The sequence below is a fragment of the Tetrahymena thermophila genome (assembly GCF_000189635.1).
Source record: "Tetrahymena thermophila SB210 genomic scaffold scf_8254654, whole genome shotgun sequence".
NCBI classification, from domain to species: domain Eukaryota; phylum Ciliophora; class Oligohymenophorea; order Hymenostomatida; family Tetrahymenidae; genus Tetrahymena; species Tetrahymena thermophila.
This window is the reverse complement of record NW_002476422.1, coordinates 346,158-418,246: the sequence shown is the minus strand read 5'-3', so window position 1 is coordinate 418,246 and position 72,089 is coordinate 346,158. Positions and strand designations below refer to the sequence as shown.

The 72,089-nt window shown below is 21.7% G+C and overlaps 14 protein-coding genes across 14 annotated transcripts; 10 read left to right on the top strand and 4 right to left on the bottom strand. All coding sequences in view use genetic code 6, as the record gives it.

The window, feature by feature from the left end:
• Positions 1-2,844: 2,844 nt before the first annotated feature.
• Positions 2,845-3,819, top strand: TTHERM_00518610 (transmembrane protein, putative; the record flags this gene model as incomplete). The annotated part of the gene is made up of 1 exon (XM_001015274.1): positions 2,845-3,819. The coding sequence occupies one exon, from the start codon at positions 2,845-2,847 to the stop codon at positions 3,817-3,819; it is 975 nt and encodes a 324-aa protein (XP_001015274.1).
• An 8,641-nt stretch (positions 3,820-12,460) lies between these two features.
• On the top strand, positions 12,461-12,865 carry TTHERM_000518609 (transmembrane protein, putative; the record flags this gene model as incomplete). Its single annotated transcript, XM_012797477.1, has 1 exon — positions 12,461-12,865. One exon carries the CDS (start codon positions 12,461-12,463, stop codon positions 12,863-12,865), a length of 405 nt encoding a protein of 134 aa, XP_012652931.1.
• Positions 12,866-13,099: 234 nt separating this feature from the next.
• TTHERM_00518580 (Myb-like DNA-binding domain protein) lies at positions 13,100-16,083 on the top strand (the record flags this gene model as incomplete). Its single annotated transcript, XM_001015271.2, has 6 exons — positions 13,100-13,106; positions 13,271-13,415; positions 13,727-13,862; positions 13,964-14,109; positions 14,475-14,606; positions 14,766-16,083. 6 exons carry the CDS (start codon positions 13,100-13,102, stop codon positions 16,081-16,083), a joined length of 1,884 nt encoding a protein of 627 aa, XP_001015271.2.
• Positions 16,084-21,015: 4,932 nt separating this feature from the next.
• Positions 21,016-21,667, bottom strand: TTHERM_000518579 (transmembrane protein, putative; the record flags this gene model as incomplete). The annotated part of the gene is made up of 2 exons (XM_012797476.1): positions 21,016-21,113; positions 21,181-21,667. The coding sequence occupies 2 exons, from the start codon at positions 21,665-21,667 to the stop codon at positions 21,016-21,018; spliced, it is 585 nt and encodes a 194-aa protein (XP_012652930.1).
• Positions 21,668-25,213: 3,546 nt separating this feature from the next.
• Positions 25,214-38,734, top strand: TTHERM_00518530 (hypothetical protein). The gene is made up of 15 exons (XM_001015266.3): positions 25,214-25,401; positions 25,497-25,550; positions 25,628-25,695; positions 25,778-26,086; positions 26,592-26,798; positions 27,411-27,777; positions 29,840-29,961; positions 30,189-30,307; positions 31,274-31,698; positions 34,277-34,840; positions 35,537-36,001; positions 36,210-36,459; positions 36,619-36,825; positions 37,830-37,939; positions 37,994-38,734. Exons 1-15 carry the CDS (start codon positions 25,362-25,364, stop codon positions 38,566-38,568), a joined length of 3,882 nt encoding a protein of 1,293 aa, XP_001015266.3. The 5' UTR covers positions 25,214-25,361; the 3' UTR covers positions 38,569-38,734.
• A 1,083-nt stretch (positions 38,735-39,817) lies between these two features.
• Positions 39,818-43,153, top strand: TTHERM_00518520 (tetratricopeptide repeat protein; the record flags this gene model as incomplete). The annotated part of the gene is made up of 1 exon (XM_001015265.2): positions 39,818-43,153. One exon carries the CDS (start codon positions 39,818-39,820, stop codon positions 43,151-43,153), a length of 3,336 nt encoding a protein of 1,111 aa, XP_001015265.2.
• A 407-nt stretch (positions 43,154-43,560) lies between these two features.
• TTHERM_00518510 (P-loop ATPase fused to an acetyltransferase, putative) lies at positions 43,561-47,782 on the bottom strand (the record flags this gene model as incomplete). The annotated part of the gene is made up of 9 exons (XM_001015264.2): positions 43,561-44,241; positions 44,305-44,632; positions 44,760-45,069; positions 45,129-45,537; positions 45,594-45,908; positions 45,974-46,252; positions 46,350-46,692; positions 47,129-47,535; positions 47,678-47,782. The coding sequence occupies 9 exons, from the start codon at positions 47,780-47,782 to the stop codon at positions 43,561-43,563; spliced, it is 3,177 nt and encodes a 1,058-aa protein (XP_001015264.2).
• Positions 47,783-49,709: 1,927 nt separating this feature from the next.
• On the top strand, positions 49,710-52,166 carry TTHERM_00518500 (class-II DAHP synthetase family protein; the record flags this gene model as incomplete). The annotated part of the gene is made up of 2 exons (XM_001015263.1): positions 49,710-50,493; positions 51,418-52,166. The coding sequence occupies 2 exons, from the start codon at positions 49,710-49,712 to the stop codon at positions 52,164-52,166; spliced, it is 1,533 nt and encodes a 510-aa protein (XP_001015263.1).
• An 875-nt stretch (positions 52,167-53,041) lies between these two features.
• On the bottom strand, positions 53,042-56,373 carry TTHERM_00518490 (hypothetical protein). Its single transcript, XM_001015262.2, has 13 exons — positions 56,219-56,373; positions 55,904-56,101; positions 55,698-55,802; positions 55,361-55,591; positions 55,197-55,314; positions 54,781-55,028; positions 54,530-54,721; positions 54,311-54,446; positions 54,013-54,146; positions 53,853-53,966; positions 53,630-53,797; positions 53,505-53,570; positions 53,042-53,449 (listed from the first exon to the last, which is right to left on the bottom strand). The coding sequence occupies exons 1-13, from the start codon at positions 56,300-56,302 to the stop codon at positions 53,270-53,272; spliced, it is 1,974 nt and encodes a 657-aa protein (XP_001015262.2). The 5' UTR covers positions 56,303-56,373; the 3' UTR covers positions 53,042-53,269.
• A 1,339-nt stretch (positions 56,374-57,712) lies between these two features.
• TTHERM_000518489 (kinase domain protein) lies at positions 57,713-58,652 on the top strand (the record flags this gene model as incomplete). The annotated part of the gene is made up of 6 exons (XM_012797475.1): positions 57,713-57,891; positions 57,940-58,026; positions 58,075-58,164; positions 58,257-58,346; positions 58,418-58,504; positions 58,562-58,652. The coding sequence occupies 6 exons, from the start codon at positions 57,713-57,715 to the stop codon at positions 58,650-58,652; spliced, it is 624 nt and encodes a 207-aa protein (XP_012652929.1).
• Positions 58,653-59,832: 1,180 nt separating this feature from the next.
• On the top strand, positions 59,833-61,566 carry TTHERM_00518480 (cyclic nucleotide-binding domain protein; the record flags this gene model as incomplete). The annotated part of the gene is made up of 9 exons (XM_001015261.2): positions 59,833-59,853; positions 59,912-59,949; positions 60,441-60,623; positions 60,719-60,811; positions 60,862-60,948; positions 60,998-61,087; positions 61,179-61,268; positions 61,340-61,426; positions 61,482-61,566. The coding sequence occupies 9 exons, from the start codon at positions 59,833-59,835 to the stop codon at positions 61,564-61,566; spliced, it is 774 nt and encodes a 257-aa protein (XP_001015261.2).
• Positions 61,567-62,876: 1,310 nt separating this feature from the next.
• TTHERM_00518470 (glutathione S-transferase, amine-terminal domain protein) lies at positions 62,877-63,476 on the top strand (the record flags this gene model as incomplete). Its single annotated transcript, XM_001015260.2, has 1 exon — positions 62,877-63,476. The coding sequence occupies one exon, from the start codon at positions 62,877-62,879 to the stop codon at positions 63,474-63,476; it is 600 nt and encodes a 199-aa protein (XP_001015260.2).
• A 1,012-nt stretch (positions 63,477-64,488) lies between these two features.
• On the top strand, positions 64,489-65,204 carry TTHERM_00518469 (glutathione S-transferase, amine-terminal domain protein; the record flags this gene model as incomplete). Its single annotated transcript, XM_001470731.1, has 2 exons — positions 64,489-64,905; positions 64,974-65,204. 2 exons carry the CDS (start codon positions 64,489-64,491, stop codon positions 65,202-65,204), a joined length of 648 nt encoding a protein of 215 aa, XP_001470781.1.
• An 821-nt stretch (positions 65,205-66,025) lies between these two features.
• TTHERM_00518460 (transmembrane protein, putative) lies at positions 66,026-68,359 on the bottom strand (the record flags this gene model as incomplete). Its single annotated transcript, XM_001015259.2, has 6 exons — positions 66,026-66,074; positions 66,144-67,107; positions 67,197-67,356; positions 67,419-67,843; positions 68,006-68,071; positions 68,122-68,359. 6 exons carry the CDS (start codon positions 68,357-68,359, stop codon positions 66,026-66,028), a joined length of 1,902 nt encoding a protein of 633 aa, XP_001015259.2.
• Positions 68,360-72,089: the final 3,730 nt, after the last annotated feature.

Sequence of the window (72,089 nt, the reverse complement as noted above, 5' to 3'; positions counted from 1 at the left end):
TGATTGATCTAATCTTTGTATCTTTTTGTTTATAGCTAAGACCGTTTGTTACTGAATCAATTTTTTATTAAAGCCAATATAGACAAAAATCAAATTATAAATTTCTTTAAATCGATACCGAGCCAGTGAGTTTATAACGTTAATAATTTTGTATCCAAGCAGTAATTACATTTTTAATTTTCTGTTATAAAAGGCTTTAGTTTGTGCCTCTTAGCTAAAATACCTTAGATGATGCATTAAATTAAATATCCTTATAATATATTCAGATAAGAAAATGTTTAGTAGCTATTCTTAGAAAAAGATTACTATAATTAATTGATTTGCTATGAATTTGAGTAAAAAAATAAAAAATAGAAAGGGTGAATCTATATCAATTGTAGAGTAATTTAATGATATAAGAATAGAAAATATCTATATGTATAATCTAATCATTTAATAAAGACGTAGCATTAATTTATTTTAAATTTAGATTACCTTACATAAATTTATTTCATGAATAAAAAAATACTTCAATAATTTTATTTAAAGTATTTAATAATTTGCTTTAAAATTTATTTTTTAGCTTACAGATAGCAAAATTGAAATTTTTCCATTTTTAATGCAAAAAGCTTTTAAAAAAATATTTGTTTGCAACCTAAACTGAGTCCCTAACTTATTTTTTGATAATTACTTAAATGTATAAATCTAAGATTTTTCTCAAGCAACAATGACATTTAAAAAGAAAAAATTTGTTTTCTTACTCAATAAGAGCAATAAATTCTTATCAAAACTCATTATGATATGAAGTTATATCTTAAAGTTAGGCTATTCAATTGTAAGTTTGAGCTCTGTAAGCACTATCGAGTGACATATTGATACTCCTTTTAAATAGATTTATCAAATGTAAAGATGCATATTAGCCATAAAAAATAAAATACTATTCGAAAAAATGTTAATAAGTTTTAAGGAAATATTAAATAAAATTGATTAGAGTTTACAAATGCAAAAGATTTGAATAGTTAGAGTACAATAAAATTGTTCTATCTAATAAAACCTAGCAAAGCAATTTAGTGTAATTAAATATTATTAATTTTCATAGATACTTTATTATATATAGCCTTACTTTAAAAGTTGAAGCTATCTATACTTTTGAAATTCCGAATAAAACACTAAGTTGAGAGATTAATTATTCAAATAGGTTTTTATTATAATAAATATATGTAAATGTAATACTAATTAAAAAGAAGTCTTTACTCATAGATTTGTTAAGCATTTTATGTTACAAATAAAATTAGTAATTAAAAATAGAATAGAGCTTAGAAATACGTATGTATGTACTATAATATTATTTATACAAATAAAATCTGGTTTATTTAATTTATGTAAATTTTAACTTACAAAAAATTTAAAATATTTGAATTTCAACCTATTATTTTTGGTGTAATTTGTAACATTATAAATTTGAGGCTGTAACACTAAGTATGATTTTATTTTCAAGATTATTTTTCTTTTTAACTTGTGCTTTTCTAATCAATATTGCTAGAACAGTATGATAAAATTGGATAAGGAGAATAATTGCTTCTCCTAAATTTTCTTGAAAATTCAAAAGTATTCGCTTCACCGCTACTTAATTAGCAATTTTTAAAATTGTAAAGTAAATCTTTAAAGTGCTTGAATAAGCCTTATAACCATCAATATCAAAAAAAAACTGCAACATAAAGCTGTGGTAAAAACACGATAATATTTCTGCCAATATTTCAAACTTTTTTAAATATATAATTCAAATTTATTTTCACTTACTTAAAAAATATATTCTATGTCTAATTACAGAGAGAAAAAGTAGTTTTCTAAACAAAACTCTATAATTTTATTTGTTTATAATTTACTAAAAAACGATTTTAATTCTATTTTGATTTTAGCTTACAAGGTAGAAAAAATAGATATGTGCTATTGATCAATTTACTGATTGACGATATTTTTAATTTATAAAGTCAAAAATACAAAAAATGAGTGGATCAAAGTGATTGATTAAGAAGATATTAGTGATTTAGCAAGTATATTTAAATTAATCATAAAGCTTTTGTTTACAAAATACAGTTCTAGGATTTATTTTAACTTATATTTTTTAGTGATAGTTATTTTAGGAATTTAATTTCAGGATTTTTCTCGACTAACTTCTTAGCTTGTTATTTATAAATAACTGGCGTTGAAAAAATGTAAACTAGTTGATTTTATTATAGAAAATGTATTAATATTTTTAACGATATATTAATTAATTAAGATTTTTAATAAAATGTAATCAAATAAACCCAGTAGAGTGTTTTTATATAGATATGGACAGCCTGTAGAAACTTAAACTAAAAATTTACCATAGAATTATTATTAAAAGCAAAAAATTTTTAAAGTATTTATACTTTTTAATCGTATTAATGATATTCAAAGCTGATCGCTTTTTCTTACAATCTGGCTGACTGACTTACTCACTAACTTAGTGTTTGAAAAAAATAATGCAATACTTTCTAGTTCAATAAAGTTTTCAACCTAACAAAGTATGATGATCAATTAACCTAAACTGAAGTTAATTTGTATATTAAATCTAAAGTAAGTAAATAAGTGAATAATTAAACTCATTTGTACAACAGTTATTACACTTTTCAAAGTAAAGATGAAGTTGTTATTAATTTTGAAAATATTTATTCTTTAAAACTTCGAGAGAAAGGGTTTACAAAAAATCTTTGTAAAGCTTTGAGAAATTTAATCTTGCTCACTAATAAAAATAAATAGATATTTAATTATAGATAGTATATAGATCTAATACTAAATAGCATTTTATATAAATATAGAAGGCTGTCTCTCATTTGAAGTATGAATATGCTCATGAAATTATCTAAAAAATAGTAGATCTTACTGTTTATTCTTTTATTGACCACATTGGCTATTATTTCAATTTGTTACTAACAGAATTTTGACTCAAATGACTTGTTTTTTTTCCGCCTCAACAAATTATAATTATCAAGCATCTCCAACTAAAAGAATAAATAATCATCAAGTCTAAGCTAAAAATAGACTTAATTAGATAAAATCTTGATAAATTATGTCAAGGCAAGTATTGGAAATTAATCTAATAATAACACACAAATTTAAAATGCTAATACAAGTCCTTTAGAAAGCGGCTTGATTGTATATGAAGAAGGAGACAGTAATTATTTCTACTTTGAAGACTCAAAAATATTAGAAGAATTGAGTAAATCATCTAAATTTGAAATCAGGGAAGACACAATTAGAAAAAATCCAAAGGATGTTTAAAAGCTAATTTTGAAATCTTAAAATAATATTCAATTAAAAGAGTTCTAGTATGGAAATTGGTGTGGACCTGATTATGGAGGATTTGAGTCTAAATGTAAAGATGTTTGTCAGAAAAATGAGGATGAACCTTCTGACAAGTGCATAGATTGTAGACCATTTATTGATTATGTAGACAGGGTTTGCATGGATCATGATTTTTGCTAACAAAAATACTAAAATAAAGTTAATAAAGAAAATACAGGATTCATTTGTGCTTATAGAGCTCTTAATGTTGGTCAGTACTTTTAAACAAGATGTGAATGTACTTATTTAATTATAGAATCTCTAAGAAAAGAAAATTTAGTCAAAAATTGTGACTCTTTAAAATGCCTAGCCTATGGCTACGCTGCCGAAAAGGCATTCAATAATGTTTTATTTGACTGTGGATGCTATTACATTGAATATCACAGAGATGTTTATACAGGGAAGATGTATCCTTTAGAAACCCAAAAGTGTGTTAGTCCTAGTGAGTGTAAGAGTTTTAGAGGTAAATGATAGATTTTAAGTAAGATCCTATAAAAATAACAATAATTAAAAAGATATAGACTAAAAAATCTAATATTTATTTTTATAAGCTCAAGCAAAAAAGCAATGGTTTAAACTTATTTTAAATGTTCAAGATGCATTAGAAAAGGCTTTAAAGGTTAGTTTTAAAGTTTTAGAGATTATTATTGTAAAAATTTTAAAAGCATATACAATGTTTGGTGATAGCTTTTAAAGTAAATAAATACCTAATACTCATTTAAAAAAAGTAATAGAATTAAATGTAAACATTGTATGTAATTCACTCATTATTGTTCTGTAACGATTAAAATAGCATTTTTAAAAAATATAATTAAATAGTAATTAAAATTTTTATTTATTAAAAATTCCAATCTATTTTTATGAATGTGTTAATTTATTGTATTATCTATTATGTATATATCTACTGTTTAAATTTTTTGATTACAAATATTTATATCAGGTTTGGTTTTTATATACATACATACATATTTTATATACGCCTAAATTAAAAGAGTCTAAACATTTAAATAATCTATGTTATAGGTTGTATTTTTCTTGATTTAAACAAACCAAATTGAAAGCAAAAAAGGAGGCAGACATGTAGGTAAATAGACAAAAAAACAAACAAATCAGAGAACACCGAACGATTTTTTTTGATATTTGTTAGTCAAATACTTATCATTTGATACAAATTAAAATCATAGTGTCTTATTTTATTTGTAAAAATATAATTGATTTAATTTGCTATGAATTTTTAAAGATGAAATTTCAGTCAGTCTTAACAATATCACTGATAAACTTTATCTAATAGCTATTCATTCCTTCGCAATTTTATAATTTTTTATAAATATAGTTTATTTTTGACTACTAAAAATCAATATTTTTTTGTTTAAATAGATAGACAGGGCATTCCTTTAGATTTTTATAATTTTTCCTAATTGGTATTTAACCCCCCCAAATATTACTTTACATATTTTATGAAATTTATTATTTTCAAGTATGCTTAAATATTTAAATAGGCTTTTAAATTTTTTCATTTATAAAACTAATGCCTAAAATTTAAAATAAAATGATATTTTAAAGTTGTTACAGAAATGGATTTTTTTCAAGCTCAATTTAAAGCAAAGAGATTATTTTAATTTAAATTTATAGACAATAAAATAAAGACTTTTTTATGCCTAAAAGCTAGTTTTTTGTTGCATAAAATAAAAAATAAATTTATTGTATTTTTATTTCCAAATTTTAAACATAAAAAGTTAACTAAAAATAGAATAGCTGGTTGTTCTAGATGAGCTATTTATTCTATTACAATAGCATTATTAAATTTTAAATGATTTAATGCTCTATATTTATTTTGAATAGATAAAAAGCTAACCTGACTGTCTATCTGTCTTTAGAAGACTTTAACATTAATAAATTGTGAAAGGAGAAATATCTATTTAATTTATTGGTAATCAGAATAATAAATAAATAAATAATTTATTGTAAGCGCAAGACATGTAATTTAATAAAAGTATATTAATTTAATAAATAAGTGAATTTAATAGTTCATTAGAACTATCTATTTAAACCGTTATGACTTTTATTCAGTTTGTATAAATTTTTGCTTCAGTTTACATTCTTGCTTTTAGTTTAATTAAAATCATACAGATTCATAATGAATTTAATAAATTTGTTTATAACTCATATTTAGTAAATACCATCTTCACTTATTTCCAATTTTATCAATTATTTTGTATTAAAGCTACCCGTTCATTTAATTTAAATATTAAATTTACCTACTAAATGCTATATCATTAAATATGAAAAAAAAAAAATTTTGCAAAACACCTAATTAATCAATCTCTTTGCCATTAAATGCATATGCTTTATTTTCTATCATAAATAAATATTTAGACTAATAAAATTCAAACATTCTTCACAAGTCGCTAGATTTGAATTTCTTTATAAGCAAGTAAACATGCAGAAGATATGCATAAATAATATAACAACAAAAAACAATACATAAGTAAAGAGATTCTTTTCTATCAAATTACATCTGCAATACTTGGATAGAAAAGATATTCATTTTATATAAATTTCAAAAGACAGACTGTATGAAAAATAATCATACTGCTTTAAATGTATTTTGATAGTAAACACAAGTTATTTAAATTATATCTGCTTGAATTCAATTTATACTTAAATACTTTTAGTTCTATGTTACCAACTCTCATTAAAAGCACATTTCTATGCTTGAGATATTTTATTTGTGCATATAATTAAACAGGATTTAATAAAATTTAATTTTAAAATACAGGATTAGCTTTGTAAATTTCTTATTTTTTTTAATTGATTGAAAGTAGGCAGAAGAAAAAAGTTGAATTATTAAAATTTGTATTTTTTATGGGTCATAAAATCAATTTTTGAAAGATAAACAATCAACGAAATGAAAATTTGAAATTTTATTTTCACTTTGAAAATATTTTGGTTGAAAATTTAGAAAGATTAATAAAATTAAGAGATATTGCTGCTATACTTAATATTTTGATATTTTAAATATCAATAAATTTAGTAAGTAGAGCTAATTATCTTTAGTACCATGACAGCTGATGAAATTCCAAAAAAAATTTCTACAAATAAATATCGAAGCAGATTACTAACTACTATTAATAAGAAATTTATTTTCAAATTCAAAGATATAGCAGCTTCAGTTTTCAGACTTATAGTTGCTTGCTTCTATTTGTATTTAATGAGGACAATGTGAGGGAGGGCGTTTCTATTGTCAACAGAATATAGATTCTCTTACAAATATGGAGAATATTTGCACTTTTATTTTTTGAAAATGAGTAGTTAGGATATGAGTTTTACTTTTTATCCCCAATATTTATGTTTGAATATTAACTGAAATATAGAAGAGCCTATTAAAATAAAAAGTCCCCATATTTAGTTATGAAAAAAAATTGGTCCATTAACTGAATTTTTATTTCATATCAGATGGATCCAAAAGTCTAATTAGAAAGTCAATTATCTATTATAGTCTGTTCCGTATTAGGAATTGTTTTTGAAAATGATAATAAAATATTTAAAACAAGAAAGAGCCTATAAGTTAACTTGGATGAAAATAACAACAAAACCTTGCATAAACATGCTTAAAAGAATTAAATAAATGAATTAAAACAAGCCATTTTATATTATTTTATGAATGAGAAAGTGAAATAAATAAATTATGATAAAAAATAGATGGTTTTTATCAATATTTATTTACTGCTATTATAGATATGTATATAAGCCCTATGCATTATTTATTTACATATTAAAAGGGCAAATAAATAAAAGAAATACAGCCAATTTACTAAATTAAATTTTATATCTTGTTTTTGGTTACACTCAATTAATATGCGTAATATTGTTCAATTTCACCAATTTTCTTTCTAAACCAGACTTTACTCTCAAATCTAAATATCTAATTTTCAGCAAGTCTTTTTACTAAAGGATTTTTTGCTAAACTAAAATTTTAGCTGTTTTAGTAAATAAATTTTTGTGAAAATTCGTTTTAAGATTTTAAATATTAATTAATGGGATTTTACCATCCATTCATATAATATCCAGTTCAATCTATTTCCTTTAATAAAATATAAAGAGGAGATACAATTAAGATTTAATTTTAATTGATTTCCTTTTTACTGCATTCTTTCATTCATTCATTCACACACATGCATTCAATCATTTAATAATCATACAAAGTAATTAAGAACTTTTTACTATGGATTAATCTTCTTCCATTTAAATTGTAATGCTAAATTTATTACAGAATTTCAATACCTGATGCCAGCCAATCAGCTGAGGATTTGCTTAAAATTCATTCAAAATTCAATTTGAAAATGCTAGTAAAGGATGAGATAATTCTGTTTTTATACTTTTACTTCAAGTGGTAGTGAGACCAAATTAGGTCGTATATATTTATGGGATAGAAATAAAGATTTGTGCAATGTCGAATAAAAGATGTGTAAGACAGATATTCAAATACTAAAAAAGTAATAGTGCTGATCTGAATGGGATTATGTTGATTGCATTCTCCTGAAAAAAAATTAGTAAGATCTATCTAATTAATTGATATAAATACTTCAAGTTTTTCTTTGATACTGTTCAAATCACTATAAAATTGAGTCCAGTAAATTAGATTTAGACTATTGATTTGAAATAGTAGAGCCTACCCTCTTATTAATATAGATATTTAAACCAGCCTTCTTTCTATTCTTATAAAATAAGTAAATAATATCTATCTATCAATTAATTAATTATGCATGTACTAAAAATTCAAATGCCTTCCTATTCCATTACATTCATTTCTGCATTTATGTATTCATTCGTATTATTGCGGAAATGAATGGCATTGAAAAAGTGCTGCTATTATTTAAATATTTATAATTTGCTTTCTATAAATCCTCCTTAAAAAGCAATCAAAAAGTTACAAATTTAAAAATAGATGACAAGACTTCATTCATTTTAATATATATAACTTCTAGGCTTCTCATATTTCCTTTATCTTATATGAAAAGTTGAAATTTTAATTTTCTAAGATCCATCCACATTGGTCTTTATCTAGCTTTTAAATACTTTTTTAAGTGAAACAAAAATATGTAATTGATAAATGGAATTATTTATAAGTGGTAGATTAATAAAATTAAATAATTGCAATTTGCTGAATTTAAACATCTTTGGTATTTAAAAAATGTCTTACTATACTATTAAATTGATTATTTAATTTTTAAAATAAATATTGTTTTTCTTAAATCTACTATTCATGCATTTATTTAAAAAAGATGAATTAATTATCTGATAAATTAAATTAATTAAGTAATTTAAAATTAAAAGACCTGCTTTTAATCAATTAAAAATATAAGACTTTTTAAGGAATGTAATAACTTTTTATTAATCACATGAATTAAATGGAAAAATTTTATTTTAAAATAAGAGTTAAACAAGCACATATATCAAAATTAAGCATTCAGTTTTTGTAATAACAATAAAAAATGAAGTTGCAATATCAATATAAGTTTCCATTATTAATGAAACAATCATTTCGTTGAAGAAAAAAATGTTACTGATTTAAAATTTATGAAAATATGTGCTTACTAACAGCTTGAGATTTTTATAGTATTTGCTTGATTTTATGTTTAGTATTAGGGAATCTTTAATATTATCTTAATAGGATTTTTTTATAGTACAGACATAAACTAATAAATAAATTTTTATGTGATTTGCTTATCAAATTTCTAACAACTTTGTAATAATATAAATTGCAATGATAATCTATTTTTTTTGTATATTAGAATTAGAATGATAGGTTAAGCAATTTCTATTTCAAACACGTACCTTAGTTATAAAAACAGGACTTTGTAAATTATAAAACATAAACAAAATATTTTTGAAAGTGTAACTAAATACATTCAGTGAGAGAAAGTTAAAAATATTATAAATAATTTAATCTATTAGAAAAAATCTAATTAAATGAAGAGTCAGTCTTTGGAGTTTTGTCTATATTTTTGTTTATCTTTTTTAAATGCAAAAAAATTAAATTGAATTGTGGTGTAACACCAATTATTTTATCATATAAATATTTTTAAAAATATAATATCTTACTTTAAAAATCAAATTTTTTTACTGTAATATTGTAAATTTAACAAAATTTTGTAATTAAAAGCAATTTACTTATTTATTTTCAATTTTATACTCCACAAGAATATAAAATTTACTCCTCCTTTGATAATATTTTAAGAAAAATTTTTAACTCCTATCCCTGATCTTTAAAAGTTTTTTAAATGTAATGTAAATAGAAAATTAACGAAAATAATTACAATTTTTCTGACTTTTGAATCAAATCGTTTTAGTAAAATAATTAAAATGATTTGAATTTCTAAAAAGCAGCTTTAGAATATCATCTATTGTTACTTGATCAAAAGATTTGATTGAATTATTTTTTACTGAACCGCAATGCTTTTTAATTATAAATGATGCAATGTGATTAATTTGTAGCTTTATAATGTAAAACACAAATAAAAATAATAAATAACTAACTATTTTCTTTTCTCCCATTGTAAATCTATAAGTTTTGATTAGGATTTAGAATTTTAGATTTGATTTTAATTATCTAATAAAAAAAACTAATTTCTTTTTATAACTTAGTCTATGAATGACATAATTACAATAATTTGCAAAATGTTTACACAAACTAATTGCGATCTAAAGAAGATATTTATCTTCATTGTTTTTTTAATTATTTTATTTATTGGATTTGTAAAGTTAGTGATGCATCATCTCTCTAAATGCAAATTAAAATGTTTAGAGTTAGATGTTTTAAAAAGTAAATTAAAGATTCTGAGTGAAAGTAGAATAAGATTTGTTTTAAATAATTAGATAGGATATAATTTTAGCAATTAGGACTCAAAATAAACTAGATATAAAATTAGCATTAGATAACTTGTCTTCTACATAAAAAAATTAATAAAAGTTACACTAAATAACTCAAAAAATAGCCTTTTCAATTACTTAATTTCTAGAATATTTGTAAGTTGTGTATTTGCTGATAAATTTGATTATCTCATATTTCAGTTTTAAGTAAGTAATGTTTATTAAATACTTAGCCTTTATTATAAAATGACTGAACATTTTTAGTTTCCTCAAATCATTTTTTTTTGTTTAAAGCTTATATGACGCTGGTTATGATTTACGAATTTAATATGCAAAAAGAAGATAGAAATAATAATTTTTTTATTTTGAGAGGGGAGAAGTTAACAAATGTTTTTTTAATTTACTATATTTAAATTTTTAAGAAGTAAATCTGGATTATATTATGATGCAATTAATTAAGGAATTATTTATTTTCCTTTTTAGATTCATTATGTTAAGGAACACATTACAGTAGTGGTAAAAAGTATGAAGTTAATATTTAATGTTTCTTTTTCATTTAATTATGTGGTATGATCAGATTTCTACTTATAGTTTTCCTCCATTTAAAATAATGTAAACCATTTTTGCTCACTGTAATATACATAGAAGATTGTTTAAGAATTGGGATCTTAATTAAAAGAAGTTTATTCAGGCTATTTTTTAGATTATATAAAAATAATTCAATTATCAACTGCATGATAAGATAAATTCACTAACCAAAAATTAAATGCATAGGAAATGTGTTTTGCATTTCTAATCGAATTGAGCTGAATTAGTTTAAAAAAGAAATTACTATTTCGAAACGTTAGGATATTTGATGCAGGAATCAGATAAATTAAAAATTTAGGAATTAAATGACTTAAAAATAGCACTGTTTGCTTGTTATTTGATATTAGAGCTCATTCGAGGGTAAATTAATACTGAATAAAAATTAATGAATGAAACACTTCTTTTTAAAAATATAAAAAAGTATAGGTTCATAATTATCTCCTAACAAAATGATCAGTGGAGTAAAAAGAATTCTTTTATACTTTTTTTAAAATATAATTTTACATAGTTTTTATCTGTCAATAGCAATAGTCAATATATAATATTTATAATTTCTATTCGTGCAATTTTAATGAAATAACTAATTATTTTTATGAACAATTTCTAAATTTTATCAAGAAAATATTTGAAAAGAGATGCTGATTGACTAAGCTAAAATATCAAATTTTTTAAAAATAAAGAGGGAAATCTATATTTTCGATATATTATATTACCAGTGATATTGCCTTTTACTTAATTTTAATTAAAAGTAAACATTTTGTAATCAATTGTATTGCTTTGAATAACATTCAATGTTAGTCTGTGATTTATATCTCAATAAAAAATTTTGTTATCGAATGAAAAACTCTAAATTCGTTTTTGTAAGCTTGGATTCGTTTAAAAATTGTCTTTAATCAGAACTAAGTAGAGGAAAATCAAGCACTATATCAATTAGCACGATTGATATATTTAAGGTTGATTTGGTGATAATTTTTTTAAATTTTAAAGAGTAAAAAATCTCTTTTATTTCAACTGCTGTTTGCTAAATTGCAAGTAACTATGTAGGATATAAATTAAAATACATACAAATTAAACCGTACTTCATTTCGATCATATTAGTAAATGAGAATGGTTACTTTTGAGAATCCACTTTAATCATGTAATCAAAAAATTTTAGTTCATTAACGCACTACTTAATGTAATTTATTTATCCCTTTATCAGATTGTTTAGTTTTTAACAAGTATATCAAACCTAAGAACTGGAGAAACAATCTATAATCTAGAACTATATTATTAATTTATTTAATAGTATCAAATGCAAATAAAAATTATTGGGCTCTTTATATTAATATGATATTTACATACCACAGTATTTCAACCAAAGATTTACATTAAATGCTGTCGTTTTGCGATAAATTTTTAGTTTTGTACACATTTTTTTGTTTTTTCAAGCAAATTCTAACAGATGCATTTTTAATCTAAATATATGGTTAACATGTTTGTCTGGATAAGACTTAAAAAAATGTTACAGTCATTTTAAAAGTGCGAAATTTGAATAGATTAAGCTGTAATAAGCAAGTAGATACAAAAACAGCAATAGATTCATTCATCCATTTGAAAACAAATTTTAAAATAAGCTAAAATCGCAAATGGTCTTTGAAATTGTGTGAAAATGCTTTTAAACACTTGCGTTTGCTTTGCTAAAACATTTTTAACCTGCGATAAAAAAAATGTGCGAATAAAATTTAAACATAGGATAATTTAAAATTTAACGCTAAAAGTAGTGAGGTAAATTAAATTAGATATAAAATAAAAAGAATTTCACAGAAACCAAACAAACTCTATTTTTGAATCACCCCTGCGGTAACAAAAATAGAGTTTTGGTTTTATGGAAAATTTTAATTAAAATTGGGATGGGGTGGGGATTTAAATTATCTTAATTTTTTTATTCAATTTCAGAATTACTCACTTCTATCTTTTGCTTTATTTAGCATTAAATCATTAAATCGATCTATATTTAAAAGCAAGTTGCTTTAATTTGTGTTTTGGGAATAAAAAAAAATTGTTTATAAGCTGAAATCTTAAATTTTTTAATAATTATTTATCAATCAAAAAAAAAAAAATCACTAAAAAGCACAAAAAATAAGAAAAAAACATTATTAAAAATCAGTGCAAAATCTTGGCAAAACAAACAAAAACAATAATTACTAACACACTCTCATAATTGACATCTGTCTGCTCTAATTCTACTAAACACATACACCAACTATAAAATATCAATAAATATAATTATTATTATTACTCAACTGAAATGGACGGTAATATATTATTATCAATAAATGATTTTTTGGTTTAATCTATCTTGAATAAAACTCTGCTTGATCTTATCTAATGCAAAAATAATATTAGAAGATTAGCAAAATATTAATAGATAGAATTTATCTCATATATAAATATACTTAATGTTTATCTTTAAAAAAAGCCTTCACTAACTTTATGGATTTATTGGGTGACTTAAGAGAACAACCCCTCAACATGAAAGAACTTAAGAATGAATTCAAATTGCCTAAGAAGAATTTCCCTAAAATCTCAAAGATGATTCATTATTTCAAGACTGAATTTTCAACGTAATTTTAATTTTTCATAGAAAATTTCCCAACAATCTTATTTGTTTATTTATTTATGTGCAGTCAGTGATATCAAATAAACAAAGAATTTATTAAATATGTTAATTACTAATTTGTCGTCCTAGTAATTAATAATCATAATTTAAACTGAGACAGTTTATTTTAATTAAAGATAAAATTGAAAATAAATAAATAAATAATTAATTAATTCACTGAACCATTTTACAATTAAACTGCGCTGGATTTTTATGAGTCTTAAAAAAACATCAATTACTTTAATCTTACCTAAATTTCTTAATCAATATAAATAGCCGCACAAGAAACGAAAGCAGAACCAAGTGGCACAATTATGACAAGCAACTCCTTTTCTGGGTAGTTTGCAAATACTGTCAAATAAATTAAAAATACATTGTTGCTTCTCTTTCCAAGAAAGGTCAAAAATCTATGGTAATTGTCTTATCTTATTTTCTTTACTTATTTATTTATTTTTATTATTCCTCAATTCTTTGTGTATTTTAAATTAATCTTCTCCCTTAAATCAATTATAGGATGACAATGACTGGGTTCACATCTCTGCCATTTTAGGAGTTGAAACTAAAATCTTGAAAAACAAATGGTTAGTTATGGTCAAACCTCAAGTTAAAAATGCTCCTTGGACTCAAGAAGAAGACTCTATTTTGAAGAGTTTAATAGAGTAAATATCATTTATTTTCTTTTTTTTAATTAGAGATATATTTTCTTATTGCTTGCTATTGATTGATTGAATTACCAAAAAATATAAATAAAACTAACTCTCTAACTATCTTTTTGATCATCCATTCATTCATTAATTCAAATGAGTTTGAGATAAGATAAAAAATATAAACCAACCAGCTTATTTATTAATGATCACAACCTAATTTATACCCATAGATAATTCGCCGTTCATTTGAATAATCGTTATTTACACCAATATCGATTAAAATTGAACTCTTTATAGCTTGCTTTTAAGAAAATATATTTTTTAATTAAATTAATTAATCGTTTTAAAATGTTAAAATAATTATTTAAATATTATAGTCCTTCTGAAAAGAACCACAACTGGACTCAAGTTGCCACCAGATTGGCTGAGCTCACTCAAAACAGTTCCTTCAGAAACGCTAAGCAAATAAGAGAAAGATGGAACAACTACCTCAATCCCACTCTTAAAAAGTAATTATAATTTCTTACTTTAAAAAATTAAGAGTCAGTCGACTAATTAATTAATTTAGAAACTTAATTTGATTAAATAAAGTTAGCATATGATAAATATATATATATATATTCAAATTAAAAGATCATTTTTTAAATTCTCCTTTTATTATTAAATAGATCTGAATGGGAAGAAAGCGAAGACATTCTCCTTCTTGAGAGCGTTCTCTCTTAAGGCAAAAAGTGGTCTCAAATTTCATAAATTATGGGATGCCGTACTGAATCATAAGTTAAAAATAGATACAATTCCATCTCTAACCGTCTCAAAAAGACCTATGGTGAATAATACCCTGAAGAAACTCTTATTTAAATGGAAATCAGCTAATTAAAGGGATATAATTCTGGTAGCTAATCAACCAACTTCGCCTCTCATAAGATGATTGTTCCTTCTTCTAACATTAGAATCAAGAAAGAAATGGTTTCTCCCTTAATGTCAGCTGTCCATTCTAATGACATGCTTGCCAAGAAGAATAACAGTTTGAACTCTTCTGATACCTTATAAGTAAATTTAAGAAGACACAAGTCATCTGCTGATAGCATTATTACTGAACAAAATCACTAATCTCCTGCTTACTCTTCTTCCTCCCCTTAACTTTCTGAAACTTCTTACTAATAGGATGCTACTTCAATTATTCAATTAGATATGAATACAGTTGCCAAGTAAGAAATGGTTAACTCAAATCAAGTTTTATCACAGTAATCTTCTTCCACTGTCGCCACTCCTTAACATTCTCACCATTTCTAAATTCCCCAACTCCCAGCCTTTATTTCTCATCCTTAAGCATACAAAAATACATTAAATTAAGAAATGTAGCCTGTTTTCCACTAAAATGTTTAAGAAATCCCTGAATTCAATGCTTAAAATCATCTCTAATTCTAAGAACCTGTTCAACCTTAATACATCACCTTAAATTACTAACAATACTAAGCTGTTCACGGTCAAGAAACCTAACAATAGCAATAATAGTAAAATTCTACTTAATAACACTAGACTCAATAACCAACTCTCCCTCCTTCTATTAGCTACTTCTATGACAACTACTTCCAAGTCAATACTCCTACTCCTGCTAACCAAAGCAATAATGGCACTGGAAATCTCTACGTAGAAGATTGGGGATTCACTCAAATGCACTAAACATACAATGCTCCCACTCCTAACAATCACTAAGCTCACCCTTACTATAACAATACTAACACTACTACTAACTAATACGCTACTTCTGGAGCTGGTAACCTTGACTTTAACACTGCCTTCCATGGTTTGGAGCAAAATGAATTCTTTGCCAGAAGAAATAGCGCTTTAATGAACGACTCATAAAGACACTAAAACTACTAACCTACTCCCCACCACCAAACTAATAACTTTTTCACAATTCCTACTACCCCTTAAAACTAAGCCAACGCAGCTCAATCATTCTACTATGAGGAACAATACTGAACAAGATCAATTAAAAAGTGACTGGCTGACTGACTGACTGACAGACAGACAAACAGACTGGCCAATCGATCCAAATTATCTAATAAAATTAATAACCTCAATAATCAATCAAATTCCTATAAAAATCTTACTACTTTGAGTATTCTAAATTATTTTTCCCCAAATTAATATAAATACAAGTAATCAATGAAGCAAACTATCCATCTAATTAATTATCTATTTTTCAGAAATAATTAAATCGCATAGTAAATAAAATAGTATAGAGGATATTAATAACTAAAAGAGTGAATAAATGAATGCTCGGAAGTGTTCATAAATGCGAAGGCAATTAAAAAATAATAAATTAAAAAAACAAGCAATCAATCAAAAAATAAAGAATTGCACCTCTATATCAATTTACATAAAAAAAAACATAAATATATTTATATCTATCTATTCTAATCTAATCTAAAAAAAACTAAATAATAACAATAAATAAACCAAATAGCTTACCTACCTACAAACCAACCAACCAATCAACATCTTATTATTTGCAAGACTCTTATTTTGTAAAAAAATTATTATCTAAACCAAAAATGTATTTTCATTTTATATTTATACCACAATGCAATGCAATTTAATTTAAATATTCTTAATAATCGCTCTGCCAATCTTCAAATTAATGCTTTATTTTACTCTTTTTTATTTCTTTCCTATCAAAAATATATGCGATCACATAAGCAAATGCAAATACAAAAAAATCATTTAATATCTTTAGTTTCATAAATATAATCGCTTCTCTGTTTAATGTATTTATAATATACATAAATGTTACTACTTTTATTTTTCATACTAGTTATAAGAAATTAACCATATACTTTTGAAAAATATTAATTTATACTTTTCATAGTTAAATAATTCTTTTTCTTAGATTGATTTGGCTTTAATCATAAAATCTAATTATATAAAACTTTCTCAGCTCATATAATTCTAAATGTTTTTAAATTAAAAATAATAATGTTTTTGATCTATCTTTTTTCTATCTTTCTTTTTAGCCTTTTAGATGGGCATTCTTAAAGTAAATATATCTATCTATTTATCTAGTGCATTTCAAATAAATAAATAAATCCTACTTGAAATCTATCAATATGAAATAATTTTGACTAAATCTCTAACTAAAAAATTTAAATAGCACCAAACAAAAATTTACACTAAGAATGCACTGTACTATTTTATTCAAAATCCTATTTCTTTTTCTTAGTATTATTCTTACAAATATTTTGTTTTGAGAGTAATAATTTTAGAAACAGTTATATTAAATAAAGGGTGAAGCGATTGTCAGAGTTTAGAGGGAATAAAAAAAGAAAATAATATTTTAAAAACATTTAACAATCTATTTCTTAATAATTTTAAAAGATTTAATTTTATAGTCTAAAGTAAGTGGACATTATCATGCTCTTTCTTTTTTTGATTAGTGATTTAAATTTCTTATAATTTTTCTAAAAATTTTCTGGATGATTTTATTTATTATTTATTTACCTGTTTTGTTTTTTAACTTTCAAAAATCTAATCAAAATTTTATTATCCTAGTTATTGCTCGTTCCTCAATGTTTTTTTTAAGAGGATCCTAGCTTTTTTTTTATTTTCGAAGGTAAATTCTTAAAAGTTATCATTCATAAATTAGATTTGGTCATGTATTCGCTTCTGGGGAATCAATTTTAAGAGCTTTTAAATGAAATTATACTTACTATCAAAAAAAACCATTTAAAATGCTCTGCTAGGCAATTTCGATTTATGAATTTAAAACTATGAATTAAATATATATTGAGTTGGATGCAATAAATTTAAAAAGCATTAAAATTTGGGAATAAAGTAAATTGAATATTTATCAATCGATAAGAAATACTTTAGCTTACATTAGATTATTATATTATCAAGATTTGTTTATTAATTTATTTAAACACATCATGCTTATATCTATGTATGCTTATATATTTATGCTTCAATCGAAAATTAAAAAAATATAAAAATTCAATAAATTTAAGCACTTGATAATGGGATTTTCAATAAAATCCTTAATGAACTGATAACTAACATACTATAAATTAATAATTTTGATTAGAGTTATTTTTATAAAATTGAGACATTCAAAAACATAGAAAAACTGTTATTGTTGCATTTAATAAAATATTTTAAATATAAACAATTGTAAAGTGAAAGCTTAGTAAAATTTATGGTGAACAAAAGATTGATGCAATTTAAAAGGAAAAGGATACTCACACAAGCTAGAAATTGATATGTAAATTTGATGTATAAATTAAGCAAATAAATTTGAATGATAATGCTTAAATAGCTTTTTGTATCATAATAAATTACTTTTAAGCTATAAATTTTGTAATCTTTTGTTAATATTGAATAATAGACCTAAAATATTTATTTCTTAAACAGGAATTCAATAAATTAAAAAAATTATGAATCGTTTGAATGCTTGAAAATTTGATTACATTATAAATATTTAATTATTATAAATAACATTACTTTCCTTTTTTTTTTCAAAGCACAATCTTACAAAATCTATAAATGAGCAAACTGGATGTCTTATATTCAATTTTAACATATAATTTTAATTGATATTTTAAAATCAAACATATTCTCAAAGAATAAGTAGAGCATTTTGCCTACTAATTTAAACTAAATTTTCTACTTAATCGAGTCTACGAAGTTTTACCCTCTAAATCTATTAGAAAATGCAAATTAATAAATTCAAAGTAAAGCTTTACTTGAATAATTGGGTTGAAAGTTTTTCTTAACTTGATAAATAATAATTTGCTTGATTGATTAGTTGATTAGATAGAAAATATTATTAAAAAAATTAATTAGAAGACCTAATTTATTTATTTAATTAATTAATTAATTTTTGTGATTGAATATTTTTGTAATTGAATGCTTCATTCAAATCCTATTTTTTCTTTTTCTTATATTTCTTTGAAATTCTTTAAGAGGATGGCAAATTTATTAAAGTAGTATTTTTTATATTTGCCTTAAATTTTCCTTTCTGCTATAAATATTGAAGCTCTATTTATAATATTTCTTCTTTATTTAATCATAATTTCGGAGATAGAAAAGAAAGGTAAAAGTTTGTTTTGCATAGATATTTAAATCTTCTTTGGTTTTTTGAATGGTAAATATTCCAAACAATTATATTTATAGTTTGATTAAATGAACTAAATAAAATAAATCTTTTGTTATACTCAAAAACTTTGAATCTTACATTTTACACAGACTGAGTTATTATGCAAAAAAAAAAATAAATATTAACTTGTAATATTATTCTAACGACATTTAAAAATAAATTAAACTTAATCTTCTTTGAAAAGAAATACTTATTGATAATTTCTAAGCAATAAAAAGTAAATTTAATAATTTGCTAACTTTATTACTTATTTATTTAGTTTTGAATGCAATATTACATAAATTCTGATTAAATACAAATAGGTGTTTCAATAAATTGTTTGTTTTATTTATTGTTTGTTGTTACTTTAATTTAATCAATTTTAAATTTGTTTAAAAGCAATACCCTCTAAAATTCTTACATTTTATCCTTCCTCTAAATTTTTTTCTCGTTATATTTATCATTCATCATTAAATAGTTTCAGATTTTTTTTGGCACTCAATTTTCTAAAGTTTTGTATAGATATTTTGTTAGGTGGTAAATAAAATTATGTAAACTAAAATACTTACCTCAAGCATAAATTATTTATTTATTTATTAATCGATTTGTTTCTTTAAAAAAATACATGCTTAATTGAATATAACAAAACAAATAGTACTATGATACTTAAAAGTCTAAGTATTTTTTTTATATTTTAATCCATAAATATTACAGTTTATATCATATTATTAGCATAAAATTTCTTAAGATTTCATTTCTCTTTTATATTTTAATATAAGTTACCTCCATGAAATGAAATACAAAAAAAAATAATTTAAAAATATTTCTGTAAAGCCAAAGCTTTTTTGTGACTAATAAAAAATAAAAATTAATTTTTAAAATACACGATATTTTTTTAGCCCCTCGATTTTCATTCATATGCTTATTAAATATTTTTATTTTGAAATGTAAAGAAAGCAATTCATGAATTGATTATGCTAAATAAAATTTCTAAGTAAATCAATCAATCAAATTATTTATCTTATGTTTACAAAGAGCTATAAATCAATCAATCAATCAATTTTAACGAATTTTTATGAAAATTTGAAAGTCAAAGACTATAAATTAATATAAATTGAGATATTGCTTAAACCATCAATTCTAGTATTTTTAATAAAAGAATTTTTTTTTGAAATTTGCTTGAATACTTTAGATAAATGCAATTAATAAATGTTGTCCTCTTTTTACTAGTTAATGATCAATTAAAATTCAAATACTTAAGATTAAAAATTAATACATATACAAATCTCTATACATGCATAAATATCAAATACATTTAAGGATCTTAACAAACAGAATAGAAGAAAATATCATCTTAAATACAAATTGTGAAATTAATTTGGAATTTATTTATTCAAATATTCTGAATTAAATGTGTTATTTTTAATGTAATCTCTTTCTCAACCTTAATTAGGGGAAAGATTTTTCTACGAGAGGTAAAAACTTTAAAAATTAATTATGTAATACATCTAATGTGAATAATAATTGATGCACTTTCCTAAAATTTAAATTATTAATATCCTACTCTAATATTCATATTTGTGATTCAAAACAAAATATTTTTGAAATTCTATGATAAAAATAGCACTCAATATCTTTAATATAGCTAATTTCTTTGAGTTAAGCTAGAAATGTATGAGCTTACTCTTATTTCACTCTAACTAAAGCCTTTAAATCAATATCTTCTTAAAGAGAAAAGTCTATCTGTGTATGTTTATGCATTTGATTTATGATTTATGTCGTCAGACAATCTATTCTGTTTCAACTAAATAAAATTACATACTTCCCCAATTCAAACGAACACCCTTCAACTTTACAACTCTTTATCTATAAAATTATCCTATTTTTAAATAAAATTCTTACAAATTCGGAGCAATTTTAATTAAATCAATAAAATAGACTCTTACTTATTTATTACCAACGCAATTAAGTATTTAAAAATTTAAGCAATTTCAAAATTTTTAACATCACTTGCTTATTTGATATTAGCAATTAAGATAGGTAATATCTAGCTTCGAAGCAGCCATAACTTTCTTTCAAAAAGTTTTCTTCATATTACCACAAGCTGTCAAAATATATACAAGAGAGCAGCATTATTTTTTAATATTTTTTTTATTAAATAATAGCTCGAATGATAATTGCATATGCAAAATACTTGATATAGACAACTAAAAGCAACAAACAACCAAAGTATAAGTATATATTATTTAAACAAAAGAGATTATTATATACTTTAGCAGAAAGCTCACTTGCATTTAGTTAAAATGAATTTCCTTACTGTAAAACGATACGAGTTGTTCTTACTATAACCCGTTTGTTTAAGTAATTAATTTGATACAAATAATATTTATAAACTATAGTAATATACCCAAATTTTAAAATATAATAAATCATTTCCTGAATCTGAAATGGCTTACAGAAAATGCACAGTACACTTAATATTGTGAATAACTGTAAGTTTTTCTTCTCTGAGTCATTGAATAATTAAAATTCACATATATTTTATAGTCATTCTTTAAATGTAAGCAGATCAAGTTATTGTCTTAAAATATGAAATTGAAATATTTTTTTAGATAAATATTTAAATAATATTAGCAACAAACAATGCGAATTCGAACCAATTCGAAGATTATTTATTCCCTACCCATAAACTCATCAATTTAAATGAAAAATTTTGATTAGAATCTCACAAATTTCTATATTAATAAGCCTTTCATAAAAGCTTAACATAAGAATAAATATCACTTAATAATTCAATTGTTTGACTAGAGTTCAATTTAAAGATATGCCTTGTACTATATACTAAAATATGTTAACATGGCATGTTTGAATTTGAATTAAATAATTATATTTTCACAAAAATCTGCTTAAAATAATTTAATGCTTTTAGGCCAAATTTAGAATTGAAAAAAATATGAATTAATTACTTAATAAAATATTGAAGTTATTTAGAATTTATGTTAATACTTAATGGACTAAATATTCATCAAACATCTCTATATTTACACTTTCTATCAAATTGAATACCAAAATAGTATTTTATTTAAATATTGATATAAATAATCTATCTATTTGAAGTAAAATATTGATTTTTATTTCTATTAAGTATTAATTGTAAATATATAAAAAGGTCATATTTTGTATTTTTAAATTATTAAGCTTTTTAGGCGAAGTACTCACTATCTCTACAACAACAAAAGACTTATATTTTTCTAAAGTAAAAATCACCAAAAAAAAATACTTCACAAATAACACTTTCCATAAAAATATGATGATGGAAAGTGATGCTTTGATGAAATTCTATTAATTTTGTTAAAAATTACATTACAAACAAATACTTAAGTATTCAAATATATTTGTAAATTAATCTAATCAAGTAAACCATTTATCCTTATTTAAATTGATATGTTTGTTTTAATATCTTGAAGTATATCAAATTTTAATGCATGTTTAAGAATATTACTTATAGTATTTATGCATGTACATCATGTTATTTATTAATAGTTTTAGTAATATAATATCTATGTATACTTTTATAAAACAACCACACACTTTATTTGTCATAATTCACACATAATTTAAATTAATCATAATAAATTTAAAAATTTGAGATTACATTACCTACATTCATAACTAATTTGATATAATTTCATTCATGCATTGAATAAACAAATAACTTTAAAACTATTCACTTTTAAAAACTGTTTACACTAATTAATTTGATATTTGGGTTTAAATACAAAATCCATACTACTAGGATGGGTATTTTAAAGAAAAATTATAAGATAAGAGGAAATATTACTCAATTTATCCAAAATTTATTATTATTCACAAAATTTTTTACCCTATATGGTATTTAAAATTCAAGATTTAAAATTTATAAGATTATTTGCTATTTAAAATAATTAGTCTATGAGGAAGTGTTTTTTATTGAATATTTAATCATATTTATGTTTTAAATAAAAGATAATTTGTATGAAACATCATAATTTATTTCAAAGGTAAAGCAAATAATAGATGATTTATTCTACTATGCTCTTTTAATTGATCTATTTTTTGATAGTATTCGCATAAATCGATTTTAATAAACAAACATATTTTACTATTTTAATTTAGTTGTCTATAACGATTTTTTTTCTATCTCTTTTTTACTTAGAAGCCAAGCTAATTAAAAAATCATATACTTTACTTTCAAGTTGTCATATTTTATATAATGTTTTAATATCTACCATTTTTAAATTTTTAATAGAATTTTGCATGCTTCCTTTATGAAATTAAATTAGTAAGTTATTATTGATAATAAACTCTAGGTTTATTATAAAAAAAGTTTTTTATTTACTTACCCTTTTTATTCATGTATGATATAAATGTAGGTATGTATTATGATTAAGATATTTTAAATTTGGAATTATACATAAAAATATAATAAGATATATTTGTTAACTATTTCTCCCACCTATTTCATTCCATAAAATTTTTATTTATTGGATTATTAAACTAGAAATTTTAATTCTAATAACACAAATTGGGTATATATTTACAGATATTACATTAAGCGAATATAAATCAAACGATTTATTAGTCGTTTATCATTACACAATTTTTACGTAAATAAATAATCTAATCAAAGCAATTTATTTGAAATAGAGAAATCATTATTTAATAATTTTGTAATAAAATTTCAGTCTACTAATTATGGAGTAACTTAACTGGACTTACAAAAATATGATTTAATGAAATTTATACTCTATTATATTATTTTTTTTAATTGTTTGGGTGTTATTAATGAGAAACAGGTTAATGTTTGTAGATATAAGAGCTATTGAAAAAGAAAGTGATTGTAACTCTATGAAATAAGTTAAGGAAAGAATGAAAATCAATCAATGAAATCCATAATTCATATTTAATAAATAGATTTAAATGTAAAAGTTGTTATAGTTGTTTATTTTTCATCATAATAAATAATAAAAATCAATTCAAGTAATGTATCTTCATATCTTCCTATACTCGCTTGAAAAGCAGTGGGAAATAATTTAATACCATAATTTGTGATTAATAATGTTATTAATTATTGATAAATTTTCTTTTTCATCAATCAATATATATATGTATGAATCATTAAATTTCTGAATTGAATGAATGATTGATTGAGTGAGTGAGGAACTGGCTGTTTGATCTATAGATAGATATATTAAATGATTGATTTATTAATTAATTAATTGATTGATCGATCGATTGATTGATTGACTTCAAAGAAAATTAATTAGAAATAAGTTGGGAAAAAAGAAGGAAGAAATCTTAAAAATAATTAAATATTTTTCTTTAATTATTGTTCATCCAATCTATTTAATTTTGCTGATTATTTTTTGATTTCTACTCATATATTTAATGATTTATATAATCATTTAGTAATATATTCAACTCCCTATTCTATTTATGCTTCAAATTTTTATAATTAATCAATTTGATTAAAATCACTATTTTGCAAATTTTCTGTACTGGACCAGCCAGTTAAAATTGTAATCAAGCCTTCTATTTTCATAAAATTTAATTTACTCTTTGCAATTTAAATACTAAAAAATCATTCTGTTATAATCTGTTAATATGTCAAATAATCCTACAATCCAATCAATTTATCAATTACCAATATATCATTATCTGTGAACATATATTTATGCTTAGATTCTATTATGGTAGGCTTACTTGAAATATCTAAAATTTTTATATCTTAAGTATTCACTAAATTTCAAGCTTTGTAAAAAATCGTGTTTTTTTTTGTTTGTTTATTTATTTAGTTTATCTGTTAAAAGAAATTTTGAAAGTAATCTCTTTTCTGTAAATATTCTTGATTAAATATTTTGATTGATTGATTGATTAATTGATTAATTGACTCTGAAAGAAAGAGTTTGGAAATTATATTTTATTTTTACTTTTTCTCAAATAAGTTTGAAAATTTGAATGAAAAATTTATTTTTTCTTCTAATCAAAAATCTTCTATTTTTTTTCTAAAGTCTTCTTTATTTGCCTTTCAATTCCTACTATTTTTAAGTTTAAAGATATCTTAATATTTTCTAAACAAGACTTCCATATGAGCAGTAAAGCCTTCGAAATCCTAGATAATTTAGGATGTAATGCATTCATAAACACACTTTCGAATTGTTTATTTTATTTCCTTACCATTTTGTGGCTAAATATTTTACTTTTTTTTATTTATTTCTCAAAGGTCCTCGAATAGTCTGCGGACATCCAACTTAGTAGGTTATTGCTACAGAATCAGGTTTGTTTTTACCCCTTAATTTTCTTTTTGTGACAGATTACAAAAGTTAAATTATTTTAAATCATAAAATTTTTTAGGATGTTCTCTACTGTTTTGCGATTTAGCAAATGATAAAAAAATAAAGATGCACAGACATGAAAACAATGTAAAATTTGGTTTTGCTTTAAAATCACTTCACATTATTAAATTATTTGTTTTAAAAACGCAAATTTTAAAATAAAAATTAGATTTCTGACATATTGATCAGCGAAAAGTATCTCTTTTCAGTTGATTAAGGTCCAAAAGTGAGTGTCTTAATCTCAGATATAAACACTCTGAAAAGAATTTATTAATTTTACTTACCTCCTCACAAACTAAGAGGAGATAAACCCACCCATAGTGTTCTATTGGCCTACTCGGACAAATTCTAAAGAATCGTTTTACTTGAAAACGAATATGCCGGAGGTTACAGAATAACTGGATGGGAGTTCAAATAAGAAAAGCTAGTTAAATTATTTTTTGTTGCTGATATCGAAACAACTTACAGATGCCTTTCAGTAAAATATTTAAAATACAATATAAACATTTTTCAATAAAAAAAAGAGTAATGTATGTATTTTGATCAAATAAATAGCATAAATAAACAAATATTGTTATTAATATAATAAATTGATAATTGTTCGCTTGAATAAAGTTATGATTTCTTTATTTTACAAATATCAAATAAATTTATTTATCAATAATTCACTAAAAGGAATTTAAGTACTTTGATTAATTGATTGGTTCGTTCATTTATTCATTAATTGTGTAAAAGAGAATTGAAGAAAATAAATAACTTTAGTAGATTAGATTACTAAAATATTTAAAGTTATAAATTAATCTATATCTTATTTTATTAAATTACTTTAAAATGTTTGCTTTTAAGCCCATAATTATATACAATTCAAAGTTTTTCTTAATTTATCTTACACTTATAAATCAAGATATCTATCTAGCTTTTCTCATATTATGAATACAAACCGGAAAAATAAACAATTAAAATGATTTTTTTTATAAAAAAAGCTGTAAATTTTAGAAAATGCTAGCGATTTGATTGTTGTTACAGCTGAATAATGTATGATTAAATACTGGAAAATAGAATCTAAGCAAGCTATTTTGACTAACAGAATTCATATCAAAGAAGAGATAGGTTAAGTTTTATCAGATAACAACTACAGAATTATCTTAGCACTAACTAAAACAGGAAAAATCATATTACTAAATTCATAAGTAAATATTTAATTATTTTAAGATAAATCATAAAAAATAACTTTAATGCTTATTACAACATTTTATAGAACAATCATTATTATTTAACTATTACACCAAGTAGAACTAATACTCTATATCACGTTTAAACATAACTCATACGTTAATAACCTATTATTAGTTCAATAATTTAACTTCAAATAATTAACTATGACAAATAATTACATTTGTAAGTCTACACCAGGCATTAAAGTCAATTATCTTGAAATAGTGCTAAATAATATTTGCCCCTAAATCAAAATTTAAAATAAATTTTAGTTACTTACAATAAATAGATATGCATCTCCTTATTAGTTCTCATATACCTTAAAATATCTTACAAATATTTTCTACTTCAAACCTTATATGAATTTCATAGATGATTTTGATTTTGATGTCTCGAATATACATTTGTTATGTTAAAGATAAGTTTTTAAATGAGTTCATGTTATTAAATTTCAAATTTAAAAATAATTTTAAGACTCTTATGAAAAATTAACTTGAATAAATATATTATCTATTATAGAATAGATAAAAATAAATATTAATATTTTAATTTTAATTTATGAAAATTTATTTTATGATAATATATAGGGTGATTATTTGGATACGATTAAAGGAGAAAAGCCATTCAGTTGCATGGCTGCTTTCTCAACTTTTTGCTTTTTTGGCACAATATTTGGAAGCATTCAAATATTTGATTTAAAAAAAAATCAGAAAATAAATGAAATTCCTTATTTGTAAGAAATAAAAGACAGCCTTTGTCTAGAAAAAGAATTAGATGAGGTAGTTGAAAGAGAGGATGGTCTAGAAGCGAATTATAATAGCTTTAGTGGGAAATCATCCTCTTTTAATTAATCTTAAATTAGCAATGTTATAGAACCAATAACAAAAAAGTCATCTAAAAGTTACTTAAAGCTGCTGTAACAAGGACCACCTGTCATAATTTTGAGAATTTTAAGTAATAAATTAAATCAAAGATCATACTTTATTTAGAATCTAAATCATTTTTAAAGATTTGGTTTGAATATTGAAAGAGTTAGTTACTCTCAATAATTCTAAAATTTCTTAATTTAGTTTGTGAATTTTAAGATATCTAAATTTAAAGAGATATTATACTTTCATCATTTATCAACGAAAGAAATAATGTGAAAATGAATGTTTTTTACCCACAAAAATTAGAGCTATTATGATTAATTTTATTTTCTTCACATGTTAAGATTATTTTATTTAAAGAAATTGAAACCAGGCAGGAGTAATGAAGTATTTGATTTTATAAATAAATTATAGTCATTCATTTAATTAGAAAGTTTGTTTCAAATATTTAAGAATTTCATTCAATTATAATCATTCATTTAATCTGCTAACAATCAAATAAAGTATCTTTAGCCCATCATAAATCAATCAATTAACAAATAAAATCACTGGGCAGAATATAACATTATCTGATTTATAAATTTTATTCTTGCATTTCTTTTATTTCAAAAAAGAACCTCAATCCTTTTATTCGCCTTATTCAATATGGTATATTCTTACATCTTTTAGATTATTTTATAATAAATAATAAGAGATTTTATAATTTTTATAAAATTTTTCTTATTCTTAATATACAAAAAAAAAATTCAAATTTAAAAAGAATTGAAATCAAGCGAAAAAAAAAAATTTAAGATTTCCTGGGTAGAGTGATAAATACTTGTTTATATTAGTTACTTATTTATATTTGTAAATATACTTATAATATAGAGTAATATAGGCTTTTAATTTGGTTTTGCTTATTTCTTGCTTTTATCATTATTCTTATTTGAAATTAAACAAATCAGCAATACCCCTAATAGTAGTAGTAACAATATAATTTATTAAATTGGAACTTTATATAAAGCCACTTGTTTTTTATTGGCAGAACAGAGCCTAACTTTTAATTTATTTTGTGATTATTTCATCAGCCATAAAAAATTTACAAGAATTTATTTTCTAATTTAGATGAACATTTTCTTAGATATTTTCATCAATAACTATCACACAAATTAATTTTCATTTTAGTTTAAGCTTACTTCCATAATTAATGCAATCTGAGCATTTTTCATTCAATCATAAATTCCTCACTACAAATGTTAGCCATGTTACATCAAATTTTTAATACCAACAAACATTATTTTTTGTAATTAAAAATAAAATTTTTCCAGAGTTGCTATGAAATAAAATTTTCTAAGCTAGCTCATAAATTTATTCACTCTAAGTCTCCATAAAAAATTAATAATATTTTGCTGTTTGATAGTGTAAATCCATAATTTGAATTTTTCTGATGAATAAATATTTTTTTCTAATATATTATTGAAAGAACCACTACTCAAAAATACTTAACTTTAGCCAAAATAATATAGATAATACAAATATAAAGCATATAATAGGAGTACCCACCATTAGAATCGATTAGTAAAGTCTGAAATATAAGAAATGTATAATACAAACTTACATAATCTGATATTTAATTTTAAAAAATTAGTGAATATTAGGATTTCTTTCTAACAAATAATTAGAATTTATAAGATAAATGCGAATTTATTTATTTTTAATTATCAAGTTTGTAAGGTTATTGTTAGCATCATAAATTAATATATTTCACTCAATGTATCAACCTAATCTATATATAAATGATTCAATTATAATTATGTATTAGGGTAAGATAACTTGATTCAGAGAAGACTATATTTTTACTTTACTATCAAAATTTAAGACATATTTAACTAAAAATTATTTTTTTATTTTGGTATTTTAGTTTTATTTTAAAGAAGATTAAAGCTCTTAATGAAATATTATTGTCAGTTAATTATTGAATAACATAAATTTTTGTGTAAATAAATAATATGATTAATATAATAATATAAAGACTTATAACATGTACAAATTATTATCATATATTATTTAAAAATGAATACTGTTGATTTTTAGATTTTGATCTCTATTTTACTATTTTAAAAATTTATGAATCATATTGGTAATAAATCTTTTTTTTATATGAATAGATTAGGGAAATATGATCAATATTACTTATGCTGATGGATTGCAATTAACATATGACGTTTCCTCTAATAAAGTGATATCTTAGTAAATAGGCCACTACGAAAAGATCAACCAAATTGAATGGGTAAGCTTTGAATACTATTTTAATTTTAAAAGTAATATCATAAATGTTTGCTAATTTGTTAGATCAAATTCTTATGAAATATGTTTTGGTTAATTAATTAATGACTCATAAATCAACTGCATGAATCAACTATTTTAACACTAAAAATTAGAATTACTCAATCTTTTTTACATTTTAATTTGACTATTCATTTATTTGACCTAAATTATGGTTATTAAACAACATAGGATTTAGAAAGTCAATCAAGATTTTTTTCAGTTGGATCTGAAGGATATTTTGCTGCCTGGAATCTTTATCAAGATAGATGGGTAGGAAAAATTTTAGATATTCACAAGACATTTGATAAGTAAGCATATAATTTAGATTATTAAATAGTATTTTTTTTTTGTTATCCGTTGAATGACAATCGATGTTGTTTGTCACTAATTTACATCATAACACAACGATAATCTTATCTGGTAAATTATTACAAAAGTTATATTAATAAGTACAACACAAAGTAAAAAGAATTTTAAAAATTAAATTCATCAAAATTTAAAGAGAAAGAAAGTAACCGCTTCTCAATTTACCACATTTATTCTTAGATTAAAAATCGTATTAATTAAGCATTGTATTACGTAATTCTTACAAATTTTCTTTCATCTCTCAAATATTTGATTTATTCTTTTAGCTCTTACAGAGCTATAAATTATATCATTACATCAAAATAAAACATAAAAATTCCAGTAGTTATTAACTGGAAAAAGTAAAGGAGCATAATTATGAATACTAATATAATAAAATAATACAATTTTAGAAAACTCATTTTCTTAAATCTACAGAATTTTAAATAAAATTTGTTCAAAGATAATCATAAAATTTATTTTTTTGTCTAATATTTACTCAAACGCCTTTGATTTTAAAACTTTACATTTATTAAAATACCAATCAAAAAAATTTTTAGTTGTCTTAGTTACATAATTAATTTTTTAATCAACGAATAATTCTTTAATTCACTTACCTTTTTTAAAATAAAAATGAAATAAACTTTAATAGACTTACAGAGATAAATGAATATTTTATATAAAAAAATTGAAATTTTTTAGGATTGGTTTGATATTTTATAAAATTCATAGTATTTAATGCAAATTGAGAAATAATATATTATGTAAAACATGTAAGATAAAATTATAAATTCAAAATTAAACTAATAAAAATAGCTTTTTTTAAAAAGATGTACAGCCTTTTAATCTTTTAATAAATGACATGAAATATTTATCAATAAATTTACATAGACTAGTGTAAATTAAAAATTTTGTATAAAATTAATTAGGGAATAGTAAACATTATGCAGCTTATCAAGAAAAAATCACTTTATTTAACTTACTGGTTCTTAGGATTCTATTTTATCTTCTCAACCCAAATAGACAAACAATATATTTAATAAAGAACCTCAGTAAAAAATAAAGCTTACTTCGATAGTAACTAATTATTCTTACAAAGAAATTTATATTGGAGACAGTAAGGGCTATATAACAACACTGGATTATGAGACATTGCAGCCTACTAAAAAACATAAAGTCTGCAATTTTAAAATAAAAAAAATGAAACTATGTCCTCAAAGTTCATATCTTGCAGTGGTTCTTTCAACAGGAATGAGTATCCTTTTAGATATACTCAATTAATTTTAGTTAGTCTTAAAAATAGAAGACCATATTCATTCCATCTCTCCTACAAATCAAAAAGGTTATTTTAGAGGTAATTCTTTAAATTCTAAAATATTTCTTTAAAAATGTTTATATTTTCCCCATAATTAATATGTTATTTTAAAACAAATATATAAAAAATTTTTAAATGAATTTTAAAAAATGAAATAATTAATTTTAATTCTCTAAATTTTAACTGAATTATTTAATTAAGTTTAAATAATTAATTTAGATAATCTTCAAATTAAATTGAAAAATTATTTTATAATAAATTAAAATACATTAATAATATTAAAATCTTTCAAAAGAAAAATTAAACATTCTTTTTTTTAAATTTGAAAGAATTTCAAAGAAAATTCATTTAAAAAATTTCTCAAATAAAAAAATCTATTATTAGAAATAAAATTGAAAAATCGAAAATTAAATAATCTAATTAATAGAAAAATGATTTTAATACAATTTTTGTCGTTTAATCATTTTAAATATTTTAGTTTTTATTTTTCAAATTTTGTTTGGTATAAAATTGATTATTTAATTTAATAATATTATATTACTGACTTTATTACTATTAAAGAAAACATATTTTAAATAAATTTAATATCTTGATCAAAAAAAACATCCTTTAATCAATTAATAATATTATTTCTTAATAATTTAAATATTTTATTAAATAAACTCTCAAAAGAATTTATATTTTTTAATAAAAATAAATCAACAAATAAATTTTTTTAAATAAATTTCAATTTTTACAAAAATTTTAAAAATTTAAATTATAAAAAAATTATTTTATTAAAATACTTTTTTCACATCAATCCTTGTTTAAATAAAACACTTCAATCATATTAGTCAAAAATTTGACATTTTTTGATAATAAAAATTTCTGAATAAATAAATTTACATTTTTACTATTAATTTTAAATGATAATTTATAATAGAAATAATATAAAATACCTTTTTCTAAATAATTATTGATTAAATTAATTATTTTATCTTATTCAATAAAAGCAATTTTAAATTAACACTTTTAAATTCAAATATTTTGAACTAGACCATAATTTTTTATGATTTTTTTAAAAGTGATAAATTTTTTAATATTTTCTCAAAGAGTAATTTTAATTTAAGATAAATAATTAAACCTGATAGCAGCATAAATAATAGTTAGTAATTTTACTGCTCTAAAAAATGTTAATTAAGATCAAATACTACTTTTTATTTACAAAGTTAAGATGTTCTATTACTGAATATTAAATTAAAAGTACATAATTTAAAGTGCATTAAATCAGGTATAGTTTTCTAAAGTTAAGATATTAAAATTTAAATCTTTTCATTAAAAACCCTTAATTTTTTTTCAATTATTTAAGCTATATATAAAACATACCTTAAACTAACATCTCAGTTCAAGTATTTTTAACTATATCATCTAAATTATGTACTGACATTTTTTTAAAAATAATAAATTGATTAATATTTTTACAAACAACAGTAATGAATTTAAATTTAAAATTAAAAAGTAAATTTGATTGTAATATTAAAAATAATGATAATTCACTATTCTTATAAAACCTAAATACTATCAAATATTACTTTTCATGCACGTAAGTTAAGATGTTCTACTAAGGAATTTAAAATTAAAAATTCATAATTTAAATAAATTTAATACTAGTCGATAGGTGTATTAAATAAGTAGAGTTCTTAATAGTTAAGAAATTAAATTTTTATATAATTCCATGTAAGTATTTCTATTCTTACATAAATGAATAAATAGATCAAAGAACAAATTTTATAAATATAAAACTATTTTTATTTAAACAGTCTTAAGCACTTGGGATGTTTTTAAAACTATCAGTAAATTATTTAAACCAAAATTAAATATTTTTAATTAGTAAATGTTTTGAGATAATTTCAGTAATAGCTAAATTTCAAGATTATGTTAAATATCCTTTTATAATTAGACATGCAATGAATGACAACACATTTATTTTATTTATTTATTAAGCTTACTTATTTTGTTAGTTAGTTAGTCTATAAAAAAAATTACTTACTTATTTAAGGAATTATTTGCTAAATATTTTAGTAAATTAATATTCTCATATTTTTTTAAGATTGAGTGAAGGATTCTTATAAAATCATAAGATCAAGATAAAATAAATTTATGGTTATTCAAAGTATCCTTTGGGTATAACAAATTACAAGCATTATGAATTCATTTTGTTAAGAAGTATTACTAAATTTTAAATTAAGATTAGTAAATGTAAACCCGAAATTAAAAGATATGCTTGAAAAGGAAAATTGTAAATTAAATTTTCCTTATTTTAAGATATAAAAATAAATCTATTTAATTTGTTATACTAATTTATTTACTTTTTTCAAAAATTAATTAATTTTTAAATAATTATATAATATTATTTACTTAATTTTTAATTACTTTTTTTAATTTACTTACTTACTTAAGTAATAAGTAATAGAAGATCAAAAGGTTCGCTCAAATAATTTTATCCTAATCAAAATTACTTCAAAAATACAAAAATTTAATTTTAGCTTATTTTAACCTCTAAATAAATCTACTTTTTTTTAAAAAACATTTACAAATAATATTAAAATTGCTTAATTTTTAATATTTTAATTATTAGATATTCACTGCATTTTAGACAGTAGTGTAACCTCAAATGAAGAAAAGATAAGGCAAGTTACTAGACTTTCTAATCAAGTAAAGATATCGTAAAATATCAGTTAAACTTTACAGCAGTAATAAATACAAAAAATGAAGCAATCATCTATGAATAATAGTATGATATAAGACTCTCTTAAGAAAATTAAATTATAAAGTAGTTAAACAAAATTTAATGCAGGAAGTTACTTCAATTAATTAAATGAGTAGGGCGGATTAAAGTCTAATAATTGGTAATCTTAAGGTAAAAGTAGCTATAAGAAGGAAGATCCTAACTAATTTTTAGTTATAGCTACAAATACTCATAATCAAATGAGACTTCACAGTGTACAAATCAATGTACTTGATGACTCTGTTACAGGTATGGCTCTAATGATATATTAGACAGAAGGGAGAATTACAGGATGTGATATACACCCTTCCAGAGAATATATCCTTATTTTGGATGATATTGGATTTGCTTATCTCTACAAGATAAGAAGTGGGGAATTAAGAGGTCGCATCGAAGTTCCATAGTTTAGTTCCAGTAAATTTTAAATTTACTTTGAGAATATATTATTTTCTATTAGTAAGAATAATTTTAAGCATTAACAATGAAATACTTTTCTAGAACAAATTTTTCAATAAAATCAAGAATCTCAAATTATTAAACAATTTAGCTGAATTTTTAAAAATTTGAAGTAATAAATATCATATTTAAATAAACACATGTATGAATTTAATTAATTCTGAAGAAAAACCTTTTTGGTTATTAATTATTAAAAAGTTATGATTAACGTATATCGAAATCAAACAAATAAGCACTACACACCAAACCAACAGGTTAGTAAATTAGAAATAATATAAAAAAAATATTTCTTTCATCAGTTAATTTGTACATTAATTTTAAGTTTTCCAATAAATATTTATTTTATTTCACAAGGAAATTTTTTTCAAAATGGAAAATAAATAAATTATGATTAAATTCAAAGGTAGCTAGCTACATACATAATTTTAATAGAAATAAAATTTTTATAGCATGAGCTTTTAGTTTATTTATTAATTAAATATTTAATTTTACGTAATAAATACCTATTAGTGAGTAAATATACTGCTAATAAATATGTTTATAATTAATTATCTATTTAAGAAAGTAAATTCACCCCATCAATCAATTTTAAGTCAAAGAAATAATTCAAATTAAAATAATTGTAGATTTTTAAAACTATTTGTAATCAAAAAGATGTTTCGATCGACCCTAGCGGTTTATATTTTGCTATAAATTCGTACTAGTAATATCCAGAATATTATATCAGTGACACTGAGGAAGATAATGAAGAAAATGCTGAAGACGGGTAAGACTATCAAGAAGAAGAAGCAGCAGCAGCAGAAAATGGGCCTAGGAATTAAAATGGTTAGCAAACTTTCAAAAAAGCAAAAGAAGAAAATTTTCAAGTAAAAAAGGGTAGTAAGAATGGCAGTTAAGCACTGGATAAAATTCAGAAATCTTACATGATGAGAGAATTCGGTAAAATAAAAGACCCTCATGCAATTTAGAAAGAAGTTTAAAGAGATATCAATCTATATGAATAGAATGCCCAGTCGTAATTATAGATTCCAAATGGAAACCATTAAAGCTAGGAAATAAAGCCTGTAAAATATTTTGATGCTATAGAAAGCTTTCTGCACTCAAGCAAATATGTCATTAGTACTCAAGTTCACTTTTATTTATTATTTCGTTACTTGCCATAATTGTCTAAAAAAATTTTTCAAACAATACATATAAATTTAATTGAGATAATAATATTTAGTCATAGTAATATTTAATCTTTAACTTGAAATAAATAATTTAATTATTTACTTAAAACTCTATTTACATTAACTAATTATTCTTTTGTATTTTTTAATTATTTCAGAACCTAAAATGGTACTACTCTACGAGCTTGGTACTGGTAAGTAAGCAGGATTCATCTAGAATTTGTTTAATGCGTCTACTATTAAATTCTCTCACAATTCAGAGTATTTAGCTGTATCAAGTTCTTTTGGAGCTCTTTCTTTGTGGGGACTGAACGATGACATTGCTCAAAATATTTAGGGAGTTTTTTAGCAAATGGAATCATCTCCAACATTCTGGTCTAACTTCCCAATTTATATCTAAAAAAATTTGTAAGTATTTTAACTATTGTTAACAAAGAGGAAATATTAAATTCAATAAAATTTTGTTCTTTAAATCAATAAATTATTTTATATTTCTATGTAACGAAAAGCAAATAATAAATAAATAAAACTTCAAAATGATTGTAAATTTTTTTAAATAATCAATAGAGTTGATGTTAGACAGATCAAGCAAAATGTGAAAAATATTATCAATTTAGAAAACTTATAAGCAAAAAGATAAAGAGATTAAGTCTCATCTTAGTAGAACCTAAGGATGCTGAGAAACTCTTTAAGCAATTCTATTTCAACCAACGGATAATAGAATTTTAGATAAGAAAATAATCATCAAAGAGCAGTTTCTTAAATGAATTAAAGGTAATACTTTTTTATTTTGTATAACAAAGTTATAATCAAATTAATTAGTTAACTTTTATTGAATACACTTTACACTTTATTATAATTTATCACTACAATTATATTTATTACAAAGTACTTTAGAATTATTATTCCAAGAAGAATTTATATAAACGAAAAAACTCAAAACATATAACAATCAATACCACTAAAAATTAATTAACATATATTTGTTTAAATCTCAAAAATTACATTTAAAAATAAATAAATTCATCCAAAGCAAATACAAATGCTTAAAAAATTAAATGCTAAGAAAATAAAAATGTAAACATCAACTATTTTATTTAATAATAAATTCACAACTTTTTAAGTTATTAATTACTGAATTTTAGAATAACTAAATATTTTTACGATGCTTAAATTAATTTAAAAACTTTTAGATATAATTCATTTTATACAAAAAATATTGCTAATATTTTTATAAAATTTAAAATATATTTTTAGTTAGCTTTTATTAGGCAAAATTCAAAATAGCTTATTTTTGTTTTCATAACTAATCATATAAAAATAATACTAGAACAAAATATTTAATATTTCAACTTTTTCTAATCAAGATTTAATAAATATTTTCAAATTTTCTTACCCTTTTATATTCTTTATACTTCGCTCAAGAACTTTAATAAACATATTGCTGGAAAATGAAGCCGAATAGTTGCTTTTTTAAAGTCATTTTTAATTAATTACATAATAATACTAGAACAAAATACTTAATATTACAACTTTTTCTAATCAAGATTTAATAAATATTTTCAAATTTTCTTACCCTTTTATATTCTTTATACTTCGTTCAAGAACTTTTATAAAAATATTGCTGGAAAATGAAGCTGAATAGTTGCTTTTAAAGTCATTTTTAATTAATTACATAATAATACTAGAACAAAATATGAAATATTTAGTTTTTTTTTATTTTCATAAATATTCATTATCTCAATTTTTTATTTTTTATTTAAACGCATTTTTTAAAGATATAGCAGAAAATTGAAATTGCATAATCAGATGCAGATTGATGATATTAATGCTTAATAATCATAATTATAGAAAGAAAACTCAATTGATAATCTTTCTCCAATTCACAGTAAATTTTAAAAATAATATTTTCAATTATTTAAATAAAACTTATTTTAAAAAGAAACAATTAAAGAATCATCAGAGTAAAATTAATATATTAGAAGCTAAAACTTTGAGAGAGCTTACCAGAAGTTAACTCCTAAAAGTAATTAATTGTAATAACACTCTAATAAAAATGAGATATAAAATAGTTCTAAAAATAATTTCTTCTAATTCAGCAACCTTATATAGCCAAATAAAATAGACTAAAATTTCATAAAAAGATAAATTAATGAATAGCCTATGAAAATTCATCCTGGAATCAAAGTTCATCCTAATATCTCTTTATAGAATATTGGAATACAAAGTCCAAATTAGAAAAGATAAATTTTATAAAGACAAGTGTTTGACAACCCTCCTGATATTGATGATGATGTTATCCCAATATAGAATCCTTTGATTTACAATAAAAATTACACATCTTCTAAAAATCTAATTTAAGGGGTTAGTTCTAAATTACTCTAGCAACAAATGAAAACTGCTTATGAGTAATCAAGCAAATCCTCTTCTAGACCTCTTACACCCCTATAAGAAAATCCTATGGACCAAATAGCTTAATTTGAATTTAAGTTAGCAAAAAATAAAACCAATTATTGACTCTATAGTTTATAAAATATTCACTCAAACTAAAAAGGAAAAATCAAAAAATTGATTAAAAAATAATATGATTTTTCAATCACCATTAAGAAAATTTGAAAGTTTTTTGAGAAATATAATAGAATATTTATGTTCATTTTTTTTATTTGTTGAACTTTTTGTAATTTCTTCAAAAAATACATGTAAAAATATAATAAAAATCTTATTTTATTTATTTATTTAGTCAAAATAAAATAATGTTTAGGTTTATAAATGCTTAAAAGTAGTTCTAATTTGATGAATTTATTATTTCAGATTTCTTATTGCATTTTAGTAATAAATAGTAAAAAATAAAAATAGTTATTTGTATTAATTTGTATCATCATCTTATTGTATTGGCAGTGACTATAATTGATTGTAACATAAAAATATGCAAAGATATAATATTTGTAATATCTAGATTTAAGTTTAAAAATAGTACAACTATTATCATAGTAAAGATATTCAGCTTTAAAATAAAAATGTTTATTTTACTCCAGAATAAAATTCAGATTAAAAAATTCAAATAAATAGCTGTTATTTTATAAATTTCCTCTATCACTTACCTTAATATTAATAAATTAATATATATTTTATTAGTCTAAAATATGTAATCGAAATATTTGATAATATATTATCAATAATTTTAAAAGAATAACTCTTTAAACCTCTTGCAATATTTTGAAAAATAATCTTCCAGAATACTTTGAGTAAAAATTATTTTTTAAAACAAATTTAATTTTTAATCTATAAAATTGATGCATTTAAATAAATAAAAAACTAATAATTAAAATGCATTATCAAAGATTAGCGAAGAGATTATGAATTAATATTTTTATTTAAATATAAAATTTTATTTTCTTGGAATGTAAAAAGTATATTTGAAGATATTTTTAAAATTAGAAATTATTTGCTAAAAAAATAATACATTAACAAATTAAAATTTTTATTAAAATAAATTTAATTTTAATCAAATATAATTAATAAAATATTAGTTGAATATTTGTAATCCAAATTTTTAATTACAATTTGTATTTCCATTAGTTTAATTATTTGAGAAGATATACAAAATTTACATGAATATTTAAAATCCATAAATCTTATTTTCTACTCATTAAATTTTTGAAAGTTTAGGATTTAATATAAAAAATATATCAAAAAATAATAATATTTGTGGAAATTGATTTCTATCTTATTTTAAAATTACATAAATAATTCATATATTTAGATCATGGAATAAGAGGATTTAGGTGAAGCTGAATTGCAGCTAAAGCAAGGAATAGACTTTTAAAACTAGGAAATGATGGATGAAGCAGTGTAATGCTATTTAAAAGCAATAGAAATAAATCCAAATATGTTTGAAGCTCATAAGAGGCTAGGACAGGTCTATGAACTAAAAAAAATACCAAATTAGGCTTTAATAAGCTACAACTTAGCATTAAAAATTGATTAAAACGAAAAATAAATTCACTACAGGATAGGTTGTATTTATTTAAGTTAAAGTATAGTAGGTTAAGCACTGATATGTTTCAAGAGAGCTATTGAAATAGACCCTAATTATTCAGAAGTTTATGAATCTCTAGCTACTATAAAAGATGCTGAAAATTCAAAAGATGTTATTAAATATTTCAAGTAAATTATTGAAGTAAATCCAAATAATTATTATCCCTATTACAGCTTAGCATATTTGTATCTTAATTTAAATATGATTGATGAATCCCTTTAATGCCTTAATAAAGTTTTAGATATAAATCCTAATAATGTTGATGCCTATGAAAGGTTAAGTTAAGTATATTTAAAGTAAAATAATAAAGATGAATCAATTAGGGTATTGAAATTGGCTATCTAAATTGATCCTAACTACAAGAAAGCTTATTTAAGCATGGGCTAGATATGTAAATAATATAAAATGAATGAAGAAGCTATTTTATATTTGAAAAAAGGGTTATAATTAGATCCAACATCTTCTAAACTGCTCTTTCTTTTAGGTTAGGTCTATGAAAATGTTAAAAGTTTTGATTAGGCAATTGAATGCTTTAAAAAAATATTAGAAATTAAACCTAATTCTACTAAGAGTTTAATGAGTATAGCAAAAATATGTTTCACATAATAAAAGTTTGATGAGGCCATTGAAAACATCTAAAAAGCTTTATAAATTGAGCCAAAAAATGCAGAAACTTTAGAAAGGCTAGGATATATTTACTAGCATTTAAAAAAATACGATGATGCTTTATTTTGGTACAATAAATCCTTAGAAGTAAAACCAAACTATTACTTTCCACTTTTTAATAAAGGGATTATCTATTTTGCTCAAAAAAAGCTAGATGAAGCTATTTTAGAATTATAAAAAGTAATTAAAATAAAACCAGATTATATTTATGCACATTATAATCTAGGTCTTATTTATGAGCAGAAACAAATGATGAATGAAGCTATTAATTGCCAAAAAAAAGCAGTTGATTTAAATCCAAAACATAAGGATAGTCTGATCAGATTAGCTGTCATTCATACTTAATTGAAAATGTTTGATTAAGCAATTGAATACTACTAGAAAGTAATCTAATTAAATCCAAATAATACTGATGTCTAAAATAATTTAGGAATTCTTTTCGAACAAAGTAACAAGTTGGATGAAGCTATTAATTGTTATATGAAAAACATTAAAATTAATCCAAATGATTCAAAAACATATTTTAATTTAGGTATTGTTTATGAAAAGAAAAAATCAATAGATGAAGCTATGGTTTGCTTTAAAAAAGCATTAGAAATAAACCCATCATTCTTACAAGCTTAAATTAGTTTAGGAAACGCTTATAGTAGCAAGAAAATGGTTGATGAAGCTATTTTATGTTTTAAGAAATCAATATAGTTAGATCCGAATAGCTTTAATGCTTATAACTCCTTAGGGTTGATTTATTATGATACATAAATGATGGATTAAGCTTTTGAGTGCTTTTAAAAAGCTCTTGATATTAATCCTAACTATTTTTTTGCCCATTTCAATTTAGGACTTGTATATGAAAATAGAAACTAGTAGGAAGAAGCTCTTAAGCATTATTAGTAAGCTATTTAAAGCAATCCAAATCAAGCTAATGCCCTATTAAAAGCATCTGATCTTTATATCTAAAATAAAAATTTTGATAAAGCTCTATAGTGTTATTAATAATTAATCAAGATAGATTCAAAAAAATCTTAATATCATTATAAATTAGGTTATTTATATTATATCTAGAAAATAAAAGACAAAGCTATTTTGAGTCTGAAATAGGCTGTAAAACTTGATCCTAATTATTACCAAGCATACGAGCAATTAGGACTTATCTAATAAGAAAATAAAATGTTTGAAGAAAGCATTCTTTATTTTAAAAAAGTTATTGAAATAAATCCTATGTTTTTAAATGCATATGATTCACTAGCATGTGTTTATTAAGAAATGAAAATGTCAAACGAAGCTTTGATTTATTATTAAAAAGCGTTAGATATTAATCCTAAATTAGAGAATACCCATTTTAAATTAGGTATTTTGTATCAAGAGAAAAAAATGTTAGATGAAGCTATTTTGTGCTACTAAAAAGCAATAGAAATAAATCCAAAAAATGCCAATGCATACAATAATTTAGGAATCATATTTGAATAAAAAAACATGATAGATTAAGCTTTTGATTGCTACACTAAGGCTCTTGAAATAGATTAAAGTTATGTAAAAGCTCATAACAATATAGGACTTTTATACTATGATTTAAAACAAATGGACAAAGCGCACTAATGTTTTAAATTATCTATAGAATTAGATCCAAATTATGAAGATTCCCATTATAATTAAGGTTTAGTCTATGAGTTTTAAGGACATATAACTGAAGCTATGGAAAGTTATAAAAGGGCAATTTAAATAAATCCTAAATATACTAAAGCATACAGTAGATTGGCTTGCATATATTCAGATTTAGAAATGATGATTGAGGCTATTTCATGTTATTTATAATTAATAGAACTTGAGCCAGAAAATATCGATGCTATGAATTATGTAGGAATAATTTATTCATAAAGAAATTAGCCTAATACTGCAATTTAGCTATTTCAAAGAGCACTTCTTATTAATCCTGAACACATAAATTCACTCTATAACTTAGGTAACACCTATGAAGATAAAGAGCAGCTAGATGAGGCTATCTCTTATTACTAACGAATAATTCAAATAGACCCTTAAAATGTTAAGGCAATTAATAAAATAGGAAATATATACATTAAAAAGTAAATGGATTAAGAAGCTCTTACATAATATAAAAAAGCATTATCAATAGATAAAAACTTCGTTTAAACTTATTATAATATTGCAGCATATTATGAAATTTAATAAAAGCTTAACAAATCAATTTAGTTTTATAAAAAAGCTGTAGAAATTGATCCTGAATATATTGGTATTTATTTCAACTTAGGTGCAGTTTATGATGAAAGAAATGTACTAGATAAAGCACTTTCTTACTATAAAAAAATTTTTAAATTAGATGGAGATGGACAAGATGATGAATTAAAACAATAAATAAAATAAATTAAATCTTTAATATGACTTTAAAAGAAAGAACAATTATAGTAGAAATTAAAAAAATCTAAATTCTAAATTCAAAAAATTATTCAAATTCTATCAATTTCTAAATTTAAGTTAAAAATATTAAATAGCAACTTTATTAAAAATGTTTATTAACCAATTTATACATTAAGTAAATAATTTTTTTTTAAATATTTATTTAACTATATTTGATATTCGTTGAAATTAAGAAAACGTTTTAAACACTTAATTAATATTTTTTATCTAAGAAATGTAATTTGAAATAATTAATTGATAGGTAACGTAAAACAAACATATTTAAGTATAATTTGATTTGATAATAGTTTTATTGTTAATTAAGAAATATAAACAAACTCTCAGAATATTTTCTAATTATTTAATTATTCCATTTCTATATATCTACCTACTCAATTCTTTTTGAGTTTCTTTTTAGCGTTTTTAACAGCAGCAGCTTAAGCAGCAGAAGCAGATTTATAGTTTGTAAAGTCTTGATTTAATGCAACTTTAGAATCTCTTGCTATAGTAATAGTACCAGTATTTTAGTTAATTGATGCATTTCCAACATCTATATCTTCAGTGCCAAAGTTATAACGAGCATGTCTTTTTTTATTGAGTTTATCAGATTTTTTATCTTCCTTTTCATCTTTTTTGTTATCTTTTTCTAAAAGACTCTTTAAATATTCTTTTCCTGCATCTTAGATTTCATTTTCATTATCTTTTATGGGATTCATTTTTTCCAAAGCTTCTTTGCTATTGCCAAAGTTCAATTCTTTCATAATTTCTTGTTCAAACAAAGAACGGAAGAGTTAAGTGACCTTTCTGATACCCTTGTTAAAGATAGCCATTACTTAAGAAACAGGAATTCCAAGTTCTCTTGCCAACTTCTCAATAGTTTTATGTTAGAGACCTAATCCCAAGAAAATTGCACATTGAGAATAGCTCATTTTAATGCTTTATAAACGATTCAAGAATAACATCTTGCTGATTTCAGGAAGAAGATCTATAATTAAATAGAAATCTGCTAAATTTCTAGAGTAAGCTTCAAGTCTCTTTAAATCATAAGTGTTTATATAATTTTCAAGTTATTCCTTTTATATCATAAATTATTTCATATTTATTTATTTATTTTGAAAATTAAAAATATATGTTACCTTGTTAGAAATAGGAGCCATGATGTAATTTCCAAGTTAATTTTTATCTTTATCACCCAAACCAAGGTCATTTGTAAGTCTGGAATCATTATCATCAGTAACGAAAGTAGGATCAACAACACCTAAACTTAATTAGACATCAACGTCTTTAAATTCATATGAAAGAAGTTGAAGGAATCTCTTTTTGAAATCGTCACTGTAATATTTTAACCATTAGTCATTATATTTATTTTCTTCTTAAACATTTTCATTTTCCATATCATTTTATTTCTTTAAGCTCTTAAGCATGATGCAGCTGTGTTCGGCAGTAATATCATTCTTAGCTTATCTAATAATTTATTATTAAAAATAATTTTTAATTTTATTTATTCAAATGAATTCTTTTTAGCATGAACCAATTTTATTAAACAGCAGAATATTCTTTTCGTATGAAATATTTAAAAATAAAATTTTACCTTAAATAAAGAGGATAATAGCCTGATTTTTTCCAGAATTTGAAGAGTTCTTTGCTCAAACCGAAAGAGACACCAAGATAGTGTAATTGAGGTGGTTCGATTTCAGTTAAACGCTTAAGAAGTGGCTTCAATTTCTTTTCACCATCTGCAGTTCTTTGAGCTTTGAGGAAATAATTTTCACGATTCAAAGTTTCGTTAGACAAGTCAATTAGTTCACCTTCAAAGAATTTTTAGAGTAATTCAAGAGATTTAGAACCATAACCCATTTTTTAAGCAGCAGGGTGAGTAGCAATTCTCACAACTCTAACACCTTTATTTAATTAAAAGCGAAATGTTTAAACTGAAAAAATTTAAATAATTTAAAATTACCTGAAAGTGAGGGGAATTCTCTATCTTAAAATTATTCACTGATAATCCATGGAATCAAATCGCCAGCAGGTCTGACTCTGTTTTCATTTTGTTAATTGAAAGTTTCCTTGCTGATTTTTCCTTCAAGAGCAACCTAAACTGCACAGAGAATATCAGGCATTTCAGATTTTTTCTCTCCCTCTTTGATTTTACCCATTAAAACAAAGACAGCATGAGAAGGAGCATCACTGAGAAGTTGTAAGTCATTAGGGGAATTTTTATAGTGTGAAGAAATAAACAAACTCATCAAGTTGAATAAGAATTGTTCAGTTGATTTTTTATAGCTAAAAAGTGTGTCTCTGTTAACCATAAACAATTCACAGTCATTAGGGTGAGGTAAACCACTTTTAAGAGGTACAGCTTAAGAAGCCTTTTTGATTAAGATATAGTAAGTAAAAAGCTAAAAAATTAAATAAAATAAGATACCTCTAAGCAAAGAAGATCATTTAACCATCTTTCAATAGGGTCATTAGGTGAGTATCTAATAGGATCGTTTAAAGTAAGTTCCCTTAAAATTCTTGAACCAGAAGAAGAAACAGCAGTTTATTTTTCTTCTGAGTTAGAGCTACTGTTCATTTTACTTTAGCTTTTGAGTTGCTAAATAAGCTTTAATGAAAGTGATCTTCCAGTACCTTCATAACCATTAACTGTAGAACAAAGGAAGACAAGGTGAGGTCCTAAAAATTATTTAACATAAACTAAAGGAATTGCAGCAGCTTCATCAATAACAACCAAATCAGCCTATTTTTTTAATTATTTTTAATATCTTCAACAATTATTACAAAATAATTAAAGTAAATAAATACATGTCCGATAGAAGCAAAATCTGTAGGGGAAACATATTAAATAATTTATTTATGGGTTTTAAAAACATTAACACGAATGACAGCATTGTTAAAATCGGGATTAGTGGATTAAATAATGTCATAATGCATGTTTTCCTTGTAGTTATTCTATTCTAATCCATTAAAAATGAATTCAAATAATGTTTTTAAATTTTCCGGAGAAGGAGCAGTTACATAAATATTAGAAAAGCCACAAACAATAGCAGCAGCTATAGCAACACCAACAGCAGCAGATTTACCCTATTTTTTTAAAAGTATAAATTTTCAATTAAGCTTATTAGAATGAGAAAGCAGTGATAAATTAAATTATTTAAAGATTAATTGATATGTTATTTACACGTCCTCTACCAGCAGTCAAAGAGATGGTTGCTCTTGTATTTTTTTCAGTAATAGCATCTATAAATGTCATAATAGCTCTTGCCTAATCAAGCGTTTTGGCTATATTAATGAAAGGACCTACTAATACATTTTATTTCAAAGATTCCTTTAATTCTTCAAGTTCTTTAGTCATTTTAGAGTCAAGTGAGTCATCAGCACTGACTGACTTGATATTTTCAATTAAATTTGAAATTGGTAAAATATTCAACTCATCATCCATAACAATAGTGTTTTCACTCTTAGATAAACTCAAAATAAATCTTTCATTGAATCTAGGTTCAACATCTTAGAATTAATCGGTTCTATTATTATTATTTTTATTATTATTATTAAATATATTATGTATTATATTATGCATGAAAAATTACAAAATAAATAAAAAAGAATCTCTCAAAGATATCAAAAACTCTGTATTTCCATTTTATATCAAAGAAAATAATTTATTTTAATAATAGGGTAAAGCTATCATCAATGAAACTTATTTCTGCTACGGAAATTTTTAAGTAATTGCAAAAAATTTTCATTAATAGATTATTATTTTCTTCAACTTTAAATAAATAGCAGCATTTCCATATTATTAAATGATTTATTTATCTATTAAATAAGACTTTATTTCATTATATCTTTCTTTACCCCTTTTATGATGACAATACAGATAAAATATCTTGTATTTATTATTAAAGTTTGAAAGCTAAAACTTAAATATAAAAATAATTTATTTATCTATTTATTTATTACCTGTAACGATTGTGGACATCCATAGTAAGTGTGTAAAGTTACTTCAATGAAGACATGGTTTTGAAAAGCATAATAACAAAACCACCACCTTCAACAGTTTCAATGGTACGACAAAGGACATTAGGAGTGATTGCTTCGAAATCTTATAAGATAAGCATTTGATATGTCTGACCTAAGATTTTGTGGGTTTCTTTATAGTAGCAATAACGGATTTAAGTAGAAGTGACAAACAATTAAAATGGATCGTCAACATTATTATCATACAATCCTTTCTTTTAAAGTTTTTTAATTTCTTTCATACGCTTCTACTTATTAGTAGAGAAACCTAATTCTTTTTTATAACACCAAAGGACATTTGGCTTTGACTTGAAATTCATTTTATTAAGCAAGTAATGAATGTTAACTACCTATTTATTAATTTATTTTGAATTATAAAAACTGTTTTCTTTTAAAATTTTCCATTTTCATTTATTTTTTTGATAATGTTTTCAAACTAATAAAATGAGAATTGTGAATTTATTTCAATTTGTGAAGAGTAATTTTTCTTACCTATTCTTTGCCTCTATCACCAACAATGATGAAGAACCCACGCTATCTAAGCTTAATGCAGTTTTCCATCAAAATTTGGATACGCTAATCTACTTTCTTTCTCATGGCTATATATAAATACTGATTGATGTATTTTATTTAGTTAATTTGGCTATTTATTTACTATTTTTATTCTTTGTATTTAACTTTCAAAGTACTACTTTTAAGAATTTTTGTTTGATCTGATTGATTTAATCTTCTATTAATGAAAACTGAATTTACTAAAAATGAATGAAAATCTGTTCAAGGTATTATTTAATTAAAAAAATGAATGTTGTTTATTATATTCAATAAATATAAGGAATGATACGATTTATTTATATTATTTTGTTAGCAAATATGTATTTAATTATTATTGTCAATATATTAATTTATTCTTTTCATATTTTTATCTTTTCTACCTACATTTGCTACCAATACCTTTATTCTTCTAGATATTATATTCTATGTAAAAAAGGATAATTAATTAATTATTTAAAAAGAAATAATTTTATTCTACTATAAAAAAGCTTTAGCTATTTTCGTTTGTTTATGCATTTTAAATTAAATTATTTTGTTAAAATTTATTTATTATTTAAATTGGAGTTTGTGTACACTTTTCTAACACAATTTAATAAAATATAATAAATTAAATTTAAAATATTTTATCTTTCTAAAAGTGATAAAATGTAAATATATTAATATTAAACATTTTTTTTTAAATTTGAAAATTTTTGAAATAAATTTTTATAAATTAAATTTTAAATGATTGATATAACCTTTAAATTGAATAAAAATAATAAATAAAGAAAAATCTTAAATAATTCTGCTAAATATATTTTTGGATAGAAATATTACTTAATAAATTTAAAAATAAATGATCAAATAACACTTATTTGTATATTAAGACAATTTATGATTCATTTGTTTATTTAATTTTACTCAAATTGAAGAAATCAAAAAGAGTAATGAAGTGTTTATGAATAAGCTAAGCTGACTTTGATGTAATTACATAAATTTTTATTTTGTTTAAAATAAACTATGTTTAAAACAAAGGAATGACAAATAAAACATTCAAATTAGATCATATTTAGGCAAAATAAACTTGTTTTTTATTTTTACAAATTTATAATAAAATGAGGTAAAAATTGCATTTATTTTAAAAAAATAATGTAAACTTAAATACAACTGCTTAATATTTTCTGATAGATCTTTTTATTGATTAATTCAATATTAAATTTGTGATTCATTAAAATACTGGTGTCAGAATTTATTAATAAATTAGTTGAGAATAATTCTATCGTACAATAAAATTTTTTCTCAGAAATTTCTAATGATTAACTTTTAACAAATAGACAAATTTATGATTTATTTAAAATCTATATTTTTAAACTTCAAAAACAGGGAAATAACATAGAGGCCTTTAAAAAGTGAAAATTCCTGAGAAATTTCTATTGAAAGGAATAAAATACTTTTTTTCTCTATTTTTACAATGTTTATATTGATATTTATTAAAGGATTATAACAGGATTTGAATAAAGTACCAGAAAACAGTATTGTAGATAGTTTCATATTTTGTAAATATGCTTCTTTTTAAAATAAAAAAGTAAACTCCACACATATTTGGTGGGCGTTTATATTATTTTATATAATATGCGTATAAAAATTTATATTAGAAATGAAATTAAATTGAACTGTTATTCTGTTTAATATGGCAAGTTCATTTGATTAACTGTAATGATATTTCTTTTATAATATTATAAAAAAGAGAGCTATTGTTATATGTTTATTGTTTATTATTAGAATTTACATTAAATTAAAGTAATTTAGGAGAATCAACCAAAAAAATTCATATAAATTAATAGTCAGTCTCTCTTTATATGTTTATGCAATTTCTTGAAAGATTTATAAAGATTTATTTAAGACAATTCAGTCTTATTGATAATAATTAAAGAGAAAAAAAAAGCTAAATAAAGATAGTGTTTGCATATTAAATTAAGTAGCAATTATTGAAATGATTGAAAGTTCTGTATTATTAGAAAGTGAATTACAAAATAAATGGGATGGAAGCGAAATTAGATTTAGCATCGGCGCTAAGACCAACCCAGTCAACAGTAAATAGCATGTTTTATAATAGAAAAGATCTTTTATCGAAGACGAAGGAACTGGTAGTGAAACATCTGAAGAAATTTCTCATAACGAGATTCCAGAAACTTGGTTACCATCTTCTTGGAGATCTTATCCTGCATTGTAGTAACCAGTTTATGAAAATACAAATTTGTTAAGCTAGCAATTGTAAATGATTAATGAAATGCCTTCAATAGTCAGTGTTAATGAGATTGAGAGTCTCTAAGCTGACCTAAGACAGGTAGAAACAGGCAGTGCATTCTTTATTTAGATGGGAGATTGTGCTGAACGCTTTGCAGAAATGAACAATTCATTTATGGAAAAAAAAATAAAAGCAATTACTGCAGCTTCTAGAATTTTCGCAAATATGCTCAATAAGAAATGCGTTAAAATAGGAAGAATTGCTGGATAATTTGCTAAACCTCGTTCTTAAGAATTTGAAAAATTGCCTGATGGTACTTTGCAATACAATTATCGCGGTGACAATGTAAATAGTTTAGAATCTAGAAAACCCGATCCATTAAGATTAAGTTAAGGCTACTTCCATTCAGTAGCTGCTATGAATTTTATCAGAGCACAGTAGAAGCACATCATGCATAATAAACTTAATATTCAATAATTATTAGAAGAAAAAAGTTACCCATAGAAATAGCAGATCAGCGCTGAGCAGTGTAATTAATTCATTCATTTTTCTTTTTAATTTTAATCTTATACAATTTGATATGGGCTACTTAATAAAAATAAAAGGCAATAAAGAAGTTTAAGATATATTAAAAAAAATTGTTAAAATTGTTAATGCGAAATAGAAATTTTCAAAAAAAAAACGATAATTGTTAATTTTTTCTTCAATTAGCTCATTGTATTATTGTAAAAGCAGTAATGCCCAATAGTCGTCACGTTCATTTAAATAAATTCAGCAACTCTTTAAAATAATTCTATATGCCGATTTCAAATTATAAAAATAATTTGGTTACATTTAAAATATTCTTAAATTGATTAGATAATATTTACAAAATGAGTAAGAAAATTATTCAAATATCAATTAAATGTAATTGAATATTAAAATATCAAAAACAAGTTTATTATAACTCAATTAAACATTCTAAACGCTAAAGAATATTCTGAATATTTTAGCAACGATAGTTATGCTATGATGAATGAATTCTTTTTAAAGAAGATGAAATAATAAATTTAGTACTTTAAATTTATATATGATTGATTATTTTTGTAAATTATGCAATTTATGAGGTTTTTAAATTTTATGATGCAATATTAATTAAAGTTATCATTAGATCACTCACTATTAAAAGCTAATAAAATATGATAAAAAAGCATAGTTATTTTTATTCTTAATTTTACCAGATTAGAAAGATCTTGAATTTATTGAGAACAATAAAATTATGAAATAAAACCATTTTCAAAATAAATTTTAATAGTTTTCTTCAATCTTAACAATTTTGATTGCATTATCAAAAATTTTAAACAAAATTTTGGCTAAAATATAAAATGAATAGAATATTTAAATTTTATTTTGTTATAAAATTGCGATTATTCTTTAAAATAATTTTTATTTTAAATTAATTAATTATAAATAGAGCAAAAATTGAATGATAATTAGATAGAAGCTATTGAAAATGTAAATTTAAATAATGATGACTTGTATATCTCACATGAAGGATTACTCTTAAATTATGAAGAAGCTATGACCAAAAAATACAACAATAAGTATTACAATACAAGCACTCATTTGTTGTGGATGGGAGAAAGAACTCGCCAACTTGATGGTGCTCATGTCAACTTTTTTAGTGGAATATAAAACCCTATCGCTGTTAAAGTTGGACCAACTACTGATGGAAAAATACTAAAATAGCTAGTTAATAAATTAAATCCATAGAATTTATAGGGGAGATTGATAATAATTTGTAGAATGGGCAATAAAAACATTTCAAATGTTTTGCCTACTTTAGTTCAAGCAAAAAAAGAATATAACCTCAACTTCATTTGGAGTTGTGATCCTATGCATGGAAATACTTTTTCTACAAACGAAAACATCAAAACAAGAAGTGTAAAAGACATACTTGAAGAATTAACTAAATTTGCAACTATATTGCACGAAAATAAAGAAAATATAGGTGGTATTCATTTGGAGACTTCACCTAACCAAGTTACCGAGTGTCTAGGCTTGGAAATAGAAGATCAAGATTTAAATATTTGCTATACAAGCGCATGCGATCCTCGTTTAAACATTTCCCAAACTCTATACATAACCTACTAATTCGCTCTACTTCTTCAATCTCTTTATAATAAAAAAAATACTGGATATACACCAGAATTAGATAATTGATATATATGTATATACAATCTCCCCTTAATAATTTATTTTAAAGCAAAACAAACATTCAATCTAATAAACCAATCCTTTTTCATAAATTAAATCTTTCTTTCTATTCAATTAAAATATTTTGAAACATCTAAAAATTGAATTTATTTAATTTCATATCATAGTCCTAATTCCTCGTTCTCGTTTTGAATATAGTAGAAATACCAAGTAGACCTTAATTAAATATTATACTACTTTAACTACTTGTATTAAGTATATACTAAATGCCATATTAAAGAACAGTAAAATAAGTGACATCAAATTAATTTAAAAGCTTGTGTGTACGTTTATAATTAAAATGGATTAACTCATTAATCATTTAAAATATTTTCCATATTTATTTAAATACTTAAATTTAAGCTTAAATTACTAAAATTGAAATTCGAAAATCAAGAAATTCATAATACAACAAAAAAAACAAAGTAAATAAACATTAAAAAAAGCATATGAACTTTAATATTAAAAAAAAATAAATAAAAATGTTGTTATTTAATTTGATTTTAATAATTTTAAAATGTGTTTTTAGAATAAATAAAACTCTTTATTAATTTTCTATTTTCAAAAATTACAAAATAATAATAAAATTTATGTATACTTCATTGAAAATAATAAATACCAAAATATTGTTAAATTTAATATAAAAATTTCAATTTATTTTTTGATTATTTCTGTTGGAAAAAATAAAATACCTAATTTATATATATATACATATTTATTTATTTATTTATTTTAATGTATCAAAAATATATTTATTTTATAGATGCATTTAGTAATTTATATTTATATATATTTAAATTTAAAAATCAAAATACTTATTTAATTTCTAAGTATTTTATTAATTATTGAATTATTTAAATAATATTTTTACTATCTCTCTAAATTTTTATTTTTTAATAGCCCTTAAAAAAATCAAAATCACTAACTTAGTTTTGGTTTCAGATAAAATTTTGAGTTTTTAGAGTTGTATTTTGCTTTAAAAATAACTTATGCAATTTAACTCTTATACAACTAACTAAGTTTTTAATTTATTTCATAATTATTTATTTTGTTTATATATTACAATTTTATCATAAGAGCTTAAAATTTTACTAAGAAATCCATTTTTCTCTTTTTTCATCTCTAAATTTTTATATAAAATTATGTATATGCCTCTCGTTACCAGAAATAAGTTAGCTTGGGAATACTTCAAACATTCTTTTTGAACCTGTTTTAAAAATTCTATGAGCTATTATTCGTTTATCATTTTCCTATTAATAATATTCAATAATTTAGTAATACTTGTATGAGTTATAAATAAATAACCTTTTATTCAATTTTTTATATCTGTTCAAGTGTTATATATGGTTGCTGAGAAAAAACAGAACCTTGCTGTTATTTTTAAATAGTATTAAAAAATAAACAATAAAATTTAAAAATTAATTATTTACGGTCTCTCCAAAGAATTTTCCTGGCTTAACAAATGATTTATAGAGTGTGTTTTAGTTCTAAACACTTTTTGTTTTGCTCCGTGCTGTTGATAATTAAGAGTCGCTAGGTGATCTTATATGAATTCCTCTTTTTAATTTATTTTAAGGATTTGAGAGCATTCCTGGTACCTTTTGTTTATTTTTGAAATGAATTATAATAATAAATATTTTTATAAATTTTTACCCATAAAGGCTCTCCTTAAGTATACTCTAAAGGTATGCTAGGATGCAGAAATTATCTTACATTAGATTTCCCATATTCTTAAAGCTACATTTAATCCTTCAAAGCTATTGCTTCCTAATTAAAAAATTATTAAATTTCTATCTACATTTTTAAAAATTACTTGATCATTTTCAAAGAAGTTCATCTCTGAATTAAAATCGTTTTCATTAAATAAAATTTTCTTAGGTATATTATTTAAATTGAGATGGACACTTTTAGATTTTTATTTTAGATTTTTATCTTAATCTTTTTTAACTATTTTTAAAAATATTTTATTGAAAATTAAAATTTTAATAAAGAAACAAATTGTAAATTTTAGATATTCATTTACATTTTTTAAACAAACTTTTTTACATGTTTTTTTATCATAAAACTAAAAAATATTTTTAATTTAGCATTATAAAAAAATAATGAGTTACTTTCTATAGTTATTTTATTTCTAATCTTCACTTTAGAGTTCACTACTGCATTTTATTTTACTATATCAGGAACATGGTCTTTTTTGGCTGAATATCCTACATGTCTAAACTCATCTGAGCTAAACATATCTGGATACTTTTTGTTTTAATTAATAATATATTTGAGTTGACATTAAGTTTATTAATTTATCAGAATATTTATGAAAAATATTTCTTTACTTTGATGTAATCATTTTCAATTATTCCATCTTAATTTTAGTCTTTTTATTCTATATTTGCATGATAAAATCCTAGCTTAGAAGATCTTTCTTTCATTAGCATTAGAGTTTTATTTTATTTTTATCTTTACTTTTTTAATATTTCTTCCACTGAGGAAAGCTTATGAGTGTGTATCAGAGATTATATGCTAACCTTTCATTATTATTAAGAAATTTCATTTATTTATTTATTATTTTAAATATTTAAATTACTTAGTTCTTTTTATTGTCAGATTTAATGTATTTCAGAGTGTTTAATATGAAATTTTATATTGGCAATAGAGTATTAGGATATTTCGAGTTAACTGTAAATAAAGTGCATATTATATTAAGGCATTAAACAACCAAGGGACCTCTTTCACACTCTGCCAATATTTAAAATGTCTTTTCTGGATTTGTGAAAGAAAATGAATGAATATCCCAGCTATTCTTCAATTCAACCAAAAATTCTGTGTCCATTCCTTTTATTAGTTTATTATTTTATTTCATTAAAAGAAAATTTAATTTTTATATAAAAACAATTATAAATTCTTTCTACTAAGTTTATAAAAGTTATTTTTCTCATTTTAGGTATTTGAAGATGAATTTTAATTAATGGTAAGTTTTTGAAAAGAACAATTAGTAAATACCTTAGAATAACCAATGATGATAGTAAACTTTTTTAATAGAGCACACTTCCTCGTTTTTATTAGATTTAATTGGCATAATTATTTAAACATTCTACGTAGTTGCTTTGTAAATAGGAGCCTATAAAATTTTGAATTAATTTTAGATTTATGTAGAACTAAATTACTTTTAGGATGTATTTTCCTATTGACTGAAATTCTTAAGCAGATCTTCTGAAGTGCAATCCACAGTTTCCTTTTGGAACCCACTCATTTGATTCATAGTTAAAGCCATATAAATCACCTGTTGTATTTTCTAGGAAGTAGTGGTAGTGCTTTACATCTTATAACCTGATGGGAAGATTGTGCATATCACTTAATTTACCACCATTTCCTTATCCGTTGATGACTTCAATATTCTTTTTTTTAAATTTACAAAAAATTAGTTACTTAATTTATTTTATTCTTCTATCTATAATTCAAAAATAGCCTATTGATTTTTTAAAGCTTATCTGTTTTAATTACTGATTCTAAATTTGAAGCGCATAGAAAAACTACTGCCTGCATCGCAAATGAAGAAGCAAATAAGTATTTGTTCGCCTTCATGCTCATCCTAATAAGTGTCAAAATCTTTTTTCAAATAAAATTTAAGTTTATAGTAATTATTTGCATATTAATAAATTAATTGCATGTTTTGTTAAAGTTGTATTTTTTTTTATAATTTATATTACTTTTTTCATGCTTCTTGACCATGGCCTTACATTAGCATCGCCAGTTATAAAAATAATATCAAGTGAGTCAAAATTACTGGCAGCCTCCTTTTTCAAATATGAACTCTCTATTTCGTACAAAAAATCCTCTACATTATCTTTATCCCTAATCAAATACTCTGTTTCAGTGTCTACTAACTCTTTCTACTCCTGCATAATCTAATTTCAATATCAAAACAAAAACGAATAAACTAAAGCATACAAATGAAGCATAAATCCTCTTTAAAACATATTTTTAAAGCTACTCTCTAAAAATAAAAATATTATTCTCTATACTTTAACTATATTATATTAGAAATCTGAGAATTTCTAAAATCCTTCTCTTGTCTTTTAATATCCATTTACAATTAAAATTCTCATAATTAATAACAATTAAAAGAAAGTAGATGTTTCTTTCTGTAATATTATTACCAAAACAATTGCATAATAAGTAGTTTAATAATTGATATTTAAATATATATTATATATTACTATATAAATGAATGTATGAATGTATTCTAATTAATCATCAACAATTAATTTAAGAGTTATCAATTAAAATATCTATTTAATATTTGTATAAATTATTTTTCATATTAAAAAAAAAATTCTTGTTTACTCCTAATAAATAAGAGTCTAAGATTAAAAAAATGATAATATTATTTGAGAAAAAAATAAAAATACTATTTTCTTTTTGTTTTCCTTAAATAAAAAACAAAGTTAGAACATTTTAAAAAGAAAAATTTATTAAAGTATGAATATTCAACATTAAAATAATATAAATAAACTATTTTAGATTAAATGAACTAACTACTTTATATTAGGGTAAATGTTAAATATGTTTTTATTTCAAATTGTTATTTTAATGGTAAATTATAATAAAAAAATGAATACTTTTGTGATTCTGATAAATAAATCTTTCAGATTACAAAATTCTTCATCTAATATGTACAAATTAATTTAGTATAAACAACCAGAAAATTAGTAATTAAATAGATTAAATAAAAAATAGTAATAAATTAATTAATTTTTAAATAAATAAAAACTTATTTAGAAAAAAAAAAATTAGATTAACTAAAATATGAGTGAAATTAAGGAAAAAGTAACAATATCAAATAACTTTTACAAAATATTTTAACATTTTTTATAATAAAAGTTAGGATAATATGATTCTGAACAAGAATTATCGTTTGAGTAATTTACTACATTGATTTAATTGATGCTTAAATAAAGGAGTAGATATATAAAAATAAAAGGAAACAGGGCATGATATGAAATATATTAAATTTGGGGGTAGGTTGTTATCCTGGATTTTGTATGGACGGGATTACCACATCGTTCTAAACGGACTACGGGAGATTTTCTATAAGTCCGGGATGGAAACCCACCCACCCCCTTTTGATAAATCTAATTTATTATTTTAAATAAATATTCAAAAAGTAGATTTAACATATAATTAATAATATAAAAACTATTTGAAATATCTATCACTAGCCATACAATCAATGATATTTGAAATGTTAAAAAACATATACTACTTTGTTTCCTTTTATTTAGAAATGGTTGTAAATCTATCTCTCTCTAGTTTAGAAAGCTTTTTTAGCATTTATTTATTTATTTATTAGAGTATAAAATTTAGAAGAATTGGAAACATCTGTATTTGAAAAGCTTAAATAATAGAAAAATTTGGTGGTTGAAATACTTTTCTAAAATAGAAAAGATTAGGCTAAAAAGATTGAAACTAATTTTATGGCAAGTTAGAATAAAGATTCATATTTAAATATTGAACTAATGTAAGTCCTAATTATTAAAGAAAATTACTATATTCATTTATATTTAAAATTTGGAAATATTATATTAATTTTTAATATTAACAGTAATTAGAGCGAACTTTTACTGAAAAGCTGTACTCTTTTCTACCAATGGATTTAAAGATTAAAACATTTAAAACATTTTGGTTTATAATTAGTGTAAGGAAATTATTTTTTTACAAAATTTAACTTTTTTTCTAATAATAGGAGTTAATAGATCAAATATGATTAAATTTATCTATTTGAAGGAATATCTTCATTGATTAATTTAAAAAGTGTTTATATTAATCTAGCGTAAGTAATTTTATATTTATTGATAGCTATTAAATATTTTTTAAAAAGAGACACATAACTTGGAGATGAAGGAGTAATTAGGCTAGGTGAAGAGCTTTAAAAATGTGTCCATCTTTCTAATTTAAAATTAGAGGTTTAGTAATACACTAAAAATAATTATTTGTTAACACTACTTTTTAAACTTAACTAGAATGAAGTTAATTTGTTAACATTTTCATAAATAAAATAAGCAATAATAAAATTACCTAGATTGGAGCTCTTGAATTAGGAAATTATCTTTCAAAATGCAGAAACTTGACTTCATTGTACCTTGATATAACGTAAAATAAATTTAATTTCATTTGTAAATTTTTTAATTTTAAACTTATATTTTTTTACTTATCTAAAATAGATCTAATAGGATAAACTAAGGTTAATTAGAGTTAGTGAGAGGAATCAGCTTATGCCCCAAACTTCATGATTTCTTTCTTATGATTTAGTAATTTTAATAAATAAATTATTAATTTTTATTTTATTTTTGATTTTAATATGAAAGCGGAACATGTTTTGATTGTGAGTATAACCTAAAGAAGCCTTTATGCAAAAGCAAATCACTTGTCAAATTTTGTCTCATTTAAGATTTTTGAACTTCAAAATAACTAATCAATTCTAAGTTTAATAAATAATATTTTTGTAATTTTTTAAGCTGTTTTATTTATAAATTTAATATAAATTATATTTATCTCTCTAATATATATATATACCTCATTTCCTTTATTAAAATTATTTCTAATTTCTTAAACCTTCAAGTTAAGTTTTAGTTATGCGAATCTAATTAAAAAGAAAAAATTTGTTAAGATTTTGTTATTTAATTTTAAAATAAAGTAAATATTTTAGTTTAAATTTATTTCTTTTTTTAAGTGTAAATGTTAATATACTTTTATTTCAAATAATTATTACGTTAGAAATGAAAAATTTTTATATAGTATAATGAAAACTTTTGTGATTCTGATAAATAATTCTTTTAAATTAACAAAATTCTTCTTAAAAAATTTACAAATTAATTTAGTATAAATAACCAAGAATATTAGTAATTAAATAGATCAAATAAAAAATAATAATTAACAAATAAATAAATACTTATCAAATTTAAAACATTTTAAAAAGAAAAAATTTGTTAAGATTTTGTTATTTAATTTTAAAATAAAGTAAATATTTTAGTTTAAATTTATTTCTTTTTTTAAGTGTAAATGTTAATATACTTTTATTTCAAATAATTATTACGTTAGAAATGAAAAAATTTTATATAGTATAATGAAAACTTTTGTGATTCTGATAAATAATTCTTTTAAATTAACAAAATTCTTCTTAAAAAATTTACAAATTAATTTAGTATAAATAACCAAGAATATTAGTAATTAAATAGATCAAATAAAAAATAATAATTAACAAATAAATAAATACTTATCAAATTTAAAACATTTTAAAATGAAAAAATTTGTTAAGATTTGGTTATTTAATTTTAAAATAAAGTAAATATTTTAGTTTAAATTTACTTACTTCTCTTTTTTTAAGTGTAAATGTTAATATATTTTTATTTCAAATAATTATTACTTTAGAAATGAAAAAATTTTATTTAGAAAAATGAATACTTTTGTAATTCTGATAAATAATTCTTTTAAATTAACAAAATTCTTCTTAAAAAATTTACAAATTAATTTAGTATAAATAACCAAGAATATTTGTAATTAAATAGATCAAATAAAAAATAATAATTAACAAATAAATAAATACTTATTTAGATAAAAAAATTAGATTAACTAAAATATGGCTGAAATTATGGAAGAAGTAACACACACTATCAAATAACTTTTACAAGACATCTTAATATTTTTATATAAAAAAGTTAGTATTATAGCATCCTGAAGGAGAATATTCTTTTAAGTAACTTCCTAGTTTGATGATATAAGATTAAAAGGAAACAAAGTATGATATGAAATATAAAAAATTTAATAATAGTTTCATAAAAGTAAAGCAATAAAGATATTTTAAGATAATTTTTACATTTAATAATATAAGAACTGCTAAGCTTTGATTTTTATATCAGAAAATTTGTGAAAAAATAAAAAGAAAACATTTTTTGCCTTAAATAATTTTGCTGCTTAAAAAATTTGATAAAATATTTTTGATAAATCTAATTTATTATTTTAAATAAATCATCAAAAATAAATAATGAATAAGTTGGATACACGTACATACAACATATAATTGATAATATAAAAATTGTTTGAAATATCACTATACAATCAATGCTGGCAATATTTGAAATGTTTAAAAATAAAAACTACTTTGTTTCCTTTTATTTTTATTTTCTTGTTAATCTATCTATTCCTTTCTAATTTAGAAAGTTTTATAAACAAGTATTTATTTATTAGAGTATAAAATTTAGAAGAATTGGAAACATCTGTATTTGAAAAGCTAAATTAATAGAAAAATTTGGTGGTTGAAATACGTTTCTTAAATCAAAAAAATGAGGCTAAATAGATTGAAGCTAAATTGTTAGTAGAAAATAATGATAATATAAATTAAATAGATTCATATTTATATATTAATCTTATGTAAATCCTATTCATTAAAGAAAAATACTATATTCATTTATATCTACTAAAATTATAAATATTATATTAATTAAATTTATTTTTAATATTAACAGTAATTAGAGCGAACTTTTACTGAAAAGCTGTACTCTTTTCTACCAATGGATTTAAAGATTAAAACATTTAAAACATTTTTCCTTAATGTTAAGGTAAGGAAATTATTTTTTTTTACAAAATTTTACTTTTATACTAATAATAGGAGTTAATAGATTAAGTATGATAAAATTTATCTATTTGAAGGAATATCTTCATTGATTAATTTAACCAGTTTAGATCTTGACGTAGGGTAAGTTATTTTATATTTATTGATCCCCTATTAAATATTTTTTAAAAAGAAACACATAACTTGGAGATGAAGGAGTAATTAGGCTAGGTGAAGAGCTTTAAAAGTGTGTCCATCTATCTAATTTAAAATTAGAGATTTTGTAAAACACTAAAACAATTATTTATTAACAATATTTTTTAAATTTAATTAGAATTAATTTATTTTGAAAAATTTTTCATAAATAAAATAAGCACTAATAAAATTACCAACATTGGAGCTATTGAATTAGGAATTTTTATATCAAAATGCAGAAACTTGACTTAATTGTATCTTGATATAGCGTAAAATAAATTTAATTTCATTTGTAAATTTTTTAATTTTAAACTTATAATTATTTACTTATCTAAAATAGATCTAATAGTATAAGCGAAGGTTAATTAGGTTTAGTGAGAGGAATCAACTTATGCCCCAAACTTCGTGATTTCTATCTTATGATTTAGTAATATTAATAAACAAATTATTAATTTTTATTTTATTTTTGATTAATATGAAAGCGGAACAGGTTATGGATATGACTTAAGCAAGCCTTTATGCAAAAGCAAATCACTTGTCAAATTTTATCTCATTTTAAATTTTTGATCTTCAAAAATTAATCAATTCTAAGTTTAATAAATAATATTTTTGTCAATTTTTTATGCTGCTTTATTTATAAATTTAAAATATATTATATTTATCTCATTAGTATAAATATATACCTTATTGCCTTTAATACAATTATATCCAATTTCTTTAAACTTCAAGGTAAATGTTTGTTAAGTGTGAGTTTTTCCCAAAAAATTATTTTTTTATTTAACTTAACTTACAGGTTAGACGGTATTATTATTTAAAAAAATATAAAAGAATATATTCTGATTGTCATATAATCATTTTTTGTAAAAACTTTTTATAAATGATGCAATTTGTTTAACTTATAATAAATTTAAATATATGGTTCCAAATTAAATTTGTGCATTTTAAAACAATGAGTAATAAGTATTTTTTAAGGTATTATATGCAAATAAAATATATTAAAGAACACTTATTGGTTTATTTCTTAAAATGATTGTATGAATTCTTTATTTTTTACTTAAAAAATGTGATAAATAAATTACATGGCATTTAGAATAGAAAAATTATTATGAATTTCATTATTATTTAAATATTTTTCCTTCTATTTAATTAAATTAAGAAAGCTCTCTATTTGATTATTATCAGATTTTATAATATATGATACAAAATATTACAATCGCGCTATTAAATCATTAGAAATAATCTTTATTTTTATTAAAATTTTACAAATATAAGTCACTTTAAAATGATAGGCGCTGTTTAAAAATTGCAAATAGCTCATTTTAATTATATGTATTAGCTATGTCAATATAATTTAACTAATCAATCTCATTGTTTGTTTTATTTTGTTTTTGTTTTAAAAAAGATTGAATATATTAATATGAAGTTAATCAGATTTAATTATCCAAGATAGAAAACATTACAAAAGCCCTATTATTTTATTATTTCTAAAAAAATCTTATTTTAAAAATAAAAGTTTAAAAATGTCATAATAAACCCAAAAAAAAGCTATTTAAATCAATCAATTATTTTTAAAATTAGAAATAAAATTTATGTTATTTTTCTTTTACTTTTTTAGATAATAAACATATTATTGTTTTATGTTTTGTATTTGAGATATTGAGTCTTTATTCATTTTTGTAAGAGTTAGATTTTATCAGCCAAGGCATCAAACATTACTAAATATTTATTAAAAAATTTATCTATTAAATTTGATTTTTTTTGATTCTCCTATTTAAATTGTCCTAAAACAACCTTTAATTAAATTATATATAATAAGAAAAAAACACAAATAACAAAAGGCTGAGAACACAAATCAATCAAAAATTACATTTTATTAAATGAATATCTTTAACATAAAGTTAAATCTGATTCTTGCTGTAGGATTAGGTGTTACTGGAATATTTTCTGGACTTTATTGGTATCATGGCGCTTTTTCTCATGTTGAGTTTACAGATTCAAAGTATGGTCCTTATGATTTCGTCTACTTTAATAGAATAGGAAGTTATGAAACTTTAGACAGTGATTGGATTAAGATTAAAGATGAGGTTGAAAATTAATTTAACAGTCCGCATTTTATTGGTATTTACTATGACGATCCTAAAAAGCTAATAGATTAAAATTAAGCAAGAGCTGCTCTTGGTTTCTCTGTAGAAAAAAGTGAAAAGAATAAGATATAGGCTTTCTTAGATAGCCACTCAAGTTATAAACTTGTATATCTCCCTGAAGTAAAAAGCTATACAACTAGCTTCCCCTTTAAATCCTATTTCTCATTTAAATTAATTTAGGAGAAAGTCTATCCTAAAGTTAGTGAATTGGCGTCTGAGAAAAAGTTATAACCATACTGCTTAGTTGAATCCTACTTAATTTAGTAACAAAACAAAAAATTTAATTTTGATATTCCATTTGGAGAGTAATCAAACAGATACTTCCTATTTTGATTTTTGAAATTTTATTTTACTTCTACTTTGACAGAAAAGAGTTAAATAAAATTTTTAAAATAGAAAAATAATGATCAAATATCTTAATTATAAAATTATGTAGTTCATCTATCTTAAAATTATATAGAATTATACTTATATATATATATATTTTTTTTTAGATCTATATTTTAGATTAAATTAAAACCAATTTTTTTTTTGTGATTTAAAATTATTATTTTTGATTAAATTAACACAAAATCTTAATATTTTCAGTTAATAATGATTCAATTTATTTTTTTGTTTAAGATTTTTCAAAATTTAAAAAACTTTTTGTTATCTACTAATGACTCGTAACTTCATTTAAAAACTCTAATAAATTTTTTTAAATTTTATAAATATAGGCAAATAATAGAATATGTTTAAGAATCGTTTTATCTTTTCAAAATTAAAATTTAATCATAAATAAAACATATTTTATATTAGATTTATTTAGAAAAGAAATTCAATTATTAATTAAAATAGAATTAATTATGTTTATTTAAGACAAAGTATACATTTTTTATGCCGCAAAAATTAAATTAAATTAAATTATAACAGAATAAATAAATATCCTTTAATTTTTAATAACTATTAAATTAATTCATTTTTTTAAAAACAAAACTTTTTCTGGAAATATTTATTTTTGCTTGTTTGATTTCTTCTTTTATTTTTCTAAGAAAAATTAGTTACTCAAAATAGTGAATAATCAATTTCAAAAAGTTTAAATAATTAAAAATTAAGTTTTGACTTTTTTAATTTACCAAATTTGATAAGAAATCTTTCTAATTCGTTTTTTTCTAGAAATAAATATTAATTTATTATTTAGGTCCTACATTTTTTTCATAAATTAATTTTTTTAATTCATCAGAATATTTTCTTAACTATTTCTATAATTTACTTTAAAAATGAAAAAAGATTGAAATAAAATTTTAAAAAAATAAATAAATACAAAAATAAAATAAACAAAATCAAAGAATTTATTAAAAAAAGAATGATTGTCCTTGGCTATTGGAATCTAAGAGGTTATGCTTAACCTATTCGTTTGCTTCTTGAATATTTATAAGTTGAATATAAGGATAAGCTTTATCATGAAAATGGAGAAGAATGGTTCAATACTGATAAGTAAGAACTCAAGACTAACTTCCCTAATTTACCTTATCTAATTGATGGGGATGTTGTTGTGACAGAATCTATAGTAATTCCTATTTATTTAGCTAAAAAGTTCAAAAAGTATGAACTTATTGGCTAAAATAATGATGGATCCTTTAACTAAAATGAAATTATTTTCCTTGAAATTTTATCAATCCTGAAAGATCTCAGAGATACATTAAATAGTTCAGCTAGAGTGCCATCTTTTAAATAAGAAAAAGATAAAATTTTCAATGAAAAGTTCAACGTTACTTTTGAGGTATCGAAATATATTTTTGAAACTTTAAAAAAGATTAATTTATTTATTTTTTTTATTTAAAAATGTAGAAAATTAAGAAATAACTTGGAGAAAACAAATTCCTTCTTGGAAATTTATCTTATATAGATTTCTATTTTTACGAAGTTTTGAAAATTTTCAAATTCTTTTATCCTAATCTCTCAATCTTTACTGACTATATTGATAGAATAGAAAATATTCCTCAAATAAAAAACTATCTTGAAACAAAAGAAAATAAAATCTTTCTTCTTGATAGGATGAAAAGCTTGTATTACTACTGAATAATATAAAATTTATACTATTTAAATCGATTTATTTCTAATTATTACTTGTTCTATTTTTTATATTCTATTTTAATTTGATTTTAAAATAATATTTTCAAATCTAAAGATAAAAATAAATAGACATCTAAGATATTTTATTTATTTTGAGTTCTAATTTAATTACAAAAATGCAATTAATTTTTTGATAAAAATTTAATTCTGTAATATCTCATTAAATATCACCAAATTATTCTTTAAGTCATAAGCTCTTTACCTTTTCCATAGTTAGTAAGGTACTTACTTACTTATAATCCGAATAACTAAATTCTTTCCTTGTTAAAATATTATTTTTACATTTTACTGAATAAATTAAATAATTTAACATTTGTAATTAATATACTTTGTAGACTTGATTAATACTATTAATTTTTTATATTTTATAAAATCACTTCTCAAAAAAGTAGCTATTTAATCATTTTTTATATAATTTTTTTAAAAAATTGAAGAGCTATCATACATATATAATTTAAAATTTAATAAAAAATTTTATTACTGGTGTTTTATTATGGTAAAAATATAATCAAGTATAAATGGATTTGAGAAGTTGTAAAGGTTTTTTAATAAAAACAAACAAGTTAAGAGCGAAATTATTAAAAAATAACTATTTGTATGAACTTTACTGAAATAATTAGATTAAAGATCTTCATTAATTTATTTATTTATTTAAAAATAAGATTTAAAAAATACTCACTTTTATGTAATATATAATAAAATTATAATAATTTTTTTTTAGTTTTATTAAGAGATCAAAGTTATTTTTTCTTAAAAAAGTAACGAATTCATTGTTACTAATAGATGACTTCATGTATTTTATCGGAAGCGAGCCAACTTTTTTAAATTTTAAATGAAACGATTAATAAAAAGGAAAATTAATTAAATTTTGAGTTATTTATTTACTTAAAGTAGGAACGAAGTTAGCTTGGATCTTTGAAAAAGTAAGTTTATGAGAAAGATGAGTCAATCACAAAAATTTGGGTTAATCTATTGTTTGAAAAAAGGATGTTGTAGCCTAAAAGTTAGCTAGTCTAATTATAAGTAAGATTAGCAGGAGGTTAACTGAAGGTTTATCCATACTTTTCAACATAATATCCCCACTCGTAAGGCTAAAGATTAGGAATCCATTAAGCTACTGAATCTCTTCCTTTTGGTAAATAAGGAACAGCAGCAGCAGGTAACTTGCGAATAACTTCTAAGTTATACCATTATTTAGCAGCTATTTCATAGTATGAACATTTCTCTATCTTAGATATACATTGATACTAGTTATACATTTGTAGATCAACTTCTTTAATCACTTAATTTACAACGTCAAAGTTGTAAATGAAATTGTATTATTTACACTAAGGAGAGTAAAGCATATACATTTAACATTCGTAGATGGTTCTCATAGTTTGTAAATCAAAATTATTAAAAGATTAAATTTTGCATAAGTATTCAGCTTATTAAAGTTAATAAGTAAAAGATTTACAGTCAGTAATATTCTTTGATTTAAAATTTTCTAGCATGAGAGCTTCGATGATATTTACAGCTAAGTTATCGCTTGTTATTTAAAATTACGAAGAAAGTTTTTAGCTGTCAAATAAAGATTTTTTATAGACTTCAAATCCACCATCCTTATAATTTCTTAACTCAGAAAAAATGTCAACCATATAAATAGCATATTACCAGAAGAGGTAAGTAGCGTCTAAGTATTTTTCACCAAAATAATACTAGTTAATCAAAAAGCGCTCAGAAATTTCTACAAGATATATTTCATTTTAAGTTTCGTCATAGTTTTATCCATTTAAGAATAAAAATGATAAATTATCTTTATCAACCAAGCTGTGGCTTGTGTTCTAGTTGATCTTTGTAACTTCAACAGCTTTAAGATAAAATTTATTTTATATAATTTCTTGTAAAAATTTTGTAAAATAAATAAATAAATAAATAAATAAATAAATAAATACATACCCCATTCTTAAGCAAATTTAATATCTTAATATAAAGATGAAGAATTCACATGCTATTTGAAATAACCCTTTTAAAATGCAGCTATTTCTGGTTCTACCAACATAGTTTTATTCAAATTAGCAATTGAATAACCCAATTTCAAATCTGCCCATTATTTTGCCTATTTTTAATTAAATTTAATAAATATAATACAATTGTTTGAAATTTTTTAGCAAGAATTACAACAAGACAAGACTTGACATACTCCTATTGATAAGAATAGGCACAATTAAAAGCTCCTCTAATAAAATCATTTTCACTGACTTATAAACTAGAGCTGAAAGCATTATACGTATAGCTCCAGAATTTATCCATTTTATCTTAATCAAGCTTAAAGTAGTTAATAAGGAAAATGCTTATTGATTTTTCATCTATTTAGCTATTTCTTTGTTCTAAAAAGCCATCCATCCAAATTTAAGGATTATATTTGAAGCCATAATTTTGATCTTCATACATCCACTCTATAGCTGAAATAGGAAAATTTTAATAAATTCTATAGAATATATCTGTCCAATCTTAGAGGCTGTTGATACTTTTTTAGCTAACCCAATATATATTAAGATTATCAAGTATTGATTAGTTTAACCCATTTATGAGTTCGTAGAAAGCTTTTTAAAAAAATGATATTTTTTTTTAATTCATTTTTAAGAAAAGTCAAATTTTATTAATTAATCAATAAGATTTTCCATAATTCTGAAAATTTTATCGATTATTTTGGTTTAAAAAGAAATTAAAATAAATCAATTTAATAAATTAAATTTAATATTTACTTTGATAGGCGACATCAACTTAATTATTTTAGGCTTCTTTGAGAGTTTCTTTTCTTAATTCCTTCCCTATAATTTTTAAATACAATTTAATGATATAAATTTATTTAATTAATTACTTTCTAATGAATTTAAGAAACGACCATTAGCATTTCCAGTTAAGTGGTTTTCATGAGAAAATACAGACTGATCTCTTGTAAGATTTAGATTAAAAGCTAATATAGTGCCAAAGATAACAAGAGATAAGATACTTATCTTAAAAATTAGCTTCAATCCCTTAAGTTGTTGTTTTGATTAGCTTCCAAGCATCATATTATTAGCTTAAGATTAGCAAGAATTTTTTTCAAATTAACTCATATCTACAATATTTAAAGATCCAGATTTCTCCAATTATCAAGATATTATTTTTAGTTTTATAAGAAATTAATTAATTATATTTTTTATTTGATGAATATGGAAGCTCTTTTTAAATAAAAACAATTAAAGAATGAAAATAAGTCTTTTGGTTTATAAATAAATTTGTTTTCTAAATTTGTTTAAATAGGTATTTAGCAATTTAAAAAAAAGTATTTGCCTTGAAATTCTATGATTTTTATAGAGAATAATATGTAATAAATATAAAAAATTGAAATTCTTTAAAATATTTTAGAAATTTAAAATTCTAAATTTTACATCTTGTTTATAAAAGAAATATATTTTTAAATCTAATTTTTCATTATCCAAATAGAAATTTAAAAATTAATACCTCATATTAACTAAAATTAATAAACTTACATATTTTAAAAAGTCAAAAGATTAATGTATTCAATTGTAAATTTAAATTTAATTTTTGAAATGGAAAATTAATTATTTTTTACAAAAAAAAAGAGAGTCTTACTTTATTAAATGAACTTAAATATTCATTCATTTTAGTTTTAAATCCCAATTTATCTATCAAAAAGTTAAATCATTTTCAAACATATTAACTGACTGAAATAACTATCAATTTTTTATTTTTTGAATTAGATATGCAAATATATTAAAGTCATTTGGTTAAATTCTGTTATTTCAAAGAGAAAATAAATAAAATTTGCTTATTTTAGTTTATAAAAGAAAAATAAAAGTAACTTTGATTTTTAGCTCTTTTTTTCAGTATTTTAGATTTTTAGACAGAATTCATAGTATTATTTTTACAGAACTTCAAAAAATGAATTCATTTATTGTGTTTTAAAACTTTAATATGAGTAAATTCTCATTCTCAATTATAAGATTATCATAAAAAAAATAAAGTTATTTAACTCAATTAACTTATATTTTTCATTCTGATATTATATAAGTAAGGTAAATTTAAATTCCTAATTAAACAGCATTCTCATATTTATTTTAAAAAATATACAAAGTGCATTAATTTATATGCAAAAATCTTCTTTACAAAAAAGTTAAATGTTTAATTTAGCTTTTTGCGATAAGCATGATTTTTTATGGATTAGCATACAAATCAAAAAAAATTAATCTAGTTGTAAAAGTATAAAAATAAATGTTATTTTTAATTTATACTTTACCTCATATTCTGATTAGAATGATATCCTCATTTTTAAATCTTCCTATTTAAAATAAAATGTGATAACAATATTAATTTACATTCTAAATCAGTCTTTTATTTCAATATTCATAAAATTGTTTATAAAGTGGAAAATATGTAAATAAAAAAATCCCTTTTAGCCAAATTATTCTTATCTATCTTAAAAAATTATTTTAAAAATCTTATTTTACTAAAAAAATGTTGAATAAAGGATTGTTTAAATATTTTAAAATTCATTTCTGATATTTACGATATTAAAATAGTATAAATTAAATTGAATGATATATATTTAAATTCTAATTTTTAAACGTTTCCTTTACTTATCAGAATATTGAATTTATATTTATCCTGCGAAATCAATATAAAGAAAGTTTATTTATAATTAGTAGTAACCAATAAAAATATCATATGCAAGATAATAATAAATATTTTGAATCTTAATTTAATTAGGAAATTATTTTTATCTTTTGAATTGATTACAAAACAAGTCACAACATAAAATTTTTTGAATTTCTATGAATTTATATGATTTAAAAATTATAGAAAACAAAGTTAAATTATTATAAGATAAAATGAATTTAATTTTTGATGTATTTTTATTTAAATATTACTTTATATAGAGAAGATTGTTAAATCACAGAAAAATTGTCTAAAATTTTTATCTTAATTTATAAAATATTGAAAAAAGGCTAAAAATATAATTTATATATTTTTTTCTTTTATTAATTTACATTCTTAATCAGTCTTTTATTTCAATATTCATAAAATTGTTTATAAAATGAAAAACATGTAAATAAAAAATTCCCTTTTAGTCAAATTATTCTTATCTATCTATCTTAAATTTTTATTTTAAAAATCTTATTTTACTAAAAAAAATGTTAAATAAAGGATTGTTTAAATATTTTAAAATTAATTTCTGATATTTACAATTTTAAAATAGTATAAATTAAATTGAATGATGTACATTTAAATTCTAATTTTTAAACGCTTCTTTTACTATATTAAATTTATATTTATCCTGCAAAATCAATGTAAAAGAAAGTTTATCTATAATTAATAGTAATCGATAAAAATATAGTATGTAAGTTAATAATAAATATTTTGAATCTTAATTTAATTAGGAAATTATTTTATCTTTTGAATTGCTTTCAAAACAAGTCACAACATAAAATTTGTTGATTTTCTATGAATTTATATGATTTAATAATATTAGAAAACTAAGTTAAATTATTATAAGATAAAATGAATTTAATTTTGATGTATTTTTATTTAAATATTACTTTCTATTAAGAAGATTGTTAAATTGCAGAAAAATTGTCTAAAATTTTTGTCTTAAAATATAAAATATTGTAAAATGGCTAAAAATAATATTTATATTTTTTTTTCTTTTATAAATTTGTGTCCTGCGTTTATTAACAGTAATAGCACAAATAATTTAATTAATTAGATAGATATTAATTAATAAACAAATGTTTCCAAGATAATACTTTTTTAAAATAGAAATGAGAAATTTCTAAATTTCTTGCTTAAAACATTGTATAAAATTATTTAAAAGTGATTCATTTGAAATTTAAGTAAGTAATTGAATAGTTTTATTGTTATTTTTAAGAACCAAGATAATTAACAAATAATAATTTTTTAAAAATAAAATTATAATTTTAATTGATCAAGTAAAAAACAAAAATTTACAATTTATTCTATTAAACTTTTATCATTTAAAATTATGTAAAAGTAATTAATAAATTTTAATAAAAAAGAAAGATTAATTTTTTGTAATTTAGTTCTTAAATTACTCCAAAATTAAATTGAATATAAATTTTATTTGTTTACATTTATATACTTATGTATGGATTTTCTGTGCTCTATTTAAATATTTTATTAATGCTTAGGCTATAAAAAATTGATCCTTGGATTTCATCTAATACACCGATGAAAACCAAGTCGATGAAAGTCAAGGAAATACAGTATATTTTAGATTAAATAATTAAATTACAAAATATAATAAAATATAATATGTTAATTTTATTATTCAAATGCTTTTATATTTATTTGTTCAATTTTCACCACTTTTTTATCACCAATGCTCTATCTTTAAGATAACTAATCTTTTTGATTTGAGTGATTTGCTTTTTACTTTCAATAACTATGGTTTATTATATTTTTATATCCTTTTAATTATAATCAATGTGTATAGAATAAATTTTTTAAATCATATAATAAAAAAATATTATCACAATAAAAATAAAAGAAAAATAAATCAAATAAAAAGCCAATAAATAAATTATAAGATATAGTTATATATTTTGTTTTAAATTTATTTTTATATTAAAAAATATCACAATCCAAAACAATAAACTGCTTTACACAAGAAGAAGGGTCAAATATGATAGATTAGTACACTCTCTTTAACCAGCAACTAAGCCTAGTGCACCTACATCACTAATTTCGTCATAACCAATTAAAGATTGAGGAAAAATATAAAGTTAATTAGTTATTTCGAAAGAAAATTTGAAGAAAAATAATGAA